Genomic DNA, 72089 nt, shown 5'->3' with positions numbered 1-72089 from the left:
CTTCCACGACCTTGCTGATTATGACTCAAGGGTTTGAACTCCTTCTTAGCATCAAAAGTTGGATCCCCTTGCTTCTTTGCCTTCCTTCCAGGCCCCTTTTTCACCTTGTCTTCAAATTGTCCCTTTCGTCCCATGCTTGAATCTTATAATCAACGGCGTTGTAAACAGAACAAATGTGCACGTGGGACTGTTTTTATTTTTTTACTTCTTGACAATTTATTGAATCAGGCTAGCCAACAGAATATTCCATACATAAACATATTATTAGCCTCTAGCCAATTATTTACTAGTACTACAATAATCTAAATAAGCGGAAGTATTTTCTCTTTTCTAACCACGCAACCTGTATTTCCATGACGTCATAAAATTGCATCATAATTCTGGGATCTTATAAAGAGGCATGAAGCACGCCTCAGCTCACACTCTAAAATCGCTAGCTGTGGGGAAACAAGAAATTATTTTATTCCTTGATTTTTATTATTTTGAATATCCCTCCAAAGAGAGCAGGAGTTTTCAATTATAAATTTATGACTTGTTGTTTCATATTTGTTATTATAATAATAATTGTATAATTTAAGTTAAAATGTTTAATTATTGACAGAGGTGGGAACTTGTACTTGAGTCCATATTTTGATCAAAGATTCGTGACTTGACTTGGGCTCCATAGTTAAGTCTTGCGACTCAACTTGGACTCCAAAGCCTGTATATTACGCACTCAAGAAAAGGCTTAACACAATAGACCTCATATTATAGTCATGGTCTTGAAATGAGCTTGAATGAAATTGGAGGATTCGACGAAAATATTAGAGGACTTGGACATGATATTTTATGTAGATTTGCAGGATAAGTATTTTTTTCTCTACTCTGATTAATGCAGTGTAGTAAGCTGCAGGAGTGGAAGGTGTGGACTAATTACATTTTTGAATGAAGACTTATGAAGACGACCTATGGGATAACAAATCCTGTCGTAAGACATGTCATGGCCTATTAAAAAGAATCAAACTAAAAAAGATATAGTTCCATCAATCATTGTACCCGAAACACACTCTTTAATCTTGCAAAAGCTAAGATACGAATTGGGCGTCTTCTCAAGCAAGACGCAGTAAATAATTGGAATTATTAAATGAACAAATAGACGCGTTTCACTCCTCCAATCAACTCAACAGTTTGTCAGACATTCAATTTAAGTTATTTTTTTAGCTTAGTTTTTATCCTGATCAGAATCATGAGAAGCTTTCAGTGTCAAAGTTTATGTATATTGTCAATTGTGATTTCAAATAAAGTTAAGGTTGTTCATGCAATTAATAACGTAATTGCTTATTTGATAGTTATTCTTGTGTAGAAAGACTATAATATGGAACCTAAAGAGATGATTACGAAAATTGACAAATAGATTTCTTCTAATGTCTCGTATACCAATAAGTTAAAAATTGATAATTTTGTTCCCTTCATCATCAATAAGGATAGCCGAAGACAAATATGTATAATAGACCTTGTTTACATGTGCAATATGCGTAGTCAAATTATATGATGATTGTTAAATTGATTGAATTTATAGCTTAGAAGCATCTAATTTCATAGTTAAAGGCTATGGTTTCTCTGTTAATGTGCAAGAAAATAGGAAACACAAGAGACATAGTTCTCCTGGAGCAAATGGAAGAGTCAATTAACTGTAAAAGGTATCTTAAATTAATTGTATGTGTCTAAACCCAAAAATTATTGTATATATAATATTGTAGAAAGTAAATGTGCATTTGATTTCTGTATTCAAGCTGAAATATCATTAATACTGCACTAAATTTTTTTCTGTAAGGGAATTTAAGCATATGTATATTTAAGTCTAGAATACATTATTATTGGTTTATGAAATGTTAATAAATTATTTTCTACATTATAGACGTTGATTTATTGGAGTATTTTACTTGTTCTATTCTCCATGTTTATCAAGATATAACACTTTGTTCTTTGGCTTGTCTCCAAATCATACCAAATATCAAACATTTATTTATTGAAGGTTTCCTCTCAGCAAAAACGAAGTAGTGCAGTTTCAATCTCCGAACTTCATCCCTCTTCATTATAATTAGCTAAAATTGATCATCGCAATAAAATAACCAAATAGAGGTTCTAAAGTTTAGTCAAGTTACTCGGAGTAAAAGTCATCTTAACTTATCCCACAATTTTTTTAATGGCAAACTACTACTATTGACACAAATATAAGAAATTTTCACGTGGAAACTCATTTGACTTAAATTTGGCATGTGTTATTATTGACTATAGACCAGCTCAGAAACAAAATATGAATCTGTAACTCAATCCAATTCTGAGATCTAAGGTCTTAAAGATGAATACATTATTAGCAATTTGATAAATTTTAGATTAGCGATATCTCGTAAACCAAGTCAATGATAGGCAAGTATGTGTAATGCATCATTGAAAAGCTATCAAATACCTAAATAAAACTTATGTTAATGTATAATTTATTTTTGTTATTTAAAAAAAAGTAAACCATGACCTTTTTAACTTAAATTTTTCAAGGTTTATGGTCCTTGATATGTCTGAAATTTTAACCATCTAAAGATAAGACATCTGTTATCTTTTCTTTTAAAGTGTAGAACTAAACATGTATAGAATTAGGAGTAATTAAATGATTTATAAAAAAAAATGCATTAATATACAGGGTCATTCAGGTAAATCCGGACCCCTTTTAACTGCATCCTGATCAATAAGGGAAGCAAGTAGAGGTTTGAAATTGTATTTAAAAGTTCTATTGATACCAAAGAAAAAAATCAATGTGTCCTTCATCTTCACGAATCATTCGCTCAATACCCTCGTCGATAGTCGATTGTCTCTCATCTAAATAAAAGAGGATTAGATTACCATGGCACCTTCAAATCGTTCTGCAACGACTTTGGGTAGCCCGGGCGGTCTTCATTTTTTTGGTAAGGATATGTCTTTTGGAGGGGCAATATGCCTTCATCCTCAAGTAAGTGTTTACTTGGCACTTTTTGGCAAGAACGTTAATCGGAGGCCCAGGAGAGGCTTTCACGGACCATTCCAGTCCTACGAGGAATCTGAGAGTGTTTTTTTGATCACTCTGGGGCTTGTCGGCTTTTTCCTTTTATGCCCTTCTCCTTTTTGTTGTAAACGTCGTAGACTGTGCTCTTTGGTACCCGAGCATCTTCTTGATGTACACTGGGCTGTCTTCCAAGTAAGCCAATTCGATGAGGGTTTTCCTCTGGGTCTCCTCAATCGTAAATACTTTTTGAATCAAAACTTGCGAAATAACTCTGAAATGCTCAACTTCCCACTTTAAAATAAAAATAACTGAGTAAAATGCTTTCCTTATTGCTGAGGTTGTAGTTAAAGATGGTCCGGGTTTACCTGAAGTAAGAAAATAAGGTTTCATAGAACATGGCCTTTGAAATTAAAATAGAATAGAAGTAAAGGAATTATCGATGGCTGATGGTTGGTAGGTCCTTCTTCAGAGCTGTAGCTCGAAGGAAGGGTTGAAGTTATTACATTTTACTTCTAGCTCAGCCTGGAGTCAAACATTTCTACGTAGAAGAACCAACACTCCCAAATGGCATTTATAATATATATATATATATATTAGTTGTAATACAACAATCAAATTTTTTTCTTTTCGAGAAGCACGTGATTTCTCATGAGGGCTAATGCCCCTTGTCTCTGAGACTGCTCTTGTTTCTAGTCACGAGTAACCTCATGCATTTAATTTTAGTGATAAACGATTCTCCCAATAAGAAAGTGCTCCTTTCCTTTTTAAAAACATTTATCTCCGACACTTTGGACTTGAATATGGCTCTTGCATCTCGCTCATTTACTAAGAAGAACCTTTATAGAAGTCGGAAGACATGATGAATAAATCAATCCTCTCTAAATAAGTCTAAGAGGAGCTCTGTTAGTTTCTTGTCATTCTTCAATAATTTTATAAGCTTTTCAACCCTAGTTGAATAGTCCCTTGTTTTATATATTCTTCTCTCAAGGGTCGGCTCAAGCATGGACTTGACTTTTACTTTATGATCATCATAATAGTTCATCCTGATTTAATGTATTATATTAAGCATGGATGCTCAAGGCTCTTCTCTTTAAATACTCTTTTACTCCATTAGCAACAGAACCATAGGGGCCAAAGGGTCATTGCCCTCCCCACTTTTGAAGAATTTTTCTAGTTATCACAATAAAAAAAAAAAAAAATTTAATTTTTTTTATAAGATATAATTTTCGAGTTTAAAAAAACCAATTTCCCCTTTTTTGTATGGTTCTATGTATACATATATAGGGAGTTTTTACGTTTTTTGAATATTTTTGGGATGTTTTTTTGTTAACACTCCAAAAATGTAAGAAATAAAACTTAAATTAATACCTAGATAGAATCATAAGAAAAACTAACTTTATTAGCATAAAAACGTTAAAAGAGTCATTTTTAATTAACATCAAATAAAGGTTTAAATGTAAATTAAATTATAAGTAAAATAATTTATAATTGAATAAATTTTACATAAAGTAGAGCTAAATGACAAAACAATGATCGGCTCAACAAAACCAGTACCATTTTGGGAAAAAATAATAGAGTCTGTAACAGCTACACAATATATATCTTTAAAATACAACGCAAATTTTGCGTTTGGTAATTGCGAGTATTTTTTCGTTTTATTCACAAACGACTGTAAATTTGAGAAGAAAATAATATCGAGGAATATTCATATAATACCTATATTTATGTAAGGAGGTAACATGGAAGAACAGGGGGTTACAACTAAGTAAAAGTTTCAAGATACAAATTGAATACGCTCCTAGGGATATATTGAGTAAGAGATTCTATATTTTTATATCGCGAAGCTATCCAATTTTAATTGTATCTCTTTTGAAAAATGTAGAATTATTTAATAGTATTGTTCTTTCGAGAATAAACTGACCCACTGATGGCTTTATTCTCTAATTGTCTTCTTAATAATTTGATGGTTTCGTCTTTTTCTTTATTCTGGAAGAAATAATGAAACATCGTTATTAAAAAATAATAAGTAATTAAACAAATTAGTTAAGTGCTTCCCAACGTTTGGCACGTGCAACCTAAACGTCCTAAAAGTTTAGCTTGTAATCCAAACTATCAACTATAAGATTTATTTTCTGAGAGTGTTCGAAAGACACATCTTAACGATATCCTTTTATGATTTTCTATGCAACCTACAACCATGAACTTGTGGGATAGGAAACCATCTGTTCAGAACCACTGAACTAGTCCAACATCGTATTTTATATAAAATAAAATTATATTTATATGACTGTTTTTTGAATAATAAATAGAGTTTTCTGATTGATAAGGATACTTTATAAATAGTGGAGTCAAAGAGGCAAATAAGTACAACACTTTTCGATCATTAGTGTATGCTTACAATACAAACACTTATGTCACAAATCACGTCTCAAATTTTTATATTCGAATTGACTAATTGAATTTAGAGTTTAATGATTAATAATATACATAAACTTTTTACTAGTCCTTCATTATATGTCATATCAGTTCCACAATGTTACGTATCAGACTTGGACCTGTTAACTTCATTTGTTCTTTTCTAAAACTCTATTATTGATGGACGTATTCGGGAATTTCTGTCCGTTCATTTTTTTAAAGACCAAAACGATTACCCAGTAATCATTTTTTATCCCAAATATGTTGTTTACAAAAAAACTTTTCCTTGCGTGATGTCTCTTTTGAGAAAATATATTTTTATTTATTAATTAATATATGCGACTTTAATTCCGATTTGACAAAGTATCGTTAGCGATAATATCATTTTTAATCATTTATATCATAACTATTGATTACCTGTTCCTCCAACAAATATATTCGGCTTCTCAAAGCATCAACAGAGTCGTTCAGCACTTGGATATTGTTATGATTATTGTTATTCATTTTGTAATTGTCCAACGTAGTACATGACAAAATATTCTCTGTCTCATTTTCTAAGTTATCCCATCCTTGATAAGCCGATGGATTCTGCGAAAACATATAAGTTTATATTCACTCAATTGGATACATTCAAAATTACCTCTATCAATAATCGTTTTAATCGTAGCAAATATGTTTTGATTGAAAGAATGTCCTTGTTTAAATAATAGGATGCGTTGCATCTACAAGTATTTTCCCCAAACTTGATTTCTTTGGATTGCTAAGAAATCAATATATTAATATTAAATTTTGAATAAAGGACATTTTTTTTTTACGATAAAGTCATGAAAATTATATTTCTAACAAATATGTATTGTATCAGGGATGTCCACAGGGGGTAGTCTGGAGGACCTGTAACCCCCGCCCCTCCAAAAAAAGGAAATTTTGGTTTATACTAGAAAGTTTAATATTTGAAATTATATATAATTTTTAAAATTTTTTTCCAAAAAAAATTTCCTTGAAAGTAAATTTTTAAAAAAAAAAAATTTTTTTTTTTAAATGTTATATTTCAAATATAGTTGTTTAAATTTTTTTGAAAACAGCTGTTGATTTTAGAAGTTTTTTCAAAATCATTTAACATTTCAAATTTGATTTTTGAAATTTTTTCCCTTACAATTTTATTTTTAGAAAACAGCTGTTGATTTTTGAAAAAAATTTCAAAATCATTCAACATTTCAAATTTAATTTTTGGAATTTTTTTTCCTAACAATTTAATTTTTTTTGAAAAACTATGTATTTTTGAGTTTTTTTCTAATAAATTTGACTTTTTTAGAATTGCTATGGATTTTTGAAATTTTTTTGGAATGGTTATAGATTTTTTAATTTTTTTTCCTATAAAATTTAATTTATAAATTTTTTTTTTAAACCAAGCCCCCCAAACATATAATCCTGTGGACGCCCCTGTGTAATCACATTGCCTGTAATTATGTACGTATTTGATACGTTAAGACTAAAACAATTCTGAGAAAATATCAAAAGGAGGAGAAATACCCAAATTATTTTTTTATCTTGTACATACAGCCCAATATTTAATGAACATATTTCAGTCAATTAAAGACTTTGTAGTCAAATTTCTGGGATGATTTGAGATTACCAATAATGTTTATGAAGGTTGAGGGATTAAAATTACTATATATTTATATATTACAACTTATATTTATGGTAACAGGGGCGACCGCAGGATTATATATATATATATTATTTTTTTTTTTTTTTTTTTTGGGGGGCTTGGTTTTGGAGTATTTTTGAAAAAAAAATTCAAAAATTATTTTTTTGGAAAACCAATTCAAAATTAAACTTTGTGGAAAAAAATTTCAAAAATCCATAGGAATTCCCAAAAAATCATTTTAAAGGAAAAAAAAATCCAAAATCTAAAGCTATTTATAAAAAACAATTTATTTTTGAAAAAAAAAATTCAAAGAGTAAATTTTTTGGAGAAAAATTTCAAATTTCATAGCTATTTACAAACAATTAATTTTTTTGAAAAAAAATTGAAAATTTTAATTTTTTGGAATTTTTTCTTAATTTTTTTGGATAAAAGAATTTGAAAATTTTTATTAAATATAAAATTTTCTGAATGAAAATTTTTAATATTACATTTTTTGAATAAAAATTTTTAATATTACATTTTTTGAATAAAAATTTTTAATATTACATTTTTTGAATAAAAATTTTTAATATTACATTATAGACCCTCCATCCCATCCCCTGCGGACTCCCCTGGATAATTAATTTAACCTCAATATGGGTCTTTTAAATAAAATCTATCATCTTTTAAATATTTCATTATGACGATGAATTTTTGCTACTTTAAGTCTCATTTGTGGCGTTGCCAATTGATTCATTAGAACAATTGATTATAATTGGTAAAATAAATGAAATATAAACTCAATAACTCTAGCTGGCTTTTGTGTTGAGGGCCCAGATATAAATATAATGATTTTATGAATTTTGGATTTACATAACAAATAACTTACTTTTTGATCATTTGGATGCGTTACATTGGAGTATTCATAATTTGACAAATCCTTTCTTTTCTTTTCACAGTTGAATTTCACAGTCTCAGTTTCAGTCTGACTATTATTCCTGGAGTTCCAGGATTTGGAAATACTTTTATGCATATGGTACACTCCATTTTCATTATTAGTTTTTGGCCTGCATGAAATTTAAATGAATTAATATTTATACTTTAATTTGTGACATTCTACGAATAATTCATCAAAAACAAATTTCAAATGAGGTTAATTACTTCTTCATTGATTAGTTTCTTTGACGTGTACATCAAAGTTGGGATTTTGTATTAATTTTGCCAATTAATCAATAAAAATAGGAGGAATAATACTTTTGTAGGGGTTGATGTAATTGATTGCTCATTAATCATACAAGGCGTTGCCTCACTAACATGAAAAAAGTTTTATTTTTAGCTGTGGATTGTCCTATTTGTGTTCTGAAAGTTGAATTTGAATAAGCTCTTGTTGTTCAACGTGATCAATAATAATTCCATACTTGTGAACAATTGGCTAGCTACTATCAGATCTTGGGTCTACTTTCTGGGAATACTTATGTGAGGAAAAGAAGCAGAATGATCGACAGCTGACAAAACAATATAGTGTCCATGTTTGTGTTGGCGGGCTAACGTACTAATTAATTTGTTTAAAGTGGTTCATTCAAATATATATATTTTTTAAATAATTAATCATTTGGGCGAAGTACTTACACGTCGTTATTGTTTTGAGAGCTAGTGGGTCTCCGATTGTGTTCGTAGGTATCTTTATTATTTTTCATTTGAATATTATGGGAAGATAAAGATTCAGAGACGGATTCCCCTCCATCAGTCGAAATGACATCTTTGGATTTATTTGCCTTGGAACAAACCGTCAAATCTGCAAAGATATGGAACGGAAAAAAAAGATACAAAAATCTTTATATCCGCCGTATACTAGGCTGGAATTACTCCTATGTCGATCATCAATTCTAAATGTACAAGAAATGAACTTATAACTCCAGAGCAAACCCTTATCGTTACTCTCCGTCTTTCATGAGCACACGAACTAGTAATTACTTAACATTTAAATGTTACCTCCTCAAGAATTAAATAGCAATGACGCCAGCTTTGGAAAATAATTAAGCCTGTTCAGATTACATACTAGAAAAAACAGCTCCTACTTTTTAGGACATACTTTATACACCTCTCTGGATATATATAAGTCTGATGCCTTACTTCCTCCACGCTTTTAATATTGACAACTTAATAGTCTACTATGAAGAAGAAAAAACGCGCAACCACTCATTTATTATTAATAGATGAGTGGTTGCACGTTTTTTCTTCTTCAAAAGCTGCCTATATTGCCCAGCATATAAGGGAAAACACGCAACCTCTGTTGGTTATTTAAGTAAAATCTGAAGCTTAGAACCATGTAGATAATTATTATTTGATATAAGTTTTAAAGGTATTCTTGAGGTAAAGCTGTTTCTTTTAAGAACTTACTCAAAAGAAAATTTATATTTAAAATTGTTAAATGTTTACTCAGTCATACTCCATTATTCTCATAGGTTCAAACTTACCTGGTTGATCCATAATTTCATCGTCTATAAGAAAATCTCCTCCATAATGTTGCAAATAAAAACATTTTTTATTGCTCATTATAGCTTGATTGTAGCCATTATATCGGGAGATATTATTATAGGTTGAGTACATGGGGATTCTTTTTTTGTTGAATAAATCTCCCATTTTTTATAGAATTCCCATTTTGGAGCAAAGAATTTGATGACGACACATCATTTATAAATACATTTTTTGAAATAATCCCACTGTTTTGACTGCTTGAGCAATTATGAGTCTTTTTTATTATTGAGTTTGGCAACTTTTTGTTTGTAGGTTTTGAGTCATTCAACAATGGTCTTTCGGATTTGTTGATTTCGCTAATTCTTTTTTTCAAAATCGAGAGTTCTTTGTCGAACGAAGCCAGCATGGATATGTGTGGGTTGTTGCTCGGAAATCCCTTCTTCTAATTTAATAAATTTTTGTCTGCTGCCATTTAACGAATTCTAAAAAGATATACATATATTATAAAGTTAATAAAATGGGGAATCAAAGATCATGGGACAATTTTATCACTTTATTATTTCAAGGAGTCCTGTTTTTTAAGTTCAATGGTGTGCAATCCTTTTAATAAGATTATAAAACATTGAAAAGGACATGAGTGGTTTAAATCAATGGAACGTGCACACATATCAACGTCTTAGGAATGGACAATACAAGTATATTGCTAGGAACTATTCTTAATATAATTTGCAATGCTCAACTAATTATCCTTTTTAAAAAGAACGGTTTCTGTGATTGAAAATTTGCATTTAATAAACTTTGAATTTTCTCAACTCCTTACCTTCTTTTTATCTATAGAAACATCCGATATTTTTATGCCCTCTGGTTTATACGAGTCCTTTACAAAGAGTTGATTTGGCTTAAAAGTTAGAGGTCTATCTTTCGATACCACATGAGTTGGGGATTTTGACATCCCTGTTAAATTGTTTGACTTGCTTATTTTCTCAACTTTTGCAACATCTCTGTTATTAACAGAAGAGCCCTCACATGACTTTGGATTACCATATTTTGGAGGTACTGGGAGCTTCAAATTTGGTGTATCAAAACTCTTGGGCGTTACTTTTTCGACATTTTTCTTCATGTCTATTTTTTGCATTGCCAAATTACATAAAATTGAGTTTTTATCTGTGTCGCATATCTTGATTTTATTTGTATTGTCAGTAACATTCATTGGCAATGATATTTTTAAAGATTTTTTTGTCTCATTTTTAAGCGATTCCATAGTTGGAGAATTTAAACAGTTTTTCCCTGTGTCTTTTTTGAGTGCATCATTTGAGTTTGTTCGTGATGAAACGTCGTTTTTCTTTATATTTTTCTTGAATATATTACGATGAATATTAGAGAACCAAGATTTTTTGGATTTTTTTCGTTTTCGATCATTATTTTTGGAGTGTTCTAAACTTTCCATCACCTAGGATTTATATTTGCGTTATTTTAGGATGTACAAAAAAATTTCGTCTCAAAATTATGGATATATAATAAATATGAAAAAAGCTTTTTTGTACATTCAAATAATACTTTGAATGCATTTAATTATTTTATAAGAAAATTAAAAATGAGATTACTATGTAACAAAATGTCGGCCTTACAATGCTCATGGACTCCCATGAACTGATATAATCTCGGAATTTTATTTAACATAACCTTGCATTGTACACTCTATCTGGTGTCAACCTCAAACATTAACAGGCAGTCAAACGGCTGTGGAAGAGAAATCGAGATTGTCAAACAGTAATCCATTGGTTATGATTATCAACAGTCATTAGTAACATTTCATTACAACATAACTCTTAACTTTAAATGCAGAAACATTTTCTTTTTTTTTAACCTTTACTGCAAAACCAGACACCATTGTCAAAGTTTGATGGAGAAAGGGCTAGACCTCTTGGACCTTTTGATTTAACGTATCTAATAAAATATACCTAATATTTACTAATAATAACATTAAAAGCATTTAATATTAGATTTTTTGAAAAAAATTACAAAGATCTAAGCTATTCACAGAAAATTATACTTTTTGGAAAAAAAAATTCAAATCCACAGTTATTTACAAAAAATAATTTTTAAGTATTGTTTTAAGTTATTTTAGATATCTAGGACGGATTCATCCATTTGATGACCGTTAAGTAATGTATTTGATCTAAGAAAAGTTGTTTCTTTATTGCATGACACAACCTTTCCTCCAAAAGGAAACAGGAACAAGTCCCAAAATCAATTGGTAGTTAGACAAATAAGTCAATCATACCAACTGCTATTTATGTCTTAAGTACTCCTTTTATATTATTTCTCCACAATTTTAAAAATGTATTGCATGTATTTATAATTCATAATATTAAAATCCTACATCGTGTTTTATTCGATACTGTATAATAATATTGCTAAATAATATTTAATAAAAGTTTAGCTATACAATTGTATTTATATAGGATAGCCAAAATTTCTTGATACAAATATTAAAATGGCAAATATATAATATATACGACGAAGGATCAACAAGAAATTGTAATCCTGTCCTTTTCGAAACGGAGTATAAGTATTAATAGCTTATTACTTCGTTGATTTATGAAAAATAATAAATTATGAAATAGCCATGACGTATCAAGGGAGAAGAGGGAATCGAGAGCTAACCAAAAATATGTAGGGATTTTTGTGTTTGTGGTAACACCGTGAAGACATAACAATTAGTGTTGAGTTTCGGTATGAAAAACTTGGCCGGTCTGAGACTTTTATTTTTTTTTTTGTCTACCGAACTAATTCGGTACCGGTTTAAAAAAAAGCGGTCTAGATAAATCCAAAAAAAATCACTTAAGACCGAACGTTTGGAATTTTAAAAAATCCGGATTAATTTTGTGCTGGACCAACACTAATAACTGAAAAATGTAGCAACTGGACCGAAAAATCGGTCTAGTGAGTAGCTAATGCTTAACGTGTCATATTTAAATAATAGTAAAATAGTAAAAAAATAAAAGGTTTCCCCTGTGGATCATATTGCAAAAGGAAAGTATCTGCCCGATATATCAGCCCATGTCTAGATTATACTTTAAGTTTAACATTGATATAAAAGAGTTATATATAAAAAAAGAAAAAATATTTGCTCTCAAATATGATCCTTTATTTATTCCATTTTTTGTTGATTAAATACATTTTTTGTGAATTTTTATCAAGATGAAGAAGTAAGAAAAAAAAAATCATGCTGAAGTTTATTTTTTATAAAAATGCTTTTCATTTTGATTTCATCCATATGATTCTTTTAAGATAAAAAGTACCTCTGAATCCTGATTACATATATGTTTAAAACTTGCTTTTTGATCGCATACTCTAAATACCAAAATAATGTTTGTTGAAGGTTTTAATGTTCATTTTCGGTTTTAATTGCTTCAATAACAATAATAATATATGAGGGATTTATACCACAGGCAAAAATGTGGGTCACACAGTGTAATTAATCAGTAGGGATATAAGATAAAAAATGTTAGAGGCCTTTAAGTATTTATACAAATCAGGTTTCGTAAACAAAATTATTGAATTTTATTTATAAAATTTGTTTATACAGTTCTTCCATATATGTTATACAAATAATTCTTTTTTTTTTTTTTTTGCTATAAAATTTCACTATTTAATCTTCATTAGTCTATTATAATATTATAAATGCAAACTTGGCCTCTAAGTGCAATGTTTCTTGGAGACAAACAATGTATTATTAATTCTGGCTCATTTTTTAAATTTCAGTACGAAATACAGAGTGAGAACTTAAAACTTGTATTAGCATTAAATTACGATTTTATCACCTTCATTTTTAATTACGAGGTTTGATATTGCAACCAAACGACAGTAAAAAACAAATATTAACATATTTTGTTTTTATCCCATGTCTGTTTGGAGGGACGTCCACAGGGTTATATTGGAGGGGGGCGGGGATTGGTTTTTTTTTTTTGAAAAAAAATTTTTGAAAAAAATTAGAAAAGTTAAATTGTAAAACAAGATTCAAATTTTAAATTTTTTGGAAAAAAACATTGAGAAATCTACATTTATTTACAACAAATTAATTTTTTGATAAATTAAATTTTCGAAAAAAAAATTCAAATATTAAATTTTTCGAATTTTTTTTTAAATATTTTTTTTAAATATTAAAAAAAATACACAGTTTTTCTGAAAAAAAAAAAATTATTAAAAAATACAAACAGAAATATATATTTTTTAATTTTCAGCTATTCACAAAAAATTAAAAATTAAATTTTTAGTATAAAAAAAAAATAATTCTAAAAAAATATATAGCTATTAAGAATAAAAAGTGTTAGTACCAAGAACAAATTCAATTTGAAATATGAAAAATAGAGCGCCCCCTTTTTTAATTAAAGAAATTTACGTCAAGAGTAGCCAATCTGTTTGCCAGTGTTTCAAGGCTTTTATTACTTGTGAAGAAGGACATATTGAATACAAAATATGGCCAAATATAATAATGAAACGTATCACAAATTTGTTTTGAGTTGTTTATTTTTGAGTCCATAAAAATTATATTTTTCGGAATTAAGTTGTAATGCAAGTTTTGGGTCCTACTCGGTAAAAATGCATTTCTGTTTTTTTACTGAGCCCTTAAGCATTCATTTAACAATTTACAGGGGCTTGCAGGGCCCTGTTAATTCATCGTTTTTTATATGATTAAGTATAATTTATTAGCTACGTATGGAAATAATTGAGTTCTGTTAGTGTCTTCAGAGTAATAGGACGTCTAGTATTTATTTCTAATGAACTGTTGACGTTAATGAATATGTGAATGGAAATAATGTATACGAATCATTTCTAGAGATTTAAATTGAATAAATATTAAAAATCATTTATGGATACCAAACGGATAAGTAGTCAAAACCAGAAGGAATATGATCCATGAGGACTCTTAGCACGTAATAAGACCGGACTTTTTTTCATTGTTTACTATATTTGTAGAAATGGACATTTATGTCCATAGTTTTAAGGCTATCAACTACACAATTGGATTGAAAATAGGGTAGTACTTACCTAAATATGCTTAATAGTTAGAACAAAGGTTTGTGATGATTTTATCTGTTGCTACTCTTTGCATCAAATTCTCTTTTTGTATAAAGAACTTAAGATGAACTTTTCTTCTCATTTTTATCATATTATATTATATGATAGAAGCTTTCTTTATTTTCTGCTCACTACTCTTTATTTTCAGATTATGAGAGGATCTCTCTTTCTTTCTCTCTTTCTCCGCACATGCGCAAAGCCTCATGGATCCATCGATCTATGTACAGCTCATTTGTGGGACTTAGATACATGCGTAGTTTGAAATATAAATATATTATACCGACGTATTATAAGTACTATGTAAGCTCTTTCAAGCAGCTTATTTCTTTTTCTAAATTATAGCAACGTTTTAAAATTTTATTTATTTACAAATAAAAGCCTTGGTACTTCAATTATCATTGATGTTTAACACTCGGTGCCGGCTTTAACTATTGCAAGGATTGCACGGGACCCAAATCCCAATCTGGGTAGGGATAAAAACAGTAGCGCTGGAATCATAGGGACCATTGCCGTGGCGTCCACATAATTATATTTTGGGAGGGCTTTTTTAAATCTTTTTGAAAAAAAATTCATAAATTAAATTTCTAATATAATATTTAGAAAAAAAAATTGAAATATTAAATTTTTTGGAAAAAAGATTCCAAAATTCGTAACGATTTACATAAAATTAAATTTTTTAAATACAAAATAAAATAAAATGCCTAATATTACTTTTTCTAGTAGAAAGCAAAAATTACTTAATTTGGGGGTGGGGGAGAGGGAGCTACAGCCCCTCCAGTCCACCCCTTGCAGATGCCCTACATTGCCCCACACTTTTGAGATTTTTTAGAGTTGTTGAAATAAATTTATTTGGTACTGTCTAAAAAAATTTTAATTTTATGATTTTGGAAGCTTAAAATATATATATATATATATTATATCAAAATTGTCAAATAAGCCAACGGCCCCTCATCCAAAGAAATATCTTTGTCATGGCCCAATGCGGACGTCCTTGATGACGTCAACCTTTTATAAATTGTCCCCTTACTTACAAACACATTCCGGTACTGGTGGGTAAGGATAATCATTTGTTTTAATCGAGGCCAGGGCCGACTTACGCGTGTGTGGGGCTTACAATTAAAAACAAATATTTCCTTTTTTTTCAAATTATGTACTTTTTTTGTAGAAATATAAAAAAATTGTTGGACCTTTTGTTAAAATTGTTTTTTCTTTTTTTTCATTATTAAGGGTTTTTTTGTAGGAATGATTTATTCTACTTTTAGAATGATCTTTTTTAAAAAAAGACAAAAAAGTCTAAATTATATACAATCCATATTATTTAATTTAAGGACGTTATATTCATAAAAAAATTTATATTCCTCTCCATTTTCTCAGATTACTTGAATTATATTTACTAAGAGAAGAAATTTCTCATTTATTGTTTACCTAAGGCCATCTATGAATGAACTATCTACTCCGTATTAGAGTTACGTCAACAATGTCGTGCAAATTTCAATTAATAACCATTCACATTTCATGTTTTACTAATATCAAATATATTTATGAACTTAATGTAAAAAAAAAGATCCAAGAACAGTTACAACATTGCTTTTGGCTCAATGGCACGTCAAAATTTAACACAACATATTTAAAACACTCTATTATCAATTAAATTTATTTTTAGATTACACAAGTTATAAAGCTTTTGTACAAAGTGCATTTTAATTCGATTGGTCAATTATTACAACTGTCCTCTAGTCAATCATTACAAAAATTTCGTTTGAGTTAGAAATTAAGAAAATTATACGAAAAAATAATTTTTGTAGAATAAATAATAATGTCTTAAATCATTACTTTCAGTATATTATAAAATAAACATTGATTCAGGTAGTGTTGGATTGGTTGTTGGACTGATTTACTGATCTGTCATTTTTGTCTCAAATAAGTCGGTCCTACGGTCCGAGCTATTTATTTTTTTCTACTTCACTCCCAGCCAGGATTGACGAAATAAAACAAAAAAATAATTAATGATAGATAGAACGTATAATAATAAGCTCTTATAACACACCTCCTAAATCAAACTTCAGGTATCTACTCCCTTACAAAAGTGTCTATGTTGAAACTTTGATCAACAACTGAAATGGTGATGTTAGTAACTATGTCCTTTCAGCTGTTGTAGTTAACATAAAAGTTCGATAAAGACTGGTTTTAGGACTCACAAATTTCATTAGGAATTCTGTCTTTCTAGTTTTTTTTTATTTAGAGCCATCCAATACGATATAATAAGATAAGTTATATGGCTCGAATGAAATCTGAGGAATCGAACTGGACATGATCAAAATATTTAAGAACTCGGGCTTGACTTGAACGTGTGAGCTAAGGCTTACTACTCAAAAGTCATGAACTTCTAATATAGGGACTTTCTCCAAGCACTATAATGAAATGTAAGTTAACAAGGAGCAAGAAAGAAATATATTTATCTGCATTTTCGATTAGCATTACTATGTTTTTTTGTTGGGCTGAGACACAGGAAAATATTTTTATCATCAACACAATTTATTGTTGATTTTTTATTAGTAGTAAATTGTGTATCAGAAATGAAGACGAATGGATGTGTGATTATTTCCATTTCATTTACCGTAATTGTTTGATTGATAAATAAAAGTTGTATTTTTTTTTTGTATTGTTGTGTCGACTCGGTTTGATTCGAGTTGAGTTGATGAATTTTCGACTCGAAAAATTGTACAGTTTAAAAATTTTTTACCCATAGATAAAGATGGTTTATTTCTGATTGTGTTTACCTGCTTTTGTGGCCAACAGAGAGCCACATTTTACTTTTTTTCATAATAAATCCATAGATTTCACAAAAAATTGAATTTTTTGTGAATAGCTGTAAATTAAATTTCAAATATCAAATTAAAAAAAAAAAATTCAAAAATCCAAAGCTATTTACATGAAATTTCATTATTAGTTTTTTAGAAAAAAAATTTAAAATTAAATTTTATGTATTAAAATTTTTGGAAAAAATTCTAAAATCTGTAACTACGCACATGAAATAATATTTTTGAAAAAAAAATTAGAAAAGATTAAAAAAACTCATAGCTAAAAACAAGAAATTTAATTTTTTGGAAAAAAATTCAAATATTAAATTTTTTCCTCTGCTGGATAATTTCCCCGAATGACCAAAAAACTTTCCAGTTAAAAACAAATTTCTTTTTTTTTGTTAAGGGATTGGCTGAAGGGACTGCAGTCCCTTCAGCCAACCCTCAATGGGCACCTTTGTTAAACTTTACGACAAACTATTATTATTACATTTCTAAAGAAAAAGAACATTTTTAGCATTTTTTCTGTTCAAAAAGGGTTTATTGATGTATAAGATAATTCCTTTATTATAAAAAACCTGTAATTTTTATCTATAAAAGTCTCTTTCCTACTTATGAGTATCCTAAATATTGATTTTCTGAACTCCGATTAAATCTTATTTTGCAGTGAACATATATCCCTATCCCTGTGTATTTCTTCCGACTAAAAAATAGTCTCACAGCTACTGAGAATTATGTTGTTTGACAACCACTTTTTGGTCTTTTTTTTTTGGAGGGTTCCACTACTCCATTTTTTTACATATATAGATATGTGTGCGTTATGTACAAGTTGGGATGTCTGTACAAGTTGTAACTTGTATAAGTAAATCGGACAAGCTTTAATTTCTTCGTCTTGAAATGCTTCATTTAGTTACAACATTGATCATTCTAATTACCAACTAGGTTAATTGTTCTTATCGTGTCATTTTGATCTATTAAAATAACATGGCATTATGTATTTATGTGTAATAATAATTGTGGGTATTTGAACTTTACAATGTGCCACAGAATAATTATATTTTGGATTTTTTTTAAATAGTCAAAAATGACAGCATTGGAATATTGAATTGTTGCATGATCCTTATCCGAAGTACTTTAAATCTTTGATTTCTTTTTATCATTATTTCCCAAATAATGTTTAATTTGTCGTTCCGATTTTTATTAATAATTACTGGTATTTAACTATTTATTACTTTTTTAACTTATGGAAAAAAAAATGCCCCCCCCCCCAAAAAAAAAAAAAATGAAGTAATTTTGTCTTTTTACTAAAAAAAATTAATATTTCAAATATTAAATTTTTCAAACTTTTTTTCTAAGAAAATTAATTTTTCAAACTTTTTTCCCATAAATTTAATTTTCTTTGGATAACTATGTATTTTTTAAATTTTTCTACAAAAAATCTTATATCTGAAATTAAGTTTTTGTGTTTTTTTCAAAAAAAAAAAAAAAAAAATCTAAAAATCCAGCCCTGCCACCCTAAAGTATAATCCTACGGACACCCCTGATAGCAAAATAGAATTTATTAACTATGTTTTAAAATATTATGGAATCGGAATCTGCATTGGGAATTTTTCAAGAATCGCATTGTAATTGTCATTGGGATTATTTTTGAATCGCCCAATACTAATCTTATATAATTAAAATAATTTGTTGGTTTGTGTGTGTGATGGATGTCTCACTTTGAATTTCTTTTGATAAAAACACGCTTATTTCAAAAACAGCGACATATAAAGACTTTAAACAAGGATAAAAGTTGTTCAGATTTTTTTAATTCTGATCCGACCAGATTCCTGGGCTATGGATGGCAAGTTTGATTTTTTGCACATAAGTAGATTTTTTTCATAAAATAAGAACGATTCCCCGTGTCTCAAAGTTCTTTTTAAAGTATGGGTTCTTGATTTGGAACTACAATAAAAAAAAAAGACAAAAAACGAATTATGTAACTAATTGAAAAAAGAGAGAATGTATAATATAAACGAATAAAAAAAAGAAATTATGTCTTGAGTACATCATTAAACAAGGGATTAGCAAGCTAATCTTAGTACGGATCTTCAAAATGGCTGAAGAAGGAACATAGCAAGCTTCCAATGGCAATGACATTAAATAAATCACAAGGTTCAAACATTTGAAAAAATTGCTATTTATTGACCAAAATCAGTATTTTCATATAGTCAAATATGTTAGATTTTCAATAAGTAATGCTGTGTCGGTTCCTATGCATTCAATCCAGTCCAGTCTTAGGGTCGATCCTATGGGTCCTGAGGACAGGTCCTTGATATAGGTAAAACATCCATTACGATTATTGATTATGTTTTATAAAAAACTTGGTTTATTCCTCCACGCCTTTTTTGATATTAATACAATATCTCGGTCGTCCTGGATTCCTCCATTTTAAATAGTTTGTGCCTCCTCAACCTCGTCAAGACACAACACGAGGGATCGATTTTATCTTCTTTCAGGACAGACAAGTGGGACTGGACTAAACCGCGGTCCTTGGTCCTAAATAAGGACCGACACAACCCTAGACTCATAACTAGGGCCAAGTTTGATTATATTTACATCAAATGGACAGAAAATAACAAAAAATGTTGTATATGTACAAGGAGGTTTTACAATAGAAATTTATCTATTATATAATTATAGTTTAAAGTAGATCGTTTTAGTTTAGAATTTGAACATAAACAAGCTAAATATAAATAACATATGATAGCGTATTCGTGCTAGTATATAATAAACAAATTTATAGATGTAATTGTGTTACTCTGTTTATAATTTTTCGTGCTAACCTTCTCAAATGATGAAAGCTTCCAACGCACCTGATGAAAATTATTGTGTATTCATGTGCAAGAAATACTCTATATATGGATAACTCACTCTTTTTTTCCCCTTCACTTTTTTGACTTACTAAAGGCCAACTGCTTAAAGTGGAATATAGTTATCAAATGAAAGAGGGAATTGAATTTAAATAATGGCGTATGCAGGATCATTTTTTCGAAAAATAGAGTTTTTAGAATATTTTTTTTTTTTGGCGGTGGGTGGGTGGGCAGTGTTTTATCATTAATTAAATTTTTTTGGTAAAAAATTTGAAATGTTTAAATACTGGAAAAAATTCAAAAACGAAATTTCAATTAATAATTATTTTAAAAAATATTTCATAATTTAATTTTTTCGAACTTTTTTTCCAAAATCCTTAGCTTTTTACAATTAACTAATTTTTTTCGAAAAAAAAGTCATGAATTAAATTACAAATATTAAATTCTTTGGAAAAAAATTTCAAGAATTAAATTTGAAATGTATGATCTTTTATAAAAAAATTTATTAATTTAATTTAAAAGAAAAAATATTATAAAAACTCTATTTTTCGAAAAAAAATTGAAATATTAATTTTTTTTTAAATATTTAATTTTTAACCAAAAATTTTCAAAAATATATAGCTACTCACATTAAAATTATATTTTTTGGAAAAAATATTCAAAAATCCATAACTATTAACAAAAAATTATATTTAACAAAAAAATGTCCTTGGTGCATAATTTTACGAATGATCTTTTTTTTTAAAGTAAATCTCTATAAAAAATATCCTTATTTTCCCTAAAAAAAAATTTTACTTGACCAAAACAAACTCCAGTTAAAAGCAAAAATTCTTTAATTTGGGATGGGTTACAGACCAGAACTGGAAAAAGATAATTATTTTATATAAGTATTATCATTATTTAATCATTCTTGAGAATAATTACGAGTGTATGTACTCATGAAAGGGTTTGGTGTAGAGTTATAAGCTAAGTTTAGGTCCTTGTTGGAATCGGAGTAGAATTGAGGATCAACATCAGAATAATTCCTTCCTAAATGTCCTTTATAAATAAGGATCGGGATTAGAGTTTATCTAATTCCTCTTACAACTGCTGTCAATTGATCAAAAAAAAGGTAATGAGAGCAAAGCTACTCTACTCCAAAACATTTTTCAATTTGTTAGAGTGACAGGGGCGTCCTAGGGGGTGGGCTGGAGGTGTTGTAGCCTCACTCCCAATGAGGAAATATAGGATTTTTATTAGAAAATTTAAAGTTAGAATATTTTATTCAAAAAAATTAATATAAGAATTTAAAATTCTAAAAAAAAAATTGGAAAAAATTCGATTTTTTTCCAAAAATCAAATTTTCTTTAAATAGCTATGGATTTTGTAATTTTTTGCTCAAAAATTTAATATTTGAAATTTATTTTTTGAAGTTTTTTTCCGAGAAATTTAATTTTTCTCGAAACAATTTAATTTTAGAATTTTTTTTCTTTTAAAGACTAATTTTTTTAGTGAACAGTTGTAAATTTTTGAAAGTTTTTGGACAAATTTTAATTTTTATTTTTTCAAAAAATTCCAAACAAAGCCCTCCAATAAAAATGTAATCCTGCAGATGCCCCTGGGTAACGACGTTAATTTTTGATTTATTTTCATATAGTAACAGGTCATTTTTTATTCAATTCTGTTCCTTCATATGCTTTATATACTCAATACAATAGGTAACAAAAATACTTATATATATATATATTTTTTTTAATTATTGAAATTATTTAATTACTATATTAATATTTTGTAATTGTACACTACTAAAAATGGACATCGAAATATGAAGTTGATATCTTCTTTTTATAATTTGATTATCATTTTATAGGGATGTAAAAAATACTATTATCTTTTTGTTTTTCATAGAATCCATTACAGTTAATGTGTACCTACTTTATGCATTAAGTAATATATTTTCGACAGAAAAAATAAGGCAACCAGCATTTGAAAGATAGTTAATTACGTACTTCTTATGCTTGTTCAAATATTTTGACAGTTATTTCATAAAAATATATAAAATATTATTTAATTTTGTATACTTGATTTGTGCTATGTATATTGTACTCGTATCTTGCAACATTTCCTTCAAAAAGAAAAAGAAAAAAAAGTTCCCAAAATCTGTTGGTAGATTAGAACTTAACGTTCCCCTATTGATATGGTTGTCACCTTTTCTGTTGAGCCTCTTTAGCAAATTTTATACAACTGTGGTCACAATCGGTGTTAATATGAGCAGAGCTTTGAAGCAAAGGCAAAACCAGTGTTGTTACTAGAATATTTTTGTCAGTTAATCCCCTCAAAATAATCCAATGTAAAGATCAATGATATAAATGTATAGGAATGTACGAATTGCTGTAATCCAGGTGAGTTTAATAACTACGTCTGAGAAAATAATACATAAAAAATATGGTAACTCTGAGAGACGACATAATTTGCAATCCAAGATCATTAAACAAATTTAGGAAAACACTTGTTTGTTAAAGGAAATTAAGTATGATGTTATATTATTGATTTTTCTTGCGATGGAGGTATAGTGGGATTTAGTTTTCGGATCATAACTCTTCAGTTTCAAATATTATAATTGTTTTTAAGTCCTTAAATCTAATCCATACTATGTGCTATCAAATCATATAAGTTTGATCAAGTTTATATTATTGACTGTATATTTTTTTGGGGCATGGCGTTTAAAAAATATTTAGAGAGAACATAAAACAAATCAAAATTCTTAAAACTCAAAGGAAAAAATTAGGGAGAACTTTGTCTATAGACTAATTCAGTATATAAAATTTTAGGAGCTATCATAATTTTCTTCCGATATAAATTAGGTCACTCCAAATTTACGTTTTTTTTACGCAGGGTCAAACGGGGGCAAATATATGTCAATTGAAATTAATATATATTGCTATGTTAACAATATAAGTGTTATGCTTAAAATAAAATAAAATTGGATTAAAAACTTGATTTTCCCTCTATATACAATCAAACATGATAAATTATTCATATTACAAAATTGACGTGATTTCCTATTTTTTAATTGGACTTCTACATAAAACTGTATCCTTAAAAATAACTAACTTTTGTATCAAAATATAGATAGGAGTGTTTAAATGACAATAGGTTATAGAAAATTTGGAAAAAATATAATTTATAAATATAATGTGGGTATGTTGGTCTGACAATCGCGGCAAAATAATTATGGGATTTCGCATAAACTTTTCATGTAGGTCTTTGAGGCTCTAGAAACGATTTTGGTAACATCTTTAAGGCCATGGCAGGATTAAAAAACATTTTTCTAAAAACGAATTTTCGGACAAACGAACGACTATTTTATAAAACAAAATTATAAAGATATTAAAATTCTAAGAACTTTTCTTGTTGTATGTTGGTATGAATCTTGCTCAATTTAAAAAAAAAAGAGATTTTGAGGTTAACAGAAGAAAAAAAAAAGAGAATAAAACAAAGGATTTTTGAGAATAATATCAAAGAAGAGCGAACGACAGTTTCACTTGAATATTTTTTCTTCTTAAAACATTATAATCTCCTTTAAAAAAAGTGTGCAAAGATACATAAAACATGCAAGGAGAATAATTCTTTATTCTTTCTTTTATATGAAGGAGAGAGGTTAAGAAATAAATTTTAATTTCTTAATGTCTAGGCAACGCCGGAAAAACCTACTCTATCTTCTTTTAAAAAAGTGTTCAAAGATATATATAAATATTCAACGAGAATAATTAAAGCAGAATAGTTCAAAATTAAATTTTAATATTCAGGAAACGTCAAAATCTACTTAAGTTATTTTTTACGAATGAAACTAAAAAGTCTAATAATAACATGGAAGGATGTAACATTTGAAAAGTTTGTATAATTTCTTGGGACAAGCCTCCAAACGCAAAAGTACACCCATTCTTCTCTAGGGAATTCATGAACTTTAAAAAGTTAGTAATATATTAATTCATTGCAGCCTCAAGATCCTATCCCCCAAAAAGTATTCTTCAACCAAATTGACTCCGTGGACCTTGGTTAATAGCATTCTGATTGTATTAAAAATAATTGAAGAAATAAATGAGTCGTGAATAATGGAAGTGGTCTTACGTCGGTAAAAAAATCAACAGCTGACAAAAAAGTACATTAAAATCGTGGTTGTTTAAGATCTTATTTTATTTTGGAGGGTTTTTAAGAAGCAATTGGTGAATGCTACCTACTAACTATCGTTTTTATCTTTTATACAGATCATTTTAGTCACGGCCGTCCTTAAGCCACTATAACCAAGGTAGCAGTGGGACCTTCACTGCTAACATACCTTGTTCTTGATGGAGAAAACATTTATATGTAAAGAAATCATTTAAAACAAATGAAAGGATCCCGAATTTTGTTTAAAAAATAAAATAATAATTTAATAATTTTTTGCAAAAATAGTGATTGCAGATATTCATTTATTTAATTCATTTATACGTCATTTATTTTTTATTTGTAATTAACAATATGAATAAAAAGTATATTAAGTTAGATTGTAGACATTTAAAAAATAAGCCTTCCTTTCTTGGATATTGCCTCTTCATTTTTGTTTATATAAAATTATCGTAAGAGTCCATTCACTAGACAATGAGAAAAATATTTTTTATTGTAAGATTTTTTCCTTGAATGATATTTTTGGAAAATATATTTAGCATTAGGGATGCACAGATCATCGATTTGGCCAATTACTAATTAATCGACTGGCTCTATTTATTAATTTTCTAGTAAATACAGTTAAAACCCACTCAATAAATGGCATTAATGCTTGTAAAATTATAAAAAAATCAGTATCAGCGAACTGTCCTAGCCATGCACAGTTGTGTGGTTTGTTTTTCATCTTTTTCCTATTTCGATTACGGCTAGTTCGAAAAAGTTGTCATTAGGTTAGAAAATAACATTTTCATTTCATTGCTCTACCATATCATCTTTAGGCAGCATAGCAAATCAAGTTCAAAGCTGGAATGGTGATAAAAGTTATTTATTTCGTCCATAAATATTAAAATACATCATTAATCATTATTTTGAATTAATTGCTTATGATAGACATTATTCTAACCTATAAAAACTTTCATTAAGTTTTTTCTAAAGCTACTTAGTAGAGCAAAAAGAGAAAATAACATCAGACATTTTTAGTGTTTTCTTTCCGAAAATGTAAAAAAGGATGTGTGCTATACGCGGATCATTAAATTTTCCAAACTTTTTTTCTTTTTTGTTTCATAAAATAATTTACGAATTTTTTTTTAACATTTTATATACGTAAAAAAAATGTATCTATATGAAAATCATTTGATGAAAAATAATTAAAAATATCTACTTAGTATATATGAGCATATTCACTAATTTGAGAGTTTTCGCCTTTTTTCATAATTTGATCGAGCTGTGTGACGTAACGATAATAACGTAGGGCAATACGATTTTGCATAGATAACTTTCTTACTATAGAACAACTTTTCCGTACTTGCTGTAATTAAAATTCCACAAAAGTTGAAAATAAAACCACTCTATTGCACACTGCCTCAATTACTAACTTTCTAGTTATCGGAAGAGGAGGTTACGTGTGGCCTTATCCTTGGACTATTCTTTTGAATAGTATCTTCTTTAATTACAAATTAAATTAATAAATGTTCATGTTTTATTTGTTTATAATAATGTTGCTATTTTAGTATTTATCGTTAAAGTTGTAAATCTTAAGCATTTTTTTATCGTGCTATTTTTTTACATTTGGGAATTTGAACAGTGTCTTATAATATTAAAAAATTATCTTTAAAGCAAAAGTCCTTACCCTGTAATAGATAATTTACAAACAAAACATAACTAACATCATTTGCCGATTAATAATCAGTTGAGGATTAATCTATGCATATCTATTTAGCTCAATATATCAATAAAAAAATAAAGATGTTTTGCCAAAATTGGAATACCTAATTTAAACTTTGCTCTTAGAATTCTTCGCATGGTCGGACTGATATTTCTACCGAATAAATGATCAATAAGACGATCAACATCGCTTTCACGCATGTTTTTGACTTCACTAACAGGTCTGTAGTCAGGTTTTTCTGTTGAAGTTTTCCTGATATTGACTTAAATTAGGGATTTTGAAAAAAAGAGAAAGAAAAGGATTATACATATTTTTATCATGGTAATTGCAAATGGGTTTAGTTTAGATGCTTTGAACCTGGTGGGCATGAGATTGCTTCATAGAGGCGCCAAACCAGAAAGTATGATTATAAACCAACCAAAGGAGAAAAATATTTTTTTGAAATAATGATGCTGTATTAAATGGCCAAAACAAAAAAAAATGACGTCATATATTGATGTCAACACAATCGAGAAACTTTTCATTGTTACTGTACATTTGTCTTCCTTTAATTGGGTGGGACCATTACCACTTGCCTGTTTTGTTTTGGTGCCCATTGGCAATTCATCAATTACACTAGTCAACAATTTTTTGCATGTGGATTGAGGTGGTGTGCCCCTTATTGTTTTACCTCAAGAAAAAAAGGAATTAGATATTTACATACTAAATTTTTACCTTTGTGGCTTAGAGAGAGAAACATTTCATATAGTATGAACAAACCTTGATAGCTTAATAAATATACAAATATATTTTTCGCGCAACCAATTTTAAATAACTTTTAAAATATTAACTTTTTTTTAAATAAAGTTTATGTATTTACTTTACAAGAACAATGATTATATTATTGTGATCAAAAATGCGAAATTTATTAGATTTCTACAGACAAAGTTCATTTTTGGTCTTTTTTTTATTTACATACAAGATAATTTCTCCAATTCTAAAAGGTTCGGAAATTATTAGAATCATTTTTGAATTTAGAAACATTTACGTACAAAATATATTTTAGGCTTGATTTATATATATATATCTTTCAAAAAGTGAAAAATAACACTAAAGATGTACATTTTTTTAAAGGACTCTGTGGGCCACAAAAACAGAAATTTTTGTATTTCCAAGGGTAAAGCAATTAAGAGCACACGATCTCAATACAAGAGAAAAAAAGTCGAAAATTGGTTGATTAATGTTATTTGACAAAAGTGGTTTGCTTTCTCACATTTCGTAAACCCTTGTTTAAAATATAATTGATATACTTTGACTTAACATACTTGACTTTTTCGTTGGGCTGATGTATTCCTCTGAAATGTTATAAATAGTTTTATTGAACTAATTATTTAAAGGATTTTCCAGATCTTATGAACTCTATATTCTTACCTAGTTCCGCTATTTCACCTGAAATGCAAAGGTATTTTTATAAATAAAACCATTACTAATAAATATTAAGTGAAATGTAATTTTCAGAGGTGATAAATAGTCGCTATTTTGAAAGGCAAAGTAGAGCCAAAGTTTTTGGTATTGAATCTCGAGTTGAGTCTCTAGATCATACTAACTACTCAATATAAATGTAAATATTTTCATCTATTCTAGTCCAGTATAAATTAGATTTAATAAATTAAAAGAAATGACCCACAATTAACTCTCACTTGCTAAGTAGCATATTGTTAATATTGACAAATAATTTTTGCTTATAAAAGATAAATTAAAGTGCATTTATATCGAGTCAAAAAATTGAAATACAAGTCTCAGATCTTGGATTTTGAGAGCATGTCAATTCTCAAGTCTTCAAAATACGAACTTGAGTTCAAGCCCATGCCCCTAATAATTTTTAGCCATTAGTAAAGATCTCAAAATTCTTGGAATCCTTCTGTGCTTAAATACATTGTAATACAAATATGGTAACTTTTAGTTAGACACATATCTGCTCACAGCGATCACTTTTTTGTTCCGCGCCTGCTAATCTCTTTGAATGTTCAAAATAGAGAGGATATTTTAAAAGTAACCAAGATAAACTTTTTTTTTTTTTTTAAATAATAAATGCTCGCCGGGATTCTAGGTATTTTCACACTTCTATTCGGAGTAAACGTACCACAAGGGTGGCATGACTGTTTCTCAGTCATAATCCCGTCGCAAATATTCTTATCGCACTTTCTTTTCCTGGATCTTTTGCAGTCCTCACCACAACCAGACCATTTAGACCAATCGCTCCACGTTCCTAAGCGTAATGGCTTTATTATATAACATGTTTTAAATTCACTTTGAAGCATTCAACTCACCACTTCCTTCCTCCAAACAAAAAAATGGAATTTTGTTGAGTACTTTGTTGTAATATCCTTTTAATTGAAGTTTACTACAATTCGACCATGCGTCAGCTCCTATAATAAGTGGATACATGATCCCAACGCAAATTCCCGCGTCATGAGCAAGTCCTAGATTATGTCCTAACTCATGAGCAAAGATCTACCAGAAAAGATGTACTTATTTTGTCTAATTTGATTAAGAACCATATTTACCATAGCCGTATGAACTGGGGATTGATCATACTCCGCGATTGAAATCCTGGAGCTTGCATCTTCAGAACAAATCTTTCCAATATATGACATCCCAACGACCTCATCCCCACTTGCATCATATGAAAATAGAACAAAATGACTGAAAAACTGTTCCTTATTATATTCTTCAGCATAAGGTCCTAGGACCCCAAGGTGATCCTCTGACGCTGCTCCAACACTGGATACCTCACTATGATCGTAGAGTGTCATTTCTTGAAATGTTATGTCGGCTCCTATAAGCGTAATAATACAATATTGCTTAAAATACTACCATCTTAAAAAACCAGTATTGTATCATAACTATTTGAGTCTAAAATCAACATTTTAAAATACAAAAACCCACCTAGAGATTCATCATGAAACAATCCTTCAGTGTGGAGCATAATTTGATTGATAATCTTTGCCGCTTTTTCAATGTCATTATCAAAGTACTCTTTGAACGTTTCATCAATAGCAACCGCTAATCTTATGCTAAAACAAAAGTACATCAATTTTAAATGTTACATAAGTAATTATCAAACATTCTCATACTACAGCTTCTTAGGAAGCTCTCTTTTTCCATAACCTGCTCCGTTTGATAAATGGTCTGTGTCGTTAGCGTCCTTGACCAAAACATCTTTGGAGCTCCGCTCAATTATTTTTGGTAAATATGTCACTCCATTTGAAACAGTGGCTATGATTGGTTTTTGACCTTTTACATGGATTATCACCTAGAGATGAGAAGACTTATTGTTTAACTAGCAGAATACCCATTGAAATAAGTTATACATGGAATTTATGAATTATGGATATATGAAAATGAATATTCAAAGTCTACTGCTATTACCTATTGTACCCACTTTTTCCCAATTTTAAATAATTAAATTGTATATTTTTTATTCACAAAAAACTGTCTCTAATGACGAGTCCGAAACAGTCCTTTTTCTTCTTACAACCACCTCATATTATAGTTAATTGACAACTTTACAGGTCCACACATTTAACCCCCTATATCCCTTCAAATCCTAAAACAAGTATTTTACTATTATAAAAACTATATTTGCTCTTTGAACTTGAGACATATCTGTATACATATATATATAATAGAGTTTGTGCATGTGTGTGTCCTTTATGGGTGCCCACACCCTTAAGTATGGAGGCTGAAACGTTGTATGGGTGCCTCTTTTGAAACTGGTCAGGCTAAGACGGGGGTGCCGATTTTCGGGGGTGCGGAGACATATGAGGGGTTTATTATAAATCAAACACAAAAATTGTGTTTTTAAGCTTTAGAAGACTAGATATTTGGTTCACTTATAAATCAAAACGGGACTGGCGTATCAAAAAACAAATATACTTATAAAGATGTTTTCAAAACTTATTCAAAATCAAAAAAGTTATGGGCAAAAAAGAAATCAGTGAAAATTGCATTTTTTTTTTCAGGTGCAAAAAAGGGACTTCTAATGGAATATTGGATTCGTAGATAATATTAAGTTTGTATAAATTTGTCTAGGAATTTTTAAGAAAATATGCCACAAAAAGATGCATTTGGAAATTAAATCAAAAACTTTTCATTTCAATAATTTCCAATTTTAGGTGAATTTGATAAAATATTTTGCAATGTTTACAAAAATGAACCAGTTATTTATTCAACAGAGTATTTTCCATAATTTTTTTGGTCTTCCAAGTACGAAAAAAATCTTTGTAGGTTTGTTTTTCTCTTTCCAATGCCAATAAATGTTATACTCTACTTTTATTTTGCAATATCAGTACCAAACATTTTTTTGCAATTTTCTTTGCTAATTTCGATTTGGCATTTTTGACAAAAATTGAAGAAGGGCACCGAAGGGTTCTAAAAATGAAGAAAAAATAATATTGACCATCGTCAATGTGATTTTCCGGTCCCTCCTTGGCCCGAGGAACACCATGAGTGAAACAAATGAATCTTTCTTTAACACTATGAATTCATAATCTAAAATATTTATTAGTTGGAGAAAAAATAATCAACTTTGTAGACTATAGAATATTTTTAAATAAATAAATTATATACAAATAGCACATGTTCTACACAGAATAAGACATATCCTCACTCCCCGGTTATTTCCCACGTCGTTATCTCTATTGTTTCACATAACATGTCCTCCAAAAAGAAACAGAGAAAAGGGGCCCGAAATCAGTCAATAGTTAGCCAAATAAGTACATCATACCAAACGCGATGTATCTTAAAAGTACTCCTAGACTATCATTGTCATATACTTTAATTCATTTTAAAAATTGTGGATAAACATTTATAATAATTTTGTTATATAATATTTTATTAAAAGCATACTAGCTGATCCATTAAAGTCTGAAGACTTAACAATTCAATAATTAATGAAGTTTGAGCTATTGAAATTATTTCAATTTTCAATATATTAAAGCATACACAATTAATTAAAAAAAAAAAAACCAAACCTGAGCTCTCTACGTACAAGTCGATAAAAATACACTGTAACCTGATCGACGAAGTAGTTGGCTGTCTCTAGGACCACCGTCTACAGCCCTGATACCAACCTCCTCGACTACACCTTTTGGGTGCATGTTGAGGGGGCCTGCAGTATTCTTCATCCAAAACCGAGGTACTCAAAGGCACTTTTAGCCAGCTTAGGGACGCCATGACAGAGGACTACATCTGCAGTGGGTGCCAGGCCTTCCGCCGCCACCTGGTAGTCATCGTTTCCGCTAAGAGTGGCTATATTAATTATTAAGAGAGCCCAGACACACATCTATTTCTAGAGTTAATTTTGTAGAGATTCTATTGTAAATTAATAAATTATATCTTGTTGAAGTTTAATATTAAAAGTGTTCCTATTTTAATGGATCACTCTGTATTACAACCTCAATAGATATATTATTATTAAAAAAAGTTCTATTTTGGTTTATACTTTTAAGTTTAATTTTCATTTAGAATATTTAATAATTAACAATGTAAGGTTTCATGAAAATATTTCAAAATCAATCGATTATTCGACATATTCTAATAAGTAATCACTATTTTAGAGGCAGTAAAATTCAATCAATATCATATCCAATTTATTGATTAAATGTAAGTAATCTAATAGACTAATTCATATTTAATTTCTCAACTTTTTCTGCCTATAAAATATTTAAATTAGTCAAATAATTGAGTTAATTATTTAATTTCGAAACATTTCACGCCTTACAGCCAGCATATCTATTGTGTCAACTAGTCATATTGATGGGGAAAATATGGGAAAAAATTATTAGAGGCTCATAACTTTTTAATTCGAACACATGTTGGATATGGACATAACTTTTTTTAGTTAATTTGATTTTTTGGAAAAATAATAAAAGATAAATGCAAAAAAGTTATAGATCTTTAATTGATAGTTTTTGATCTATGGAAGTCTAAATAATTCAGAGAGTCTTACTTGAAAATCTTCATATGGACATCCTGAGACGGTTACACTAGACTTTTCATGTCCCTCAACACCTCCCTGAAAGCTACAAATTTCACTTGTTGAAGATATTTTACCAAATGGACTTCGTCTTTCTAAGTTCACGTTATGTAGTGTCGATTTATCAATAAAGTTAATTTGCATTGGTGGTACACTCTCTTCTCCAAGACTTCCAATCCAAATAATAGATACATTTGGATGTACGAGGTTAGTACCTTTGACTGAAAGAGTATTAAGAAATATAAGCTTAAAGGTGCAAATAAGTTATGATGAGCTTATAAGTCGGAAACAAAGTATTGCATAAAAAAAATTCAAAATTCCAAACAAGGGCGTTTGAAATGGGACCCAGAGGGATATACTACAACACGCCTCCCTTGACTCAAAATATTATTTTCTTCAAGAAAATGTCATTTGTAATTAATGGTGAAAAGAAGATCATGTGATCAATATTTGTCAAAATATGTTGGCTAAGCGATAACTTCATTGACTGCAGCGGCCATCAAGTATAATGACATATTATTGGATAACTAACTATGTAACTTTCATGATGAATTCATCAGTTTAATTAAATGTACAGGGTGATTTCTGAGAATGGAAGACAAAATTGTATTCGTAAAGAGGTAAAATGATAAATGTACGTCATCTGTCGTATCATAAATGCGACATTTGGCCTGGGTAAAACGATATTAAGATGACAAGGAGTCAACTCAAGTTAGCAACCGCGTTTGGCGACATTTTGTATAGTTTCTTATTCAACACCCTGATTCTAAAGGAATTATATGTACATTTGCAATCTATTACATTTAACATAATCTATTAATTTAAATTTACCTTCCCAATGGAAAAGAAATAAAATAGCTGATACTTCGATGAGGAATGATACAAATTTCCCAAAAAACATAATTGGATATTAATAGTTGAATCAGTGACTTCTTGATGATAAATGGATTAAAAATTATCTAAGGAAAATTTTATATAGCAAAATAATATTTGCGGACAACTTTATAAGCATTCGTCATATGATCTTTCATTCCTAATTAATTTCATTTTAGTTTAATAGTCCATTGAAAAGAGTGTAATAAAGTTATATTAAATAATGCTTGAGAAAAGGTTTTTATTATAAGTTTTTTTTCCTGGATATTAAATAGGGATGCATCGATAAGCAATTTGGTCGATTACAGATTATTTTGCAGTTGATAAACTACCGGTTATTAGTTAATTTTCTTGTTAATATACAATCCCAAGAAGAAGGGCTTTTTTTTCTGTATTCCACCAAGCAATTAGATACTGCCGTCTAAATCATGTGAAAAATTGCACGAAGTTCCCATGTGCACGATCGTCCAATCGTCATTATGTTCAAGTTATCGGACCAAAAATGAAATAATAAAAGAAATTGAGTCCTTATGTTCAATATATGGGAGAGCAAATACTAAATACTCTTATATGCCACAACATCCAACCTATTGCACATAATCAAAATACTAATCCTAAGTCAGAGAGTCCAATACGCTGGACAATAAATTAAAATAGTTTTTTTTTTTTTCCAGGAGATATTTAGGAGATATTGGTAAATAATCACTCTAAGTGGAACGAGAAGAAGAAGATGCAGACATACTTAACGCTGTCTCAAGAGATAAAGTCAATTAATATATTGTACGAGGGGACTGAAGGGATTAAGGGGTATCACGGAAACAAAATAATTAGCTTTCACACGTTTATACATCTAAAAAATTGGTACATGTAAATAAAAAACTCTTGATTAAAATAAATTTGACACCCGACCTCTATTTTTGTTTGGAAATGTCTATGTATGAAGTTAAAAATACAGTTTTTATTATGTAAACTTTTTTTTTTGTCATAAATTTAAAAACTGTATCTATGGCACAAAAATACTTTTTTTTTTTTTTGTAATATATTCCAAAAATTAAATCCGTTGCTTCTATAGCACAATAAACATTGCGTTTCCTCTGCTTCGTAAGACAATAGTCGAAAAAAGATAGAAACTACTTATAACAAGGAGAACGTTCAGCCAATATGTTATTTTAAATTCCTTAAAAGTTTATCGTTCAACGTTTATCGTGCTCTGATGTGACAGATTTAACTTTAAGAATATATTACAAAAACAATAAGTATTTTGTTTAAATAGCTAAAACTTTTTTTATGACAAAAAAAATTACTTCATAGTAATTTTTATTTTATTCTTATGTTAGCCTTTCCAGACAAAAAAAAAAAAGAAGAGGGGGTCGTGTCCCCGGAAAATTCATTAACATACAAGGCCTTACTTTTCCCCTGATGGCTCATTTTTTGGTTGTTGTGATACTCCTTATTGCTCATACTGCCATAAGGTGGCTTCACTTTCCTCTTCTGTTAATACTATTGCTCTTCTTATGTAGTAAAATTCAATGTTATTAGAACAAGGTTAGGCTACAGGAAAATGGCTGGGCATGCACAGTAAATAAGATATAGATACATTAAATAAATATTTCTCTATTTCGGGTGACGTCATTGGGAAGAGTCTTGGTTATTAATACTACATAAATTTTAAAAATAAAAATTTGTCGTTACTCAATATTTCTTATGCGATGTTTAGCTAAATAAAATCCCAAAAGTAAGTTTTGAAACTTCATAAATTAGGTAACTAAAACCAAAAGAGTCTGTGCAGTGGCTATATGTAAAAACCCAAGAGGGATTTGATACCACCTATTCTCGAAAGATCTTGCAAGAAGAAAAGCTTGGATTTTGGCTTGTCGAAGAAAAAAGGAATTCAATTCTGATGAAGCCAGAATTTGTGCTCAGGATTTTGATCCTTGGTGTTGGATAATTTATTAAATTGAAAAACTTACTTTTGGCATTGTATTATGTAAAATATCGATTAAGAAATATAGAGTAATCACTTCTATGATAATGATATCATTTATTTAAATTTTACTTTTCAGATGTATGTAGCATCAATAACCAAGACTCGTCCCAATGACGTCACCAGAAATATAAATATATTTATTTAATAAATCTGCTGTGCTGGCCCGGCTATTTTCTTGTTGCTTAATCTTGTTCTAGTAACATTGGTAAAATTAGAAAAGTACAATACTACTAATAAAAAGGGATCATTTCTCTGTGCTAAAGAAGTATAGAAGTGAACCAACATCAACACTTCAATTGATAATTAAGTATTGAATACATTTAAAAATAATAATTATGAAGACAAAACGTTCAAACTATGACCGTTACAGCTTTGTATTGACATGAATAATAATTTTTTATTCTCATTAGTATCGAAATAAAAATCTTCTTGAAGAACCAATATATTACAAGGTAATTACATGCTGAAAGAGTTTTTCAATTAAATATCACTTGTCATTAATTAAATAATCAATCCAGTTAATAATTATAAAGCATATAATTATGTAACAAAGCCTGCACATGGAGTCTCTTTTAAAACATAATTCATCTCCCATCAGGATTTATTCTCAATCAAATAACCTGTAAGGCATCAAAATAAAGTCATGCAATTCTTCATCCCTGCCTTGATATTTTAAGACACTAAAAATTTATTTTTATAAACTAGCACATGCTTTCACCCTGGCTTAGGTATATTCCAGTGTCAGGTTCATAAATTTTTTTCTTCTATTTATCAAATACCTTCAAGGTATTCTGTGTTGTATCGGCGTTGCCAACCGTTTGTTCGATCACTTTGTGATTCAAAATTTATTCCCTTATTCTCATCCCCTCATTCCCTTGATGGGTCGTCGAGTTGCATCAGAAAACGGTTGTCCCTTTTATTGAAGCGTCGAGAACCATCTACCATTATTGTATTTATATTGAGCATGCCTTCCAACTTTTACTACTTTATCCAACTTATCCCATCTAGTTAGCTGAGATCCGTGCTGGTTCTGGGTAATCACAAGACATGTATTCTCAAGGATTCCCTTCTCTTAGATACCACCACTAAGTCTTCATAAAACCTTCTTGCCCTCGCTCTCACCATGAGTGAGATCACCATTGGTGATTCGCCATTTTTTTTCAATTCTGCCGTTTCATAGGATGCAAGTTTCGGCCCCTTGTAGGTTGAGATTTCTTCAGGAACCCCAAATGTTGCATAGAAGCTCCTCAAGCTTGCCAAGAATCCCTTTACTCATTATCAATCAGATGAATCTGACACCTCTGTTCCTCCTGACAATCTATCTGCGACCACAAGTTACCTGCAACCTCCGATGTCACAAAAGTCGGAAAAAATGACTTCCAATAGTGTACCTGGTATATTCGGAAGTATAGGTGGCCATCTAGGTTGTGAAAGAGCAATTGAGTTGGATGACTTACATAAGTCACTATTACGCTTAATGTTGTTTGTAATATCTGGGCAAAACACACATGATACCGCATGATTTATCATTGTTGAGATGCCCTGATCAGCCGCGTTCAATATCTTCAAGACTTCCTTGCAAAATGGTTCTGATACGATCACTTTTTTCCTGGTACATAAGCACGCCACGCATTTGATACAAAGACTTCGAAATAGGTATTCCTCTATCTCCTTGAGCAGATTGTCTTTCAGAACTCCATCCTCCATCATTATGTGCAGTGTCTGAAAAAACAACATTCTGTCTCGTTGCATCTGCAATTTTTTTTGCAGGTGATTCTTCCCAGCTCAGATTCATACCTTCAACGCCATCAACAACTCCTCCCCTTCTTCGGCAGTCTCATCAACTCTACTTTCCATTAGATTTATTGACATTTCGTCAGCGACTGAATCCCATGCTGGTCCCAACATTTATACTTCTACCAGTGTGTATCGTATTTCGGTATCAGATTCAAATCTTGATCCTATAAGTGTAATTTTCCATTCCTCAAAGAAATCCTTTGACATTCGAGAATGACACTGATAATGTTTTTGACTCAGATAGTATCCCAGTCCTCAATTGGACCAGTCTGTTCGTTGATGCAGCTTTTTTGGGTCAAAAATACGAACTCCATCTTCTATTTTATGTATGATCATCTCCTTTGCAATCAAAAAACCTCATTAAGAGTTTTACTGCATGAAAATAATCTTTCAGTACTAAGTCATGGTTTGAATGGTTCCATTATGTCTTTCATACGTTCATAATGAAACACTTGGTTAACTAATCCAAACAATGACCGAACATCAGTAATCGACTTAGGAGTTGAAAATGAACTAATCAATTCAAAAAATCGAGTAAGGGTTCTACTTGGTTATCAGATACTCTGAACCCTACAAAGTCAAACACATGTTTGAAATTATGAGCAAATTTTTCAAAAAGAAAATTAATTTATATTGGAATGAATGATTTTATAAGAGTGCTCAAGCATTGTGATCAGATTTGTGAATATATGCTCGCTGTCGGAAGAGGTATTACATATCAGAATTTAAAAAAATGAGTAGATGTAAAACAATTAAATTTATATACACAATTAATTATAAAACTTATCAAATTAAAAAGAACTCAACTTTTTAAAGTATATAAATATTATATATACCCACTCTTAAGTAGAAGTTATCTATATATAAAAATAAGTTGAGTAATTGTTGAGTAAATTTGCCGTTCAAGTTTAATACTCTGTTACATCAAGTCTCTATTTTAATAAACTTTTTGTGAATGTAAATAATAAATAGTTTAAAATAATTATCTCCTTTGTTTGTATCCTTCTTCTTTCCAAATTCGCTACTTCATTATTCAATTTCATCAACTAATTTCCAATTCCTATACTATTTTTTTTCATAAAACCTCAATCAGAAATAACCAAATCTACAAATAACTAAGGTTGATAATTTTGTTAAGAATACAAAAGCGTGCGAGGAGAAGAGAAGAAATACTTATGGCATCATTGATTAAATAATTTAACTATAATATTCTTCTATCAAGAACATTATCATTCCCACCTTTATCATTCAATATTAATATTATATTAGATGCTGATAGTCGATAGAGAACTGAATAAAATGCCTAAAATAACATCGCCTTCAGTCTGGATTTCTGAAAATGGAGGCCCAGGAATTTGGAAAATACTTACCGGATGAGAAACAGATGATTTGTCGGATTTATAGATATAATTGTACCTTTAGTCCCCTGTCTAGAATTACACGCCACTCATTATCCTCATCTCATATCAAGAGTATGGATATTCAGCTATAAAATCAAGTTAACGATAGATACATCAAGTCAGACTTTAACTTTGATCCCACAAAGATGCTTATTGCATGTAATATAACCTTATCCATTGCTAATTATCCTACGTTCAAAAAATTTATGGAGAAATACACGGGTAAATTCTTCCCTTCCCGAGGAACCACCATTAATTAATGGAGGATGTTGGTAATGATGTCATTTTTAGAAATACTCCCATTGTAAATTGTGAAGTTAAGATAATTTTCAGCATGTTTAGAGTCATCCACATCAAATTACGAAATGGAACTTTTTAAAGATCTAATCATAAAATATCATTCTATTTTAGCTAAAATTATCAAGAATTATAATACACAACTCATTAAATGGCAAAAACAAGTGCTTAAATGGTCACAACAAGGGGAGTAGTAGCTTTGGATGGTTCGCAACTACTTTGTCTGGCATTAGTTTCTTCACTTCAAGACTTGGGTATGATCATTAGGTTTTTCTAATACTACATAGTCAATAAATATTACTTTTTTATCACTTAAGGCTTAGCTATGGTTGATGGGCTCCAAGAAGAGGTGTTCAGAAAACTCATATAAGGCAAAAAACAACTGCTTAAATGGTCACAACAACGGGGGTAGTTACATTGGGTGTAGCATTATAATTAGCAATTGTGCGTATCCTTCATGATAATAGTATGCTGTAATTCAAGCATGAATAACGGGGGGGTCTATAAGTCTTTTTTGATGCCCTTAATAAGGAGTAACATCGCCGGACATTACTATATAATTAGCTTTTGCACTAAATCTTTATGATGGATTTAATTCTAACATTTTTTTATTAGTATATTTATTGTCTAATTTTATGATTTTGACATTTACTTTATTATTAATAATTATTTGGATCTCATCCGTTGAGATATATCTATCATGTGCACTATTGTATATAGCAACTTCCACATAAGGAAAAAAGGGTGATGATCTTTTTGATTAAACTCCACGTCTTGCTTGTGTTTAGCAACTTAATGTTATGACATATTTAACTGAATTCCGATGTCAGACCAAGAAAATAATATTTGGATCAATCTATTATTTCAATATTCCGTATTTACAATTTATTGTCGTTATTAGTTATATGATTCTAATTGTTTAATTTTGTATATTTAACATAAGATATAATGGTTTATTTTTTAGTATGTAGATTATATTTAATTTAACCCTTATTTTTAAACTTGGAACTTCAAACTGTGATTATCAGTGAGAATCATATCAGTATTTTAAACAATGATACCATATGTCTTTCTCCCCCAATGATACCCCTTCTCCTGCAAGCGTTTTTCTCTACAATATTATCAACTATACAAATAACTCTTATAGATATTGTCGTTAAGGAACCTTTTGATGTGGTACCATTGCATCGATTTTTCCCCTTATGAGCAAAAATGAAAATGGGCAGTTCATTACAAAACCTTGGTATTTGTCTCTTTAGAAATGATAAAAACTTCATTAGAAATTGTAATGCATTAGAAAAATCATTATGAGGAAAGAACCATGAAATTCAACACTTTTGATACAGTTTAGTGATACTAATCAAGCTGACTAAATTAAATGTGAAGTTTATTTAATTTATTTGAGTACAAATTTTATACACACAACACTAATTTGAACAAAATCCTCAAATAACTTTTTTGTTGTTGAATCATTTTTTTATGTAGAAAGACAAACCCATATAAGGCAATTAATTAAATATTCATAACCATATATGACTTGACAAATAAACAGGAATTACTATATCCATAATGATTCTTTTTTTAAGTGAAACAGGTTGGAAATCCCTCAGCTATACAATCACAAGATGTTGTTAAATCAATTTTATTGCCGTGCTTGTTTTCAGTGCCTTTATTCCATGAGTTACTATTACATGAGGGAACAATTAGGAGGGGGGATTTTGTTACAAATGAATTGAAGACAATAATCGAATTTATCTATGAGCTCAGAATCCAGAACTGATATCAGTCTTATGAATTCTGAAATATTTGGAATTATAGTAACTCAGGATAACTAAGGGTCATTTTCCCCCCTTAAAACAATCACTAATTGAAAAGTAGGAGAGATCAAACTTATGTAAAATTGTTTTTATGATTATAAAATGTTTTTATTGATTCTGTATCTTGTTTTGAACTCCATATATTTCCATTTTTAGTCTGAAAAATGATGAAAAACGACACTCTTCTTTAGACCCTTATAATCTGTATACATTTAAAAGAGAAATTGTGTATATATGTGTGTGTAGATATCCTTTATAGTTCACACACCATTGAACTTAGGAGCAGTGTTAACTTCGTCAGCTATTTTCAGTTTCGTCTCGTCTTCGTCTCGTTAACGTATTGTCTCGTCTCGTCTTCGTCAGCTAATAGACTTTGGCTATCTTTTCGTCAGCCTTCATCTTCGTCATAGTTTCGTCTGCGTCATAATATTATCTTATAACAAATGCTATTTTGCAATTTATAGTTATCACTCTTAATCATTTCTAAGCACGAGCCCCTCATTCTTGATACTGACGCCTTTGCTAACACAGTAGGAAGTCAAATTGATCATATAAGTAAAAATTTTAGTTAAACTCTAGAGGCCATATCAAAAAACAGTGAATTAGTGTTGGGCTATGAGGCCACAACGTGTTCCGCTGGAAAAAGTAAATGGAGTCTCGTATAAAGGGTTCATTCGCCAATTACAAGGATTTGACGGTGGGTTATTAACCTACTCCGGGCCATACTGATATATTGCACAACTTGTGGGCTGATGAAATCCATATGTTACGGGAAATGTGGAAAATCGGGCATTTTGCAAAATGCCTGTTAGAGTGGGCAATGTGTAAAATGCCCGGGCAATCTATAAAATTTCCAATAGTGTGGTCATTTTACGTTCGTTGACATTGTCAGGTAAAATGATTGTGGGTAATTTGATTATTACACAATTTATTGCAACCAATTTCATTAAGGATTTTATTAATGTACAATTTCATTGAAAGCAATTTAATAATCCAGTGCAGGGATGCCCAACCTCTGGATTGTGGCCCGCCTAATGTTTAGTTGTAGCCAACTACTCATTCTCACTTCCATTAGTTTTTTTTTTTTTGCAAAATTGTCGTAATATCATCAAAACGCGTAGAACGCTCATAATACGTACAAACTTTGAAAAATATTTGAGGGTATCTTATATTTTCTAGGATTCCTGCAATATTTGCACCACCCGTGGGTGGTGTGTATTATAGGATATCAAAAGAGGTACTTGATGCTTAGGGAAGTGGTGGGTAATGATACTCTTTTTGGACCAGTGGTTCACTTGTACAACCGGGTTGTTTTATAATATATTAGAAGGGGTTCTTGATACTAAGGATAGTGATGGCTTTGATCCCTCTTAGGGACCAACTGTCCACCTGTACAACATGTTGGCCGAGGTATATCTTGCAAAATAGAGTTGAGTCTCTCGCGACAATTTCTTACCATACAATAGTTTGATTATGTGAATACTATATCTATTTCAATGAAAATATACCAGAGGATAAAATTGATAGCAATCAAATTGTATCATAATCAAATCCTTAACTACCAAATTGTTTAGCATTGAATTGTTTAATAATCAAATTACCCACAATCCTTTCACCTGACAATATAAATGAAGTTTAAATGACCATTGACCACTCTATTGAAAATGTTATAGATTTCACGGGCATTTTGCACAATGCTCGCTTTGATGGGAATTTTGCGCATTGCCCACTCTGACGTGCATTTTGCACATTGCCGGTAACACATACATACACATTGCACAAAGACTTAATTATTCATTGAATTTAATACGCTTTAAGAAAAGTTTTGTATTATAAGTTTGTTGTAAGACCATGGGGGCATGTTGCACGAACCATCAGTTTGAGTTCGTAATCGTAAGTCATTAGTTTTTGTCAGAGTTTCGTCAGTGTCATAATATAATCTTCATCAGACATCGCCATTTTTTCGTCGTAGTTATCTTTTATTTCGTCTTCGACGGAGTTTCGTCTTCCGCAGAATTTAGACTTCTTCAGAATTTCATCTTTGTCAGAGTTTCGTCTTCGTCATTTTCTTATTTGTCTCGTCTTTGTAATGACTTTTGTCAGATTTTGTCTTTGTCTCGTCTTCGTCATGATTTTTGTTAGATTTTCGTCATCTTCTCGTCTTCGTCATGATTTTGTTAGATTTTCGTCTTAATCATGAAAAAAAAGTTTCGTTAACGAAATGATTTCGTCCCGTCAGGCTTGACGAAGTTAACACTGCTTAGGAGGTTGAAATTTTGCATGGGCCCCTCTTTTCAGCTTGGACAGGCTAAGACGGGGGTTTCAAATTTAGAGGAGGTCATATAAGGGGGGCTAATGCTAAAACCAAACCCAAAAACCGGGTTTTTTCGCTCAAAGTGACTAGATAGAGGGTTGAGTTATTTATCAATAATTTTTCATCAAACTTGAATTTTCAGTTTTTGAAGAAAAATGCCATGAGACGATTCTTTTTGCTCAAAAAAATGCCGACGCAATAAATAGTTGGATAATTTTCAATTTCCAGAACATTTTATACCATAATTTTTGCAATATTTGCAAAAATGAACCAGTTATCGATTGTTATTTTTTGACAACATTATTCTTCATTACTGTATTGTTATTGCAAGCACGAAAAAAATATTGCTAGTTTTGTGTTTCTTTTAAAATTCCAATAAATACTATTAACTATTTTTGCAAAATTAATGCAAAAAAGTTTTTTGCAATTTTCTTCGCGAATTTCGATTTGTGAATTTTTTGAATTAAATCAAAATGCGGTACGGAGGTTTTTTTGTCTATGTATTAACTGGTATATTAAATTTTCCTTTTGGTAAATATTTTTGGTTGTGCAGTGAGTTTTAAGTAAATTATATTTAATTAAATGTACGTGATGAAAAAAAAATCCAATAAAATATATTTTGAAAATAATAGTCAGTGTTATCAGTGACAAATCGTAAAACAAATAAGATATTGATAATTTGGTAGATTATTCAGTTCTGGAATTTATTGTCTAAAAAGATATTTCAACGATTTATTTACTAATTTACTAATTGCAATTCACATACATTTGAAGTATATTTTAAAGATAGATATTAATTAAAAGTGTCTAGAACGAAGTTGCACAATTTTTATTATCATAATTAGATTTTCAATTATTATAAGAATTCAAAATATTTTCTAAAACCTTACTTTATGTTTTCCTCCCAGGCCTCTGATAATTTTAGACTTCCAAGACATTTGAAACCCATTTATTATGAGTTGACTGTAACAAATGCTTATGAATATAAATATATATTCCATCAGTTGGAATTGTTTTTCTAAATATGACTTGTTTCATTGGTGGTTCGAAAAAAATCACTATTCATGCTCGAAATTTAGAGATCGATGAGGACAAATTAGAAGTTAATTCGTGTATCATCAGTTCAAAAAGGACGGAGGAAAACGATTTCGCTATCATCTTTTTGGAGAAAACTTTATCCATTAGTTGTTCAATTTTCATCCGCTCTGGTACTCGAACAAAGAGCATGAACGTCATTTATTTTCTTCTCAATCTTCAAGCTTGCTCATTAATTATTCCAATATTTATATTCGTAGAAAAATAAAATAAATGATACTAAGAATCCACTTATATTTAACCTTATTAAAAGTGGTAAGTTGGATTTGGATATGAGCTCAAAGTATAAAAACATGTACCCTTAACTTTAAATGATAATTTCCAGGCTATTACCGTGTTAACTACGACTCTGAAAATTGGGAGCGTATTATTCTTCAACTCATAACTAATCATACGCTTATTCCTCCATATAGTAGAATGGAAATGATTGACGATGTTTTTAACGTCGTACAGGCTAAAATCAGTTATCTAGTTCACGCCTTTAAAGTAACGCAATATTTAAAGAATGAAAATAATCATTTAGTTAGAACTGTATTCTTTGACCATGTAAATAAATTGATTCCAAAAGTTTTCAGTCCTGAAAATGATGATGAATTAAAGGTAGATTTTTTAATTCAACCATTAGATTGTTACATCATTTTTGTGTTATTAAATTCTAGGATTTTATCAAAAGTTTGTTTGAGTTAAATAGGGTATCTCCAGGTAAAAAAACATATACTCGTGTTTATTCCTGGGTACTAAATGTAAAAACTGCATACCAATTTGGGTTGGACAAGTATATTAGATATTCAAACAAGAAGTTTAAACAGTGAAAGGACAATCCGAATGAAAATAAGTGATTAATGAAAGCTTTTTACAAATTATTACCAAAACATTTTTTAATTATTGGATGATGATAATTGATTTTAATAATTTATAATACCGATTTAGAATTGACGTTGATATAACGAGTACTAAGGGGGGAATTTTTGTGGACTAAAAATGAAGTGTACCTTGCATCTTTGTCTTGCTCAAAGGATAATAATCTATTGCAAAGGTGGATTTTAATTCTGTTTTTATTTTACTCGTATTATATTTATTTTTTGAATATCTTTTTTTCAATCTAGTTTAGTAAATATGGCCGTAAATACAGCTTCCCCCTTCTTTCAACTGAAAGAAGTAACATTAAGAAACATCAATTTAGATTCGGTTCTAAAGGCTTTGCAGATTCTTTATTTTTATTGTTAGAATATAAGGCAGATTCAGAAGAATTTCAAAAAGTATGTTAAAACTTGATCCAAGCATATCAATTATTGTATATCATACTCAAATATTTTTAGATTTCGAATTATATACTTGATTCAACACGTATAACATAACCAACATTAGAAAAAATTAAAAAATTAATAGCCTACAAAAAATGATGGAGGAGAATGTGAGAGCTCGAGAAGCAGTTAATAAACGGCTCGAGAGAAGAAAAAATAAACACATCTCAAGAAGAGACTAATAATTTAAAATAAAGGGCTAAACGATGATTAAAAAATTGTCATTGAATATCGAGTTGTCATACATATATTGGAATATATCTTATATCATTTATTCCCCTTTCTGTTTTAGAAAGAGTTGCACAGACTAGGAATAGGTTGTTCTAGTACTTTGATTAATCAATTTGACAAAGGAAATTTATAGAAATATAATAAACATACATAAAAAAATGTATATTAACTTTGTAAGAGCGACCAAGATTCAAACTCCCGCAAAATCATTTTCAAATTGAAAAACCTAGGTACTAATCCTTTACAAACAAAAGTCTGAAAATATGGTGGTTGTTTAACCTTTAAATTACATTTTCTCGAAGTTGGATGATCCCATATTAAATACATGTTTGAAATAATAAGCAAATTTTGCAAAAAATAAAAAATTAATTCAAAGAAATTAACTATTCTAAATCATGACCGAATATCAGTAATCGACTTAGGAATTGGGAATGAACAAATCAATTTAAAAAATTCGGGTAAGGGGTTTACTCGGTTATGAGATACACAATTAAGTATAAAACATATCAAATTGAAAAGAACACAGCTTTTTAAAGTATATAAATAGTATAAATACCTGATTTTAAGTAGAAGTTATCTATTTATAAAAATAAGTCATTGTTGAGTAAATTGAGCGTTCAACTTTAATACTCTGTGACGTCAATTAATCATTTTCATAAATTTTTGTTGAACGTAAATAATAAATATTTTAAAATAATCATTTCTTTTGATTGTATCCTACTTCTTCTACGAATAACTCTTATAAATATAGAATAATGAAGATAAATTAGGATCTTAAGTTGAATAAAGTCTAGGAAAATACGTGTATAGTAGAAAATACTGACGTAATACCCGAATTAGACTTTACAAAACTTCCCGAGGGTGTTCTACAACATACCTATCTAATTATATTCAAACTGTTGCGTCGACTTGAGTCGAGTCGTTAAGAAACCTTTTCATCTGGTAGCATTGCATCGTTTTTTTGTCATCATGAGCATTTTTTGGAAAACATGAAATGAGGCAACTATTGTAAAACCTTGGTATTTGTCTTTTCAGAAATGATAAGAACCTCCTTATAAGTTGTGACTGATTAGAAAATCCCTTAAGAGGACGGAGCCATGAAATTCAAAACTTTTGATACGGTTTAGAGATACAAATCAAGCAGATTCAATAAAAAATGAAGTTTATTTAATTTATTTGATTACATATTTAATACTGATAACCATAATTTGAACAAAATCCTAAAATAAATTTTTTGTCGGTGAATCATTTTCTTATAATTCAGAAGATCAACCTATATAATATGGTAATTCAACTAATAATTGATTAATTATTCATAACCATATATGACTTGACAAATGAACAGGATTTACTGCATCCACAATGATTCTTTTTGTAAATGAAACAAGTTGGAAATCCCTTAGCTATACAGTCACAAGGTGGTGTTAAATCAATTTTATTGTCTTGCTTGTTTTCAGTGTCTTCATTCCATGTGTTACTATTATCGGTTGAGTTATTTCCATTCGATCTACGTGAAATGGGATATAAAATTAATTTTCAAATAAATTAATGAACATGTTGAAATTGGTGAAATCTTTATTGACAAAATACAATTATATTTGAATAATAAAACTATTAATTTAAACAAGTATTTCTGCGATGCTTTTTCAAAGGCCTTGATCTTGTTGTTGAAGGCATAAACTTCTCAATTTCAAAAAAACTAATTGAAAAAGAAAGCAATTAATATATAATCAACATATTGCTATATACATTATGATACTCTAAAGCTGTGAAATTTATTACTTAAGATAAAGAAATTTATATACGTGGAAATTACAGTTTTTTTTTCTTCCTTTTTTTTTTGAGTAAACGTTACTTTTTAGACTAGAATAATTCTTAAATGAAAGAGGAAATTGAATAGAAATCAAAAGATTATTTTTGAATTATCCACTTATTTAATGTCATCAGAATAGTAATGAATAAAAATACAGTTTTTATTTTAATTCATAAGGACATTTATTACATGATTTTATTTTTTTAAATTATATCCTATTTTCAGAATTATTCTACTAATAGAAAAATAGAATAATAGCCTTTCATTTGTCAAAAAAGGAAGCAGGGAAAATCAGTGCGCGTTTTATATAAAGAGTATTCCTAAACACCTTGACTATACATTAGTTTAGAGCAAGTGCAACGTACAACCTTTTAATATAATGCCAAGCATTACCACTTGAAATATTTTAATAGACCACATAACTTATTAAATTTAAATTTCATGAGAATTGGGTTCATAAGACAATTTTTTACATCCATCTTTATTTTTATAAATTTAGGCCAAATATAAAAAAGGTGAGCCCCAGAATGGACATCCATAGACTAGAGCTTAAATATAATTTTTCAGGAAAGTAAAAATCTTAGATCATTTGGCATTAGAATGACGTACACGACCATTTTTCTGGCGGAAGTCTTCCAAGAAATCAAAGAAAAGCCAAAGGAAGAGGCGAATCATTCTTCATCATGACAATGCAAGTGTTCACACTTCGGCTCAAAGAAAGAGTTTTTTGGGTAGTCAAAACTTTGAAGCGATGGGTCATTTACTGTACAGACCTGACTTAATTCCCAATGACTATTTTCTATTCACATATATCAAAAATAAATTACGTACTAAAGTGATTGTCATCACCAAAAGAAGTCATTGATGCATTCAATACCTATAATTGGGAATCACCTCAATCAGATGCGAGAAATGCTTCGAAAAATTATTCAAATGTATGCATAAGTGTATGGATATTCATTCATGGAGAATATTCTGAAAAGCAGTCAAGCAATTTCGTTGGTAAATATTTGTTGTTTCTTAGCCCAGAAACCTACGTATGACAACGGCATTGTTTTATTACGAGATTTGTGACTAATCAATAATTATATTAACAATAAGAAATAAAAAATCATTTTTTTTACACCAATAACCAAAAAACCCAGTTTGGTTATTAATTCGTATGAAACTTTTAATCATGCTTTGTTTGAAGAGTTGGTTAAGCTGCCTCTAGATTATGGTTTGATACATGACTAAAAAAGTAAATTCGGTAAAATTTTTTTTTACTTTTCTAATATTATATAGGCATATTTATGAGAAAAGTATATAATTATATTGTATGTTAGTATAATATCATTGTTTATTTTTGCCTTAATGAACAAAATAAGTCATGTTTTGAAGGTCATACTATGTTTCAGTAGCTTACATGTATGTAAATATTATAAGTGGTGAGTCAACAATAAAGTAATTTTGAACAGCAATCAAGGCATGGAAGAATATGGTGTTTCAACATAAAAACAGTTTTGAAAATAAAAAAATCCCAATTTATGAGTGAATTATAGGATTTCTATTCTAATTTGTGTGATGAGTTAAGAACCCCAAAAATTTTGCCAGGGTTTTGAACCTTTATTTGACTTATATTAGACAAGATGTGTTCTTTCAAATGGCATCCATCAAGTTCACATTCTTTTATTACGGCCATCAATTTTGGCTATTTTAAATACAACTTGCAGCGACTCAAAAAGGTTAAGCTGAATAAATTTTATATAGAAATTGCTGATAATTCGTCAAAAAATATAAATATAACCCCATTCTCCCATACTATGGAATTTGAAAATGTTATATTTGAGAGATTTTAAGAGTTATCATGAAAATATTAAATCTCCCTGAATCTTGGGATAAAAAAATTGAGAGATCCTTAATATATATTTATGACGAAAAAAAAATAATGCACAGTTTCAAATTTCAGCTTGCCTTATTTTTTATAATGCTCCATGTGAAGACTGTGGAGAAAAAAAATTACTCCTCCATACACGCTTTGTTGATTCTCCCAGTGTTGGAATTCTAAAACTATTTACTTCTTTAAACGTAAAGGGACTAAATGCCCCAGAACCAAAATTCAGAAAAGCACTGGTTTTGTTTGAATTTCAAAACGAAAGGAATCCCCAGGAAAGACGAAGGCATTGGAATTAGCATTATTGAATTACAAAGCTCTTATTCACAGCAAAATTACAAATTATAAGCCCTTTGTTGTCGTAGAGATAAGGACTGATATCATTTCATCTATTGCAAGGTATACTCCCTTCTCTTTGAATCTGGATGGAAATATGGAGACCATGTTATTAAATATTACTCCTTGATGTCGGCAAAATATTTAGGCTCTTTAAAGTGGATTGTAAGATCTTACAAAGCTTTTAAAAAGAAATAGTCCTACTATGGAGAATGTTAGTACTTTTAATGGTGGATTGATTCTTATATTATTCTTATTTTGATTTTAGTTATATAATTGTATGTGTGTTCTCAATTTTGTAAGTTGAGGGATTTTATTTAGTTGCTTTTGATCTGTAATATGTGTATAATGATTAGGGAGGGTTTTTTTTTTTAGAGAACGATAATTATAAACTAAAATTTGATTTTTGTACATGATCCTTCTTCCTTCATTTATTTCTAATGTAATTTGTACATATAAAATGAAAACCTCTTTAAAAATGTAATCCCCACTCAATTTTGAAACAATTATCATAATAGCCTGCTTGTGTCTTGACGTGCATCAAATGTCTAATTAATTATTTTACTCAATATATGGATACATAGACATATTTACAAGAATTATAGGGCTTGTATTCTAATTTCTTAAATGATTTAAGATACTCAAGAATGTTAACTCTACTTTAGATCCTTCAATTTATTTTGGAGAAGGTTAGTTTTCCACCATTCGAATGTCTTTTTCTCAAATATAACACTAATCTACCCATTTTTGACTTTTGATTGAGATGGTGCATTTTATATTCCTTTTTTAACGAGAAAAAATAAAAATTTCTTATTTTCATCTATTCTAAGCTAGGACACGTAAGTATAAGTATTTTTCTTGTAAGATTAGTTCAAAAATCAGTTAATCCTAGAAATATTGTCGTGGTTATATCTCAAATTAAAAGTGATATACATAAAGCGTTTTTAGGGAAGCGTTTTTAAAAAAATTAAATTTCTGACTTTCAGCTATCAATTGAGATATTTTCAAACTTTATGAATATAATCTTCTCGAAGCTATGAGCCCCTGAATACAAAGAACCTATTTTTGATTTTAAACAAATATAACTCGAGTTATAAATATGATAAAACCATTTAAAAAATAGTTTGGACTCTCTTAACATTAGGATTTGAAATATATTTACATAGTCTTTCCTTATTTTCTACATCAAAGCATAAAAAAGCTTTGAATCTTAAAAATAGCCAAAAATTACAAAAATTTTATAAGCTTTTTCTGATAGCCATAAGCCAAATAGAATAAAAATAAGGCTTTATTTAGAATTAGGAATTAAATTCTAGCCAGTTCACTATATTTAGTTTTTGTACCACTCTTGCTGTAGAATAGTACAATCCTTGATATCTTAAGATCTTTTTTTTTCTTCCAAAAAATCTTAAATGACTTCAAAAATATTAATTGTTTAAGATGCTGGTTTTTTTTTATTTAGAAATTGTATATCTTCACTTTACGACCAACTATAATTTTTGCAATTGTTATAAAAATGAGGAATTTATTAAATTTTCATTATTTACAATTACAAGACATTTTCTCCGATTGAGAAAAGTATGCATAAATAGCTAAATTATTATTTGAATCCGGAAAGATGCACCCACAAACAATAATTCATACTTTTTTCTTTTATTTAGATATTGCAAGGCGAAAAATAACATTAAATCATGTAAATGAATGTTAAAATATTTTACAGAAACACTTTGTAGGCTTAAAACCATAAATTTTGGATTATAAAGATTAGTAATGGGACGATTTAAAAAAAAAAAAAATCCTAAAATTGATTCTGATGCGGTTTTAAATAATAGTTAAAAAAATAATATTTTGGTGTAAATTTCTAAGAATTGAACTTGATAAAATAAAGGAAGGCAAAAATCTCTCCCCTGCAAGATTTTTCCAAGGCGAATTCTCTCAGGACGAGTAATTCCACGGTAAACTTTCCCGAGGCAAATTTTCCAAAGCTAGCTTTCCTAAATCCAGTAATAAATAGATAAATACCAAGATTAATCTACCCATCATTAATAAAGATACTTTTCAAGTACTTGAGGGTAAAAACATTCAGAATCATTCCATCTCAATCAAAAAACAACAAGTTTACATTTTGTTGATTAGTGTAATCTTTCACTGTGACAATTATTTTTACTACTCTAAAGGCAATTTGCAGCGTCTTTAAACGATTAATAAGAATACTATGTTGATAAAAATGTTATCGTCAATTCGATTCTATGTCCCCTTTTAAAATATAAATATATATATTTTTGGTTTTGTCCTTATATCTTCATACAAAAAAAATGCTCTCGAACACGTTATGTCTAGTTATGGTTGACAAAATTAACACTCTCCACGATCCTTAATTAATTATTTACATACAATTATAATTAATTTATCAAGTTTAAATGTTGTTGTGTTTTTGTCATTTCCTATTTATTTATCTAAACAAACGTGTGATAAACTGATATTTTACATTGATATCATTTTATGATTAAATAGATTTTGTATTAATCATAAAAAAACTTTTTGTCAAATGTCTTAGGACTTTATATTATGACATAACTTATAATACTCTTGAAATATATGTATACATTAGCCTAAATTAGGGGCAAATCGAAATGGATTTTTGGTGGTGATTTTTTAAAAATTAATTGAGAAAAAATTCCTCCGTTATTTCCATGATTTTTATCTCAAGGATTTTTATGAATGGATTGAATCTATTTCTAAAAAATATTCCGTTTTTTATTTGAAAAAAAGAAATATTCAAAAAAGAAGAATCTCTTAGAAATTTTGTCCGATTAGGTTTTTTCCTATTTTTCGTGTGGTAGTAGTAGCAAACAGAAAACAATATTGTTTACGATTTCAATGTTGCATAATAACGTCACACCTCCTTTTTAAACAGCCATATAATTTATTATTATTACTTATCGACTCTATGTGAATGGATCCCTTCATTATTTCAATCCTGGAATTCACAAGCGATACTCCGGCTCGAATTCAACATTTCAATGGCTACATGAAAATTTAACCTAGGAAGATTAACAAGTCCATTAAGAAAATAGAGTCAACTTTTTCCTTGGGAAGTAAATTCCCAGATTCAAATAATGAAGGAATCAATTTACTGAGAGTCGGTAAAATACAAAATCTAACAAAACTCAAAGGCTATGCCTATTTTTTAAATGATCATTTTTTTCAATTTTAAGCTGGGGTATTTATTTATAATATATTCATGATTACTAGTGTTCTATCGGTCCTCATATATTCGGACAAGCTCAGTCGTAGAAACAGTCTTATCATTCCCTGGGACTGAAAAATATATATATATATATATAAAGTTGAGTGACGTTATCAAGGACTGAACTAAAGTTCTGTCTTAGGACTGATAATCAGGACTGAACTGGACAGGACTGCAATCCTCAATAAGGACTAACACAACACTAATCATTACTATGAATGCTTAATAAGTTATCAGGAACAAAAGAAGAGAGTTATTTTTTCCTTATTTGACAGCCTAAATCTGTGGCTGATAAAATCTCAAGAATATGAATAGGGAAAATAGAAACTCTTTATGTAGTTAAGATTAATGAAATATATATAAAATGAAATGAAGACGACACAAAATGTGACGAAATAAGACGAAATTAAACACAGATTATGGATAGGTAATGGGTCATCTCTTGGGTTATAAAAGAACCTACAATCTACATACAATTTATTAGCATCTTATCTCCTAAACAACAGTTTGCCTAATTATTTCCACGAGAAAATTGTATATCTCAATATTTATTGGAATAATCTGATGTATGGAAACTGTTTGAATTGTATTTTGTACTAAGTTATTCCCTGTAAGTTATTTACCTTTTAATTATAAACTTTAACGAAAGGAAATATTTATGTGTATTCAAACTGATCCCCTAGCCAGACCTATATTCTTGGAGGGGCACTTTAAAATATAAGTGGAGCCAGAGTCTAAACTAATGGGATTTATTTGTCTCAGCCCGGTCCACTTTAGGTTTGCCTATCAGTCCTAACAAATTATAATGTTCGGTCCTTGATGACGTCTTTCAACTTTATTTCTTCATTTTTTAATCAATTCTAGTACTGAAAGTCCTTAGGACCGGTCCCAAAGATCTAAAGGACTGGACTCAACTTTAGATGACGCTTTTATTTTTTGGAAATTTTTTTATATTAAAGAAAATTAGATAAATGTATTTATTTAACATTAATATTCAATGTCCATGGGGTCCATTAGAATAAAATTTAAATTTGGTTTATATTTATATTTCTGTTGGCAGAGCCCCTAATGCCCGCCCTAAGTTCAAATTTAATATCTAAAATCCATTGGGGAATTAATTATTCATATTTCTTTGGAGAGGAGGGATGTTGAGTTCATGTATAAAAACGCCGTCTATGTGCAAAAAGAAAATAATCTATTTTCTAAAATAAAAAAATGTCAAATTTATTACATTATGGAAGAAATATGATTTTTTTTTTTAAAGCAATCTAATCTAAGGAGAATTGCTTTATTGAAATTGAGTAATAGAATTGAAGAACCACTGTTCTAAGCAATAGTGATATTTCAAATGAGTCAATATTTATCACATTTTGATTATGTATTTAATAAAAAGCTCTTTATTTAAAAAAAAAAAAAAACTATTTCATCCTATTAATTTGAATGAGAAAAGTTTTCAAACCTTTGAACCATATTTGTGAGCTGATCCTGTTTTTCCTTGATGAGAACTTCCTTTTCCTCCAACTCCATGTCCTTGGCCTTCAAAAGCATCTTGAGACTTGAGATTTCTTTAAGTTTCTCTTGGGATTTTTGTAATTTGGTTTCCTTCTCTTGTAGTTGATCCTCTTTAGCTTGAAGCTGTCTTTTGAGTGAAGTTAATTCGTCTAATAGTTCCTTTTCTGAGGAAAAGGAAGAGGAGGAATGAGAGGCAGTTGTGGAGGTAGAGGAAAGAGGCTTTTCCACGTACTCTATGTCATTGAAAGTCATTGCAAAGCTCTGCAAAAATAAAAGATACAAAAAAAAAAAAAAAAAAAAATACGAAAAGAAAACACACACAAATATACACAACTAAAATTATTTTGTCACGGAAGTTGATTGTTCTTTTTGGTCATGGGATTTAAAAAAGCTTTTATGACACTCATAATTATTTTGATTCCATGATTTGTTTATTAAAGGAGCGGCATTAATTCAAAGATGACGTCATAGTCAGAGCGTAATATCCTAAAAACGTTTGTTTATTATAACATAAACTATGGTATAAAGAGCATGTTGGCCATCTTGGGGGTCAAAACAACAAAGTTTTATAAGAACAAAAGCAATTTTATTTGAACAAATGAGGAATTGAAGATGATGAAAAGAAGTGAATTATAATTGTTGTGTATTTGGATGTCAAAATGAACTAACAACAAATATAAGCAGTTAAACCTTACAGTCTATCAAAAATATATGATAAATGTTTGTCATGACATCATTATCCATTCTTATTTATATTCGCCCGTCCCAGGAATTTTCACTCTGGGAACTTTTCCCATTCGGAAGTTTGTCTTTGCGAACTTTCTCCTTAATATATAAGAAATGAGTTGAAAAGTCCCAGCCTTTACAAAAAAAAAAAAAACACTTTTATTTTTGTTCAAAATTGATTTTTTTGAAATTATTATTTATTCACTTTGTGGAGGGGAGTCCTCATAACACTTTCCAAGCCATGACTTAGCTTGAACGGATTTTTTTTCATTAAGAAACAGTGTAAAACACGATATTGCTTTTATCTATCGTTTTAGAAATAACAAATGTAGCGTATCACTTAGTACAATAATTCACAAACTAAAGAAAAAATTGTCATGAAATATTGACGGTTGTCTAATGAAGGATAGAATTAACTGAAAATAAGGTGAATTAAAAAAAATAGTGCCATCTATGTTTGAAACCCCGGATTTTTCAGCCAACGTATTCTTTTATACCATAAATGGATCTTCCCCCTTATTTTTTTCAGCTTAAAATGAGTCTTTATTTACTGAAGGTCCTTTGTATTTCATTTTTTACATGGATTAACTTGAAATCCGGGCATTTTAATCCAATTTAGATATATTACATTCATATTAAATTAATTTTGTTTCTTATTATGACAAATTCGAACCAGTTTTTCACCCTTGTACCTTACCACTACAATGTATGTATTAGTACTGCATGTACACAATACTATTTTCTTTAGACCCAAGTTGTATACAGTACAAGTGTTAAAGTCTTTTTTTTTTTTAAATATTTATTGAATGAAGTTTAGTATAGATGTTTTAGTAATTTGTCCATTGCATTTAATTCGAAATATCAATTATAAGTCCCCATGACGGTGTCGCCTTCAATTATAATATAACTTGTGACATGAGTGAGAAAAAAAACAACAGGAGTTTTTGTTAGGGATGTATCCATCCCAAAATTTTGGAATCTGACACTAAAGCCGTCCCATGAAACAGTCTAAGCTAAAGAAGTCATCATACATAGATATGGCCAAAATTCAATATATTTTGACTATCTTTGAGGTATTCAATGTCCATTAGAATGATAATTAAGCCTAAATTAGGAATAATAGCAAACTATTATCGTGCCTGAAATTTTTATTTTATAATTCCACTGAATAAATGGAACTGGTAAAACGACTTACTTTATTAATAGTGATCATAGTATTAACGGGCTTTTTCAAATTTGGGATGTTTTACAAGGACCCATTCCATGGACAGAGATAAAGGTCAAATTTCAAGTGCCATATTAGGGATTGATATAACCAGGGGCTTAATCCCAAAAATTATAAGCACCTTAAAACTCATATAAATAGGTTTATTTTATATATTATGTGTACAAGTTGTGTTTTTGTTAGTTTTTTAATTTCATACAACTTACAGCCCTACAAACAAGATGAATAATTTTAAATGAAGGATTTAGAGTACTTGAAATGAGGTTTTGCAATAATTGAATATTCCATGGATGAACAATATATTTACAGTGTAATTTTTACTATTTTAATTCACGTAGCCCTTGGGGTACTTGGAGGCACTCAAGGGGTACTTGAGATTTTGAAAATATTTTATAAGTGTTACATAATTCAGGGGCGTCTGCATGGGGTGGGTAGCAGGGGCTGTAGCTCCGCCAAATTAAGGAATTTTTGTTTTTTACAAGAACATTTAATATTTGAACTTTTTTTCCCAAAATTTAATATTCAAAATCTAATTTAATTTTCTGTGAATTTTTAATTTTTTCTCCAAAAAATTTAATGTTTTGAGAATAGATATGGATTTTAGAAATTTATTAAAAAAAACTATGAATTTTTGAAATGTTTATCTAAAAAATTTAAATTTTTTTTTTTTTTTAAATTTCGAAAACCAAGTCCCCCCTCCAAAATAAAATCCTGCAGACACCCCTGTTACTGAAGCTAAGAATACTTAAAGCTGATAAGGGATACTTTGGTTACATAAATATTTTACAAGTGACACATCACTAAAAAAATGTTTGAGAATCCTTGAAGTAGCACATTATAATGTTCCATTGCCCACAGCAACAATACTCATAAATACATAATAACTATGTAATTTTTATAGATTGAAATGACATAATAATAACTATGAACCGAGTTAGTAATCAGAAGGACCAATACTGTAATTAAAAAATGCAAATTAAGACGAAGAAATTCAACTTGTACAATTTGCTTATGCAAGTTGCAATTCGTACAGACATCCCAAATTGTACACAACATATTATATAATTATAATAAACATTTGGGGTGGGCTTTACCCCCGCCCCTTAAAAGAAGGGCTAACGACTACCCCTTGGTATAACCATATTGTACACACCATTTTGGTCTTGAGGCGTCTCAATAAATAATTTATAACGTACACAAAATGAGATACAGTCTCGGATTAGAAGCAACATAAAAAAAAATATTATGCAACCTCTAAGTAAAGACGTATTTTTGCAATATAAAATTGCTTCCATATAATGTTGCGTCATTCTACATGTTTGTTTTATTTCAAGGTCAGTTATATTTCATGGTCATTTTTAAAAATAACCCCTTAAACACTAAGTAACATCATGGCCCTTACTTAGTAAAAACTGGGCAAAGTAAATAGACAGATATGCAGTTCCGTTTTTAAAGTATTACACGTCAGAGAGTTATCATTAATTGTAGCCTTGAATGTGAATTTAAGGGCTATAAAAAGCGTATTGTTTTGCAAAAAAGCCAAAATACAATTTCGTGTCAATCATAATGTTTAAACGTAAATAGATAAGTTCTATGTATGTTTATATGTTTTTTATTCCATGTCAAACATGTATGTATAATGTACTAATAATATTAAATAAATATTCCAATACCTGAGCATTAAGGTTTTTAGTTATATTTACAAGTCTATTTGTCCTTTTTCCTCCGACTAATTTAGGACAAAATTGTTCTACAAACCATGTTCTTAAATATATGAATATCATAAATAATATATATACATACAAAGACGACTTTGATTGCTGTAAAATGAATAATCGTCAATTACTTTTTTCATTCTATTATTAAGAACCTAAAACTTGCATGAACATCATTACTCAATATCATATAAATATGTGACAAAAAATTATACCAAAAAGTATCTTTACTCATAAATTACAGCCTTTTGTCTGTTAGGGAAGATAGCGTAGCATGTACGGATGCCCTCCATTAGGAGTCATATTGTATCTTCTAGTAAGGGAGTCTTTCGGTAAAAACCATGGTGAGAGGTGTGTCATTCTTCAACATTCTGAGGAATGTCTTCCTTGTTGACTCTCGTAAATAAAAAAATACAAATAAATGCTCTTTTTGATAATTGATCACAAATTTATCACAAATGTAGATGACATCAATATAAATAACCAAATAATGACTGTATATAGCAAACTAATTCCCCAAATATTGCTAGGTATATTAGCAATTGCATTTTTTTAGGGAGGGGTTACTTACTTCTAGTCTCTTATACCTTTATACATTCTAAAGTCAAAGGGGATAGTTGGGACATTTGTTGTGTCGCATTCCATTGCAATTTGTGCAAAAAGGACTTAATAATAATATTAACTAGGTATGCCCATGCTCAAAGTATAATATAAATAAAACTTTGATAATATTATTAAAATCACTAATCTACCTACTTGGATTTATTCTTTTCGAGTTTAGTTTTCTTAATTACGACTTATAACTAGGAAAAAAGTTGTGTTCTAGCAAAGTGTCAAAACTATTTCTTTTAATGGTCTACAACTTTAATAACTTTTCGCTGATATGAAAGGAAAACAAAAAAAAAAATTTGAAAGTTCCATTTAAATGCATGTATTTTTTAATGAAAATCTATATTCCAGTCGCTTAGTTAAAAGTAATACTAACAACGGACTGAGGGCTTGGGTACTATTATTATGCTTATACCATACCTATTGTATACTAAAACAGTCTATAATTTATTTTTCAAATGAGATATTTAATTAATTAATTATGTAAACTATATAAACTCAAAAAAGTATTTAAAAGTTTTGTACGGACAAAAGTAAAAGTTTTTTATAGGTTGCTATTTTGCAAATTTGATGATCAATTTATAGAATAAAGTTATACTTTATCAACACTGTTATCCAACAAGTTCTAACATATAATTTGGGACTGAGGTGCTATATTATTAGGGCTCCGTCCCTCTGGAAATGACAATCGGATAAAATGGGAAATTATTGTGAAAATTTGAAGTAATTTTGTAATAGTTGACAAATTAGTATATAAAAATAAGTCATTTAAATAGTATGTTCTTTATAATAAAATTTATCAAAAAATTTAACCCACCGCAAGAAAAAATCTAGGCACGGCCCTCACTTTAAGGCACACCAAATTTCAAACCAATATATCACCAGATATAACCGTTTATTTCGACTTTTGTTGCTCAGTTTACCGTTACTACATTAGTATCGGAATACTGACGCATTTTAAAGGGTCCTTAACTAAATTGAAGCATTATTTCTGAATTTGATCGCCATTGGCAGCAATGAAAGCCACCAAGTTGGGCACACATATATGTGAGATATAGCTTCGAATCAAAAGCATCCACTTCCTATTTACTGAGGACTTGAGGTCGGCAATGTTGGTGTGACGGACTCAGATGGCATTGTATTCTACATACCACGAGATGCTGTAGTCTAGAGGGTTGAACAAAAGTTCTTCAGCCTGAAATTAAAATTTTCTGCCATCCAGGTCTTCACATAACATCACAGATGCACAGGAATTTTTTTTTTTTAAGTAGTCTTGTGTAAAAGCTTAAGAATCAAAGATGTATTCATTAAATAGTTAAGTTAACACAATGAGAGTTTTAATAGAAAAGTTTTATAAAATTAAAAAATTGATGAATTACCTAATTAATAATGATAGAAAAATCTTTAATATAGGCCTTATTTTTAAAATACATATATATATAAAATAAAAAAAATTATAAGCCGGGTACTACTAATTAGTTTCTTCTAACTTTTGTTTTAATCGACAGTGGTGAGTGTCATAGGTTAGAAGGAGTGGCGGATGACTCCGAGCTGTTTGATTATGTTCGAGGTGTCATGGCTGCTTCCATCTTTGTTCAGATCTGAGATATTTCTTTGAATGTATTTTATCGTTTGAAAGATGATAACAACAGCTTTACATTAATGTGAGCAACTTTTTTGTTGAAACTCTCTACAACTCTAAAAAATACAGTTATACATCGAAGAGGTATAATACTTATTCACTACCTAGTAATACAATATTAGGAACTTGATTTATATAGAGATGTGTTTTCATTACGTCAGAGATTGCATAATAAATCGAAAGGAACGCCATGTTTTAGACTAGTTAAAATGTAGAACTTTTTAGAGTAAAAACTAGAAAGGAAACTTTATCTAAACATCTGGTGAGTTTTGGAGTGGCACAGCCTCCACAAAGGGTGCCATTGGTAAATTTATTACTTTTTGGCTAAGAATTTAAAAAAAAAAAAAGTATATTGTAAATGAAAAAAGTTTTTCTTTAATTCGTAATTTCGGATTTTGTATTTTTTGGAAAATAAATTTCAGATCTTCTTTCAATTTGTGTTCTTTTTTATTTTAATCCTAATTTGGAGACCCCCCTCTCCCAACCTTTGAAACACTATAAAATATTCATAGAGTCCTTTCCACTCCATCATTGCTTCCATAAATACAATACAACTTGATACCAAAGAAAAACTATGCTATTTGATCAAATTCAAATTGATGGGTAGAGAAAATCGTAATGAAATTTCATTTCATTTTGATATTAATTCTCTGCGAAATTGATTAGGAATTTTATGGCCTGACATAATTAATAGTTGTGTTAAAAAAAATGACACCATAATCAAAAATATTCCTTAATAAAAAAGAAAAAAACAAAATTCCATAAAATTTATTTGTTTCTGCCTCATTTACAATGGCCAACTTCTGCAACGATGACTTCACATGAAAACGCTCATATACAATATTTAGTTTGATCTAATTTTTAAGAATGGTTAATCTTTGAGGTTGCTATATTTCACGCAACAAATTGCTTAGGATGTATAACATTGACCATATTTCAAGCCCTTAGCAATCTTTAAATACCAATAGGTAGGATTGTACCCTTCACTCTTTTTCCATTCATTCGCTCCATCATTCATTTTGTACAACTTTTTGTTCCCCGTTCATTCGTTTATTTTTCCGTTCAATCGTTGATTTTTAAATTTTTATTTATTCATTTAATATTTATCTAGTACAAACAGGCCAGCCTAAAAGAATATTCATTAATATAGAAATCCCGTGTTTCGTAATACATGAAAATGAACATCAGGGGCGTAGCTTACTAAAAGAAAACAGGTAATCCCTGGAATCCTAAATTGATACTCTCAATTTTATAGATTGGTGTCCAATTTCTTTATTTTTTTGTTTAGTTGCCTCAAAATAGAGGCAGTACTTTTAGCATAGGCAACCTCCAATTTATTTTCAACAGCCGCCTTTCTTTAAAAAATAGCTGAACCAATATATTTTTTCTGAGTTACCTTTTTTGCTGGAAAGGTTGACCCTTGGCATAGACAATATACCCAAATGCTTAGTGTGCCGTTCATTCAGAGATGCCATGATGTGTGCTAAGAAAAAAAAGTGACCCCGAACATAACCCAACTTTCGGGCCGGGCTCAATATTTCCAAAATTATAGTTGGGCCAAGTTGTGCCATAAAGCTAGGGAGTGGTTGGTCTTTGATTGTCAGGCACAGTCGGGTTTCCTTTTTTATTTCCGGGCTGATTTTTTTTGGAGAGCATCTGATTGGTTTTTAATTGCTTTGCTGATTTCTTCATAAAGTTGTAAATTCCTCTTATGAGTTCATCGCTGATATACCCAAAGTGGTCTTAGTTTGTCTTTAGTGTTAACATCTCCAGATAAGAGGGTTCTGTTTTTATTATTCATTGTTATAGAGATTAATGCAAGACTTTGGGGTGGAGGGGAAGGGGTGCTTGTCGTGTTAGAGATAAAATTAGTCCCGAATCACTTGACCTTGGCTATATTTTCGACTACAGCCCAACCAGAATGCACTGCTACGACCAGTTATTAACTGCATTTTTTAGAATGGAAATAATAAATGCATATCATCTGTATACATATATTCCTGTAGTTGTAATATTTTTGTCTGGTATCACTTGTCTAAAGTTTTCTTTTTGTATATTGTTCAATTTTATGTTTTTCATTGACTATGGATGTTACATCTTTTAATTATTTATTATATTATTAGAGGTATTTATATTTTCTCAGAATATGTATAAGGCCATTAACATATTCAGCTTTGTGTAACAGTATAATATTGAATATACATATTATTGGCCAAATTGATTCGGATTGGCCCTGTTCGATTGTACAATTGATCACAATACTTTATATAAATGAAATTATAAATACAAAAACAAGAGGAAGGAGAAGCGTCAAACGCCATCCATTCGCTTTTTTTTCAACTGGCTTTGCCTGAGGCCTACAAATGAGTAATTAAATCTAACTAACTAGAAGATAAAGCTGTAAAATCGACTAGCATTATGTACTCAAAGACTCGCAACTACGAATTATAGTTAAAGACAAATGATTTGAATTTAATATTGCAATAACAAATCTTACACGGCTTACTAGGCCCATTCATCAAGCTGTGTATCCTACTAGGCCTTAAAAACATTTGTTTCTGACTAAGTTTATTAAATTATTATTATTGGGCAGCTTCCCAAATATATGACGGTTTGATTTCATAGTGTTTTGGAACTTCAGTAAATTAATTGCCTTGTATTGGAGTTCACAATGAAAATCTAAATGTGAGTGTCAATTATGTATAATACCTTCCCCAAAAATAGAGCAAATCAAGTAGGTATTTTACAAAATGACGATTTACGGAGAGAAAAAAACTTGCAAGAGGCGTGTACAGAAGTATAGATGTTTTGGGGATCTCTATAGAAATGCTGGATTTTCATTACTTAAATGGGGGAAATCAAATTCATATAATTTATATTTAATGTAGATAAATTCTTAATATTTCAACCAGTTTCAATTTTTTTAATGGATGGATTTGCTTAATTGTACCATTTGCTGGGAAAAAAGTCATCTCAAGACAGTCTTTACAAATTAGAAATAAGGTGTAATGGATTAAATAAAAGATTAATCCATTTTAAGTCATTTATTTATCTAGTATCTTGTAAAGTTTCCATTTAATCTGTTTATGGGACGTACATCAACTTCAACCCGACATTAGCACCTTTAATCTTTATTACTGCACAATATGAAAGTCCCTTGACTTAATTGTTAACCTCTCTTTTTTTTCAATTATTCTCATTTATTGTCTGGAGGGTGGGAAGATATTCATATACTCGAATTTCCTTCGCCCAAAATCTGTTAGCTAATAAAATATGATATTTCAATAAAACAACACAACTTTCTTAAACATCAGGATAATTCAATTTTCAGGAATTACAGAGTACAGCATTGTGAAAAAGTGATATTTTTAAATACCTGCAAATGAATTGTATAATATGACATTCGAGTATATGAATATCTTCCCACGCTCTCATTTCGTGTTTAAATTTATGTACTTAACATAAACTGATTGAATAAAAACTTTACAAGATACTAAATAAATAAATGCATTGACGTCCATTATACTTTTTATTTGATACATTACGCCTTATTTGTGGCTTTTAAAGGTTATCTTGAGATGCCTTATTTTCCAGTGAATGGTGCAATTAAACAAAACAACTGATTGAGAAAAAAAATTAGGCTTAATAAACTATATTTTAGCCACCATCAAAGATAATAAGTATAATTATACCCATAATCAAGGAAAAAAGATATTGTAATCTTCGGAAAAAATAGTCAAAAAGCTACCTTTTATGGGCAATAAGAAAATGAACTCTGTTCATATTTTTCCCCCGTGTATTGTTAATTTTTTTCCCCTTGGTCGATAATTCTTTCAAAATATGAACAAAAAGAGTGAACACCGTTCGTTTTTCTGTTCAATGTCAAAGCCTTCTAAAAGGTAAGCTGGCTTTGAGCATTGAAATGTTTGAAGAGAGTAGGTATTACCAAAATATCTAAATTTTTAATGAGGTGTTGATTAATTAGATAATGAGTAACTAAAAACAGTCGTCTTTGTTACGAAGTATATGTAAAAAGCTATACATAATTAGAAGCTATTCTGAGAAAGCATGCCTACAATATACTTTTGATTTATGAGTGTTTAAATAACCAAATATTTTATACGTAAAACAAAATTACATGCAATTATATTTATATACAAAAATAAACAACACAAATAAGAGTCAATAAAGCATTTGACTCTTATTCTACAGAGTGGTCCTGAATTAAAGTCCCATCAAACAGATAAATTACACACAAATTATAATTTGTATTAGAAGATGTAGTAACACTTTTTAAAAGGTATAATATTGTCCACTCATTGACCAAAATCTCATTCAATGTGGGTCCCAGTCCGTATTCTAGTTTCTTTAACAAATCTTACCATTTTTGATAGTAGAATTTGAATCAATTTATCCACGAAAACATGTAGATAGAACCAGGACTTTTTTATCTACCTTATAATATCAACATTTTTGTCTCAAATTTTCCTCCTTCTACGGCCATCATAGCCTCCAGACTGGGCCTGAAGGCCTTGCACACTTTGATGACGCTGTCATTTACATTTTAGTCTATATGAGAATTTGTAGAGGTTTATATGCACAAAGCTCTATATTCCATAGTCCAGTGGTGATCCGTCTGGTGATGAGGGGAGCACAAGTTTGGAGACCAGAAATCGGCGAGGTGTTCCTTGCACCAACTTTGAGTTGTTATGACCTTATGGCTAGGTGCTGAGTCTTTTTGGCAATAGTAATCCCCTACGGGATAGTTGTCCTCCAACAGGGGATTCACAATCTCTTTTATCACCTCCTGGCACTCCTTGGCTTCAATTCCAAAGGCGACAACGATCAAGAAGTCTTTAGTGACGATCTTGTTGTGTCCTCCGCTTTCTAAAGAGGCTCTCGCCGCTGTTAATGAGCCCCGGATCTTACAAACAACCTCAACAGAGCAATTTGCAATGTCCGTGACCTCCTTTACAGAGTTATGGGAGTGAAGAAAATCTGCAATCCATTGCCCTTTTGCTTTCATCGTCGTTGTATGTAGACGTATCGCAACTAGTAATGCAGCGTTTTGAAACAATTTTTTTAATAACTCAATAAACTCTATAAAACAACGCTCTTAATTTAATTAATTCAAAGTTAATAGGACTTTTTATTCTGGGCCACCCTCTAAGTCAATATGAATTCAACTTACCTATTTAAAGAGACGTATATTATAGTCTAAAAAAATGACGCCGAGAGTAAACATCAAGGGATATTCATACATAGAATCCACTTGAATGAGAATATAAAATGATTGAAAAGAAATTAAAAACTATTGCTGAAAGCCTAAGGCGGAAACTTTCTTCAGTTCCAACTCCAGTTGTTCATCACCATATGTCCTTAAATATATATTTGAACAAATAAATAAGAAGACGAAAGATATAGGAAATAGATAGTTCCTTCCTCCTTTGTTTACAACTACAGAATGAAATTGAAGACATGACGCATTTTAATAGATTTTTTTTATTGCTGTCCTTTTTTTTATTATTTTAGTAAAGGAAGAGCAAATTATTATCTAAATATATTTACGTTTTATTTCAGTAGTTAATAAAGTTCTTACTTTTTTTTCCATTACTTACATTGTACGGAAAATATCAATATATTTCTTTTATTACACAAGACCTGTAATTAGTTTGTATATATAAAATGTTGATTGAAGGTTTTTCTTTTATATGCTAATCAAGCTTCTTAGAGGCCTTCACTCAGAAGACTTTCAATAAGAACGTAAAAGAAAAAATACATCATTTTGTTATAATTACCCGGAAAATTAGTCTTGTAAGATTTGAATTAAATAAGTTGACTCTTGGAAGTAATTCCAAATCCAAAGACATCTGATCTCAAATAAACAAATCCTTCGGTTAGCTTAGGAAGAACAATTACTCTTACAATTTTGTTTGAATGAATTGAAAGGCTGGATGATTGGTACATCTCTAGGATCAGATAAAGTTCCTTCAGTTTATTTATTAATTTATTACATCAAACATTTGTAGATGTTGCGATTGCAGGAAATATTAAATTAAATAAACGTCAAACAACATATCTCAATAATAAATACATTTAAAGAAAATCATCTCCTTTAATGACAATACAAGTAAGACTTTTTGTGTCATGCCCATATTTTGAGTGTAATGTTCAAATATAAAGATAATCGTACATATTCAATATATTCAAAAAGACTAGTGATTTTTATCATTTTTTCAGTAGTAGTAGTAGTATTTATCAGCCTTACCAGTATTGTGTGATCCCTAATCAGAAACCCCTCACCCCCCGCCCAAACAAAAATGTGACTTGATATTGTGAACACAAGCTGTAAGGGTTTAAATAAATACTCAATGGCGGGAGTAAAAAAAGTGCAAATTTATAGATATTTATAGATGACTCCAAAGGTTGCGAAAGACAATAAAGGTAACGACGTGAGAAATATATTAATCTACATATTATGATTAGACAATCAGAATGCTATATTAATTGCATTATAATCTGATACCACAGCATCCATTTGAATGTACTAAAATATGTCTTTACATGCAATTTCTGAACCAAATTGTCTAAATAATTCAATCAAAAGTGCTTGTAATTTAAATTCAAAGTGTTCAAATTGCCAAAATTTAAACAAGATGTTATATTTATTATTCATAAATTAAAATATTCTACCACATTAAAATTAGATCTGCATAATTTGGTGTTTTCATATATATATGAAATTCCTAATTGCTCTTTTATAAAGTTACTTTTAATTAGCTTAAATGCTTTGAACACTATGCTCTTTAATTATAAGAAATTGAAATTTATGGATATAATAATTAATAATACATCGGATATTTAAATAGGATTAACACGATGTTCGGAACCTTCGATAAATACAGTATCTCACAACCTCTCAATTGATATTGCCATGAAGATAAAAGACATAGATTGATTATGCAAAGAAGTAGTTGGCGCCGTCAAAAAGAAAGAAATAATTGATTAAAAAATACGAATTATAATAGTTGTATTGCCTTAATATCTTTTTTTATTGTAATAACAATAATTTATTAATAAATTTATTTAAATTTAGAGATGTCAATAGGTTAATAAAGTATTTTTTAACAGATTATTTTATGAAGTATATTAATATTTTATTCCAAATTTTAAAGTTAAATATAATTTGATTTAGCCTTTCAATGTATTAATAATGGAGTTGGGAGATTATTCTGACTCTAATCTAATTCAATAATTATTTATTCTTAAATTGAACAAGATTTGTAAGTATGCTCCCAACTTTGGCCCCTTGAATCCTCTCACTTTCACATTTTACCAAATGATAAATATTTTTTTTCACTTTTAGTTAAATATGCAATTAAAACAGTAGACTTGATAAGACTATAACGCAAAAGGATTATCCTTAATAAGGATCATACAAAAAAAGTATTAAAGAGTCTCTAGATCAGGAGTCAACAAACTTTTTTTTACTACGAGCCGAATAACTGAAAGAATGAGGAGCACGGGCCACATAATCATTCTGTTTGATACTTGTAAGCCAGAACATCATTTCTATTTTTTTTTTAGTGAGAAAAACATATATTTCCTTTCAATGGTTGCAAAAACGAAACAGGGGTATACCGCAGCTGAGCCACCTCACCCCTGAGTGAGGTGGCTAGTCACAGAAATCAGAATCAATTTCTACAAGAAAAGCTTGGAACTGACGGTGATTGAGTCCACGTACCCGAATGAAGTCCACCAAGGAAACGAGGGGTTTCAGTACACAAGCTGTATCCTAAGTGTTTTCCACAAAGTTCTTGTTGATGGATGATGCAGTGTATAAACAGAGCTTCAGAAATTCGTAAATCTCCCAACTAAGTCATGATATATACAACCAAACCCTTCCTCACTCCAATTATGTTTTTTCCTCCATCAACTATAACACCTCGAAGCTGATTCCACTGAAGTTTAAGGTCTTGTAAAGCTTTTCGCGCCTCCATGAATATGTCTTTTCCAGTTGTTGTTCCAGGCATGTTTCAAATGGGTTCCAAGTATTGTGCTATCTGAAAGTCCAAATGAACACCACGAATGAACAAGAGATGTTGTGAAGTTTCTTGAACGATCAGTAGCGTCATCAAGCTCCAGGGTATACAACAAAAAGCTCATAGCGTTTTTGCCTATTAGTAGTACTATGTTCTCTCCAAGTTCTTCTTCTGTTCTCCACACAACTGAACTTGCCGAAATACTTATACTTCAAAACAAATCGGCATTCTCTGGACACAAATCATTTGCAGCTTCTATTGTTAGATGAAGTCGCCATCAGAAACAGTGATTTCCACGTTCTGTAACCTTATACACTATTTTGTAACTTGTTAGAGTGACAGATTTATTTTCAGTAAACTTTCTTGTGAAGAAGTTTCTTTGAGTTTCTAGACCATTTTTGATGGACTCATATTTCTCAGAGTGTAACTTTCCAGAAAAATTTAAATATGCTGATCAATGTTTTGTTTCATTGTGGTGCCAAAGATTGTACTCTTTCAAAGCAACAACACTTTCGCTCCATATTAAGCAACTTGCTTACTGATCCTTTGTTTCCGCACAGAAATACTTTACTCCCAACACTTCATTGAAAATGCGACACTTTTCATCATTGGGTTCTTATTTAGTACGAATAAAAGAAATCAATTATCATCTGGATAACTATGCTTTGTGGAAGGGGTATTTAGGTTCTTCTTTCAATCAAAGTTGAACAAGGATATTTTACACCAACTTCACTTGTCTCTTGAACGACATAGTCTCAAACACTCGAGGTTTTAATCCCCTTACATATAAATGATTAATTTTATAATTCGTTATAAACTCATAAGCAATTCAATTTTCCCCGAAATATTAATGTAATATATATATATTTAACGCAACCTAGCCAGCTTATTTTATTAAATTTCTTAATAAAGATTAAAAACTAAATTGACTAAAAATCCATCAAAATCGACCTTTTACTCGATTTTTCGGTGGTTATATACATTTTTATTAGTTGCAATCAAGATAAAGTGATTAATAATTCATTTTTCAAATGCTGAAATATATGTATCAATTTTTTACATGCTTTTATTTACATCTATATAGGTCTTTCCTGTCGAAATATGGCTCTGAATCGTAGTTAAAAGCTCTAAAGGTTACACCTGTAGAGGTTGAAAACTCTAATGGTTCTTTTCATGTTTTACAACTTAAATAACAATAATAAATGTGGGTTTTAGCCTGCGGGCGCTCCAAGACCTTCATTTTGTTGCATAGTGTAATCATAATAAACATCCTGGAATGTGCTATGAATTAATAAATTTTATATAAGAGCTTCAATTTTAAGGCTGTTTAAACTGGGGATTTTAATTTTTGATAGAATGCTAGATGGTTGTATTGCCTCGGGAGGTAGAACAGGTCATTCGAGTTTATGGAAAATTAGATAATATATTGAATTCACTTTAAGTTCCCATCAAATGCCAAGGAGAAAGATTAATGGATAAAAGTAATTAAAAAAGACAAAAAACAGAATTACTCTTTTAAAGACCAAGCAACCTCTAAGCTGGATTCCTTAAAATATGTACTCTTAATAGATGTGGGACGTGGGTGCCCTCTCTATACCATTATAAATGTCATATGTAGTAGTTTGAATTAAAGGAAACTTCTATTTATAAATTTAGAAAAACAACATCCTCGAAAAATGTATGTTAGTTAGGAACACAATCAATCTTATTTGCTCCAGCCACTACTCAACAAATGGATGTGTAAACTCAATAAATACAATTAGCAACAAAGAATATAAATTCGGTAAGAAGTTTTGTAATAAGGTAAGCATCATTACTAGAAATATTTTATCTGTATCCACAAGAAAATTGGTTATAGAAATGAAGGATTATGTTCAGAATAGTTCTAACAGAAAAAAATTGTATGGTATGACGGAACAAAGATAAATATAATCACAGAAAAAAACCAATATTTTTCTACAAATTTATATTTGTTTGTATGTTATTTAGCATAAAGTTTCACATATTGTGAATTCAATATAAAAAAACCTTTTATTTTTTATGTGGAGGTAGTTAGTTATGACGGCTAATGTATTTTTACTGTTCCATCCCTTGTTAGTGTACTCCATGCGTAGCACAAAGTCCCATATTATTATGGGACAAATTAGTAGATAATTATTGCTCATGTTTTGTTAAAATACATGGACAGTTAAAATGGTGAAATATTTGTACGGAATGCAGGTATTTTGGGATCTTTATAATAAAAAATCATTGTTCCTGCAAAATTATTGACATAATAGGACTAACTTACTCATAGAAAAGAACAGTTATTTTGCATCTTGTACAACTGACATTTTACTACAGATTTTTTTAAGGGAAAATATACGATCTCTTCTATAAGCACTTTAAAATTGAAAATTGACGTTAGATGAAAAAAAGAGAAAAAAAATTGAAAAACTATTCAGAAAATTTTTATACATCAAATTTATATGCAAACAAATCTCAAACAAATTTTTACAAACTTTATTTTATATTTTATTTATCAATTCAATTTCGTTTCGATTTTTTTCTTTGCCCATAACATTTTGAATTTTGAATAAACTTATAAAACGTTTTTATTAGTTGTTTTTTTAAACGTCAGTCACTTTTTTGATTAATTAAACTATCCAGTCTTCTTGAGCTTCAAAAAATGTATTTTATGTTGACTGAATAAACTCAAGGTAACACTTCTTAAAGGACAAATATATGAAAAATAATTTCACCTGGGACAAATAAACTGATTTGTAGATCTTTTTTGTAGACTTTTTTATATTAATTTCTCCAATATATGTAAAAAAAAAATTAAATGTTTCTTTAATTGTTCATATTAAGCATGACTAAAGATGGTATTATTAAAATTACTTCATCTGACCCAAGAATTGTATTTGAAGTTAATATACATCAAAATATACTTTTACTATTGATTTACATTCACAAATATTTAGACAATTTTCACATCCCTAATTATAAGTGTACACTGCATAGGGTGATGAATAAGTCCGGGAAGATATGATTTAGTTTATCAATTAATTAGCATAAAATTTTGGAAAAGGATCGATATGTAATATAAATTAATTTATAAAACTTTTGTTCAAAATAGCCTTCCTTTCCCTGGATTACATGGTACTTGGGCAGAGTCAAATACAGACAAAGCCATCCACAACGCTCAAAAGGATCGTGTTTTAGGCAAGACAATTGACAGCATCTCTTAGGAGTATTGCATCATCACTAAGTACCTAAAGCAGCCGCCCAGTATCAAGGTCTGGGTCGGTATTATGTCGGAAGGGAAGACAATGCCCCTCATTTTCATTGAGGAGGGTGTGAAGATCAACTAACACTTCTAAAGGGTATATTGGTGGACAAAATCCTTCTCTGACTTCAGGAAAAATAAGGCAATGCCCCTATCATCTTTAAGCAAGACGGGGAACCCTCTCACACTTGAAAAAGTGTGCAAGACTAGTGAAAAGCAAATATTTCAAGGGCTTTTGGGGAAAAAATATATGGCCTCTTGGCAACTCTAACCTGTATTCCATGTACTTTTCCTTGTGATTCATTCTTCAAACTGGTGCTTCTACCCCAGCATCACCCACCAAAGACACTTTGAAGCGTGCCTCCATCCAGGAATGGGCCAATATCTCTTAAGAAACTGTCCATGCTACCTCTTCGTCATTTAATCCGACAAAGGGGGAGTATTTCGTAAACAAAAAAATATATATACATACTAATTAACAAATTTATAATAAATTTATAAACTAAAAAATATTTACAGAACTTATTCGTCACCCTTTAAGTCCTCGTTGAACTTAGAGTAGAACTGAGGATCGAAAGTAGATTAATTTTTAGCCCATGCCCTTGCTAGATACGGAGGGATATTTGTGTTTATTGTCTTCCTCTCATAATTGAATGCAGCTAGTTTAATGAAACCTCATGACGGCTAAGCTACTCTCCTCCAAAATGTTCTTCAAATTGTCAGACTTACCACATTAATTTTCATGTTTTTTTTTATACATATCAGCCTGTTTCATTTTTGTGTATCCCTTAGTAATCATATCTCAGAAACTAATAGTAA

General features: G+C 29.7%; 4 protein-coding genes across 7 annotated transcripts in view; all 4 read right to left on the bottom strand.

The window, feature by feature from the left end:
- Positions 1-999, bottom strand: part of LOC121113831 (uncharacterized) — a 3385-nt gene extending 2386 nt beyond the window's left edge. Inside the window, exon 1 of the mRNA XM_040707698.2 lies at positions 1-999. This exon is cut by the window's left edge and continues 173 nt beyond it. Coding sequence (XP_040563632.1) covers positions 1-134 — 134 coding nt within the window. The 5' untranslated portion in view covers positions 135-999.
- Positions 1000-4389: 3390 nt separating this feature from the next.
- LOC121113832 (uncharacterized) lies at positions 4390-14858 on the bottom strand. Of its 2 annotated transcripts, XM_040707699.2 has the most exons (8): positions 14592-14754; positions 10357-10986; positions 9536-10018; positions 8688-8853; positions 7948-8125; positions 6072-6191; positions 5849-6019; positions 4390-5002 (listed from the first exon to the last, which is right to left on the bottom strand). In XM_040707699.2, exons 3-8 carry the CDS (start codon positions 9699-9701, stop codon positions 4901-4903), a joined length of 903 nt encoding a protein of 300 aa, XP_040563633.1. In that variant the 5' UTR covers positions 9702-10018; positions 10357-10986; positions 14592-14754; the 3' UTR covers positions 4390-4900. The 2 variants fall into 2 exon arrangements, with proteins under 2 accessions (XP_040563633.1, XP_040563634.1); XM_040707700.2 differs by lacking the exon at positions 6072-6191 and having other exon boundaries at positions 14592-14858.
- A 9849-nt stretch (positions 14859-24707) lies between these two features.
- On the bottom strand, positions 24708-33131 carry LOC121113833 (zinc metalloproteinase/disintegrin). The gene is made up of 11 exons (XM_040707702.2): positions 32976-33131; positions 32118-32365; positions 29242-29420; positions 29054-29181; positions 28672-28943; positions 28435-28618; positions 28248-28373; positions 27536-27553; positions 27430-27459; positions 26229-26387; positions 24708-24887 (listed from the first exon to the last, which is right to left on the bottom strand). Exons 1-11 carry the CDS (start codon positions 33043-33045, stop codon positions 24868-24870), a joined length of 1434 nt encoding a protein of 477 aa, XP_040563636.1. The 5' UTR covers positions 33046-33131; the 3' UTR covers positions 24708-24867.
- A 13273-nt stretch (positions 33132-46404) lies between these two features.
- On the bottom strand, positions 46405-65426 carry LOC121113834 (uncharacterized). Of its 3 annotated transcripts, none has more exons than XM_040707703.2 (3): positions 65152-65421; positions 53991-54304; positions 46405-46766 (listed from the first exon to the last, which is right to left on the bottom strand). In XM_040707703.2, the coding sequence occupies exons 2-3, from the start codon at positions 54293-54295 to the stop codon at positions 46565-46567; spliced, it is 507 nt and encodes a 168-aa protein (XP_040563637.1). In that variant the 5' UTR covers positions 54296-54304; positions 65152-65421; the 3' UTR covers positions 46405-46564. The 3 variants fall into 3 exon arrangements, with proteins under 3 accessions (XP_040563637.1, XP_040563638.1, XP_040563640.1); XM_040707704.2 differs by lacking the exon at positions 65152-65421 and adding an exon at positions 59136-59602; XM_040707706.1 differs by lacking the exon at positions 46405-46766 and adding an exon at positions 46817-46958 and having other exon boundaries at positions 65152-65426.
- Positions 65427-72089: the final 6663 nt, after the last annotated feature.

The sequence above is a fragment of the Lepeophtheirus salmonis genome, chromosome 2 (genome assembly GCF_016086655.4).
Source record: "Lepeophtheirus salmonis chromosome 2, UVic_Lsal_1.4, whole genome shotgun sequence".
NCBI lineage: Eukaryota > Metazoa > Arthropoda > Copepoda > Siphonostomatoida > Caligidae > Lepeophtheirus > Lepeophtheirus salmonis.
This window is presented reverse-complemented; position numbering and strand designations above follow the sequence as displayed.

Bases quoted from the DNA above. Each gene is read 5' to 3' on its own strand.
- LOC121113833 (XM_040707702.2), bottom strand. From the start codon at position 33,045: ATGTTTTTTGGGAAATTTGTATCATTCCTCATCGAAGTATCAGCTATT. The intron at 29,182-29,241 runs GTATGAGAATGT...CTTTTGTTTTAG, and splicing joins GAGCTTCCTAAGAAGCTGTA to CATAAGATTAGCGGTTGCTA. The intron at 24,888-26,228 runs GTATTCCAATTT...CTCATTGTCTAG, and splicing joins AAGAGCAAAGTTTAAATTAG to TGAATGGACTCTTACGATAA.
- LOC121113834 (XM_040707703.2), bottom strand. From the start codon at position 54,295: ATGACTTTCAATGACATAGAGTACGTGGAAAAGCCTCTTTCCTCTACC. The intron at 46,767-53,990 runs GTTTGAAAACTT...CATTTCACGTAG, and splicing joins CTCACAAATATGGTTCAAAG to ATCGAATGGAAATAACTCAA.
- LOC121113832 (XM_040707699.2), bottom strand. From the start codon at position 9,701: ATGGGAGATTTATTCAACAAAAAAAGAATCCCCATGTACTCAACCTAT. The intron at 8,126-8,687 runs GTAAGTACTTCG...AATTTCATGCAG, and splicing joins TCTCAAAACAATAACGACGT to GCCAAAAACTAATAATGAAA. The intron at 5,003-5,848 runs GTAATCAATAGT...TATTTCTTCCAG, and splicing joins TATATTTGTTGGAGGAACAG to AATAAAGAAAAAGACGAAAC.